Raw genomic sequence first — 72089 nt, forward strand, 5'->3', positions numbered from 1 at the left:
CATAGCCTTCTGGTAATCACATTCGAGTCACCAACTCATTTCTCGAAATGAGGGTAAGAATTTATGGTTGTTTACCGTAAAAATGGTAATAACAATTAAATTTGATTATGGGACTCTAAAAATACGTGATCTATTTTTATGCTAGTTGTAAAGCAGTTGATGTTATGTGTGTGAGGCTTAGAAACAAAATGAGAGTTATAGATAAGGTGATAACCAAACCGATAGGTTAATTATCGGGACCTCGAGCTTGTCAATTCGGGGTGCCTCGAGGTCGATTCCGGAGCTCAGTTGAGAGCTATCGAAGTTGATCGAAGTATAACTAACAGTTACAATAAAATCAATGAATGTTCTTGTTTATTTGGTATGGAGCAATCAATCTTTACAATGTTGTAAGGACCCCATTTATATAGAAAATTAGGGATCCTCGCATAGTACAAATGCATTTATAACAAAGATATAGAGATAGGACAGCTAGTCGATGTCATGATGCGGGCTCAAACTAGCCTGACAGACTTTGTCGGCTCTAGCTGCACCCTTTGTGGACTCCCCTCTTTTCGAATATACCCGTTGGTCTGCATTTCCCCGAGGTCGAGCGTCGATGAACCTCGAGAGGGGAAACTCGACTGTAGCCTCGTAGCCTCGAGCCTTCGATACGATCATCTGAGGTACCTCGATGACGAGGAATTAGACCCTCCGATTTCACCGTATATAGATAGTCTCCGTGTTTCTTAGAGTGAAAGTGACAAGAAACAACCTTGAACCTTTTCCCTCTCTGATACTCTTGTAACTACGATAGTCATAAGGTGCCAAAAGACGATGCACACACAGCGCTTGAAGGCCTCCACATTGATTATGGCAGTTAACTACCCCTTGGTCTCCTTCAACGCGCACGCGAGACTTCTATAAATACTACCCTTCTCGTTCTTTCCAACTCACCACATTTCCAAACACCAAAAAAGGTTCCTTCTGCCTTTACTTTTGTTCTTTCCTAGGAATGTGACTTCCCTTTTTCTTCTGGAATTTTCTAGTTATGGAGAAATCTTCCGCCTTTGTTTCTCAAAAGAATGTGGCCTCATCTTCTTCTATTTTATCTCAAGGTGAAGCAGCAATGCCTCCTCGTGATGAGGAATGCGTTCTAGGATTTTTTGCGGTGGCTTCTAATTTCAAGGTCGAGAAGCCTTCTTCGAAGTTGGGGCACTGTGAACTGTGACTTAGTATATTAGCTCGATAATAGACGTCGGAAGAGTGAGAGCTGATTGTCGCTGGGGGATGCGGTCCTTGTGGAGATCCCTTCTTAGGAGGAGGATATTATGACATACAAAGCCCATTTTCTCAGTGTGTATATTTACCCATTTACCGTAGGGTCGGTGTGGCCATCTTCGCCCTCGATGGACCCTGTGATTCTCAACTTCTGCCAATGGTATCAAGTGACCCTTGGCCAAATTCATACTTCATTCTGGCGTGTTGTTTACATGATCAGGTACTATATGAACATGATCAAGGAGATGCCCTTCACCCTCGATCATCTGAACAGGATGTATAGCCCCCATCACTTCCATGAGGGTCTAATCAAACTCCACTGTTGAGCCTCGAGGGCCCTCTTCGCCTGTACCGAGGAGCTCGGGACTGAGGGATGGATAAGCCGCTTTGTCTGAGCAAGGAATTCTGACCTAATCCCGGTGGAAAGGATGCCATTTCCCGAGAGGTGGAATATGGAACGTAAGTAGACACGTTATCTAGCATTCCCTTGCTTCTCCTTGACTACGTTCTTCTAGGCATTTAATTTTACTTGCTAATGCAGCTATGGCAAGATATCCTTGTGCGGTTCTGAATCTCTCGAATTGGTTCAGCTCTCTAGACTCGATTTGCCCGTATGCTGAGCGAGTGTGGCATGATTTATCCCAACCCCAGTGAGAATCTAAGGATCATGGTGAGCCTCTACCCCTGCTGTAATCATTCTTTTCGACCTAAATCGCTACTGGCAGGGCTCTCGTTACCTGTGCTTACTTGTTGTATCTATGTAGGTTTGGGGGAAGTCCCCTTGATGAAGGGAACATTAACTAGTGGGGAGGGTGATTTGTTACCCGACGGAGGGAAGAAGAGGCAAATGGATCAGTCGGACGGGCCTTCAAAATCCAAGAAGATTAAAGCGAAAGAAACGAAGGTCGACCTGGAAGCCCTAACATCAGAAACAACAGGAAACCCTCGAGTTGAAGGTGAGGGGGAAAATAGGTTGTCGACAGCACCAGAGGAAGGGATAAACCTGGCCGATCCTTGGGCCGTAGAGATACTGGCTTCCGAGATGGAGTACGATGTCGTTGCAGTCCAACTTCGTAGCGAAGAGATAACTGAGGGAGTATCGGGTTCTACCCCCGAGCTGTCCAATAGCTAGAATTCTCCTCACGCTGGGGTGCCTTTGGTGGGTGGTTCAGATGGGCCTAGTTCTTGGGCCCTGAATGGACAAGGGATGGTCCTGATTGACCCTCCTAGTGTCGTGGCCGTGATTAATTCCCTTTAGGGACTGATCCTACCTCCTAAGGGAGTACGAGTGCCCCACTTGAAGAATATTTTGATGCGAGGATGCCATCAAAGGCAGAGATGTGTTCTAAAGGCTTCCAACCGTTCCCGAGGGAATCCCTGAGATCGATTCTTCACTCGCCTTTGGTAAGATGATCAGGCTTTGCAAGCAAGTAATTTTTGCGAATCCTGTATGTTGCTCAGGCCTCGGTTGCTTTGACCTTTGTTTTTCTACCTTGTCTGTTTTGTGGCTTCAGGACAAGGTGCTTTACTGTCAGACTTTCACCCGGTATTAGGCTGAGGTGACCCGTCATGAGCGCGAGAAGGCTCACCTTACTAAACAGGTTACCTAGCCCCCGTTTGCCATTATCTGAATGTTCTGCCAGGTTCCATTGTTTTAACATCCTGGATCTGATTCATTAATTTTGAGAAGGAATGTGCCATACTGAGGGAGGAGCTCCAGGCTAGAGACTCCAAAGTCTCCGAACTCAAACGGCATGTGAGAGAGATAACTTCCGAGAGGGATGCCCTCTAGGAGAAGACGACCTTAGTTGGGCGTCAGCATAGTTATGCGAGGAAGGATAGTGACAAGTACAGAGGTCTCCATTTTGAGTTGGTAGCTGCATTATCCGCGATCAAAATTGAAATCGAGGCGCTTATATCTTTGCATGGAGAGGATGCCATTGCGACAAGCGCTCAAGATGGGAGGGTGCCTAAGGAGGCCAAACCGAAATTGTCTCAAGGTGTGGAGCGTGCTCAATTGGGATCTCGGAGGCATACTTTTTGGGGCATACATGCAGGAGATATCATTTTGCCTGCCAAGCTCGAGAGTGTGAAGACCTTAGAGAAGAGAGATGCTGCCTTGCTTGGTTTCGGAGGTGCACCGGTGTCACGACCAAAACTGGAGGGCCATGACTAGCACCCGACCATACTTGCCGAGCACCAACGTACATTTTATCTAACCTTGTTTATTATCTTTTACGGGTGACGAGATCAATATAAATGGTAGACATGGATCATGGACAACCAATAACAAAAACTGATGGCATGAACATATATAATATGGGATGACCAGACAATCAAGAAACTATATATAAGGTATGAGCTACCACGCTACCATGAAAGACTATACAACAAAAACTAGCCAACAAGGCATACCAAACTATACATGAGTCGACACCTATCTATGAGCCTCTAAAGGAACATAAGTGCTGCAATATAGCCAGAACAGGGCCCCGACATACCCATAATGTCTATAACAAAAATGCATACCAAGACCAAGGCAAGTCCAGAGAAGGGATCTCGCCAATCACCGCTGAACTGGACAGCCTACTGTGGTGGGGGAGCTACACCTGCCTATCTATCAGGACCTGCAGCACGACATGCAGCGTCCACAAATAAAAGGACATCAGTACAAATAAAGTACTGAGTATGTAAGGCAGGGAACCATAAATACGATCAGTAATGTAAGCAAGGATAGAGAATATACAACCTGTAACATCTTTAAAACATTCGCCTATGTGGGCATCATCATCATCATATCGTACCCGGCCATAATAGGCTCGGTAAAAAAACGTACCCAGCCATCATAAGGCTCGGTAGAATCGTACCCGGCCACGTGGAGCTCGGTAAAACCCAAGTGATCAATGGTTGCACAATAGGTGTCGTACCCGGCCAACTATAGCATGGCTCGGTAGAGTAAAATAGATACATATATATATAATGCATGCTCGACTCATGGAATCACATTCTAAACCTTTCGGAGTGATGTAAGGTCGGTATCCTTTGTACACGTTATTAGGACTAACTCTTCACTATGAACCTTATAAGAATTAGGAAGTACCAACAACATTGATAACATAAGAATAAGAGAAGCAACGTTAACATTAATCGTTCCATAAGAGGGAAAACAGTGTAAGTACTGCTAGCTTCTAAGAGTAGAGTATCTTGGAAGCTCGTTCATTACATTATGTACAATCGGAGTCGTGAAAAAGAAGGAAAGGGATAGCCTCACATACCTTGTATATACTGCCCCAATCTCAAGCTATGCAATTGTCAAAACTCCTTAGTCTACAATAAGAGAAACGATACTATCGTTATCATTTAACCGTCATTACTATTATGTATCGACCACAACCTATTTTACGATGAAATGGACAGAACCTCCCCTATATATATGACTTCACACCATTCAAAACAATCACCAAACAGCCCAAACAACATCAATAATAAATATATTGAGCCTCCCAAAATAGTCCACGCACAGCCTAATCACTCCATACATACGACGACCACCGTAGTCGTGTCAAACGACCCAGAAATGTTACGAATAACTATCAGCCCATAACCCTACATATATATGGTGTTTATCCACACCCTTCCTCCTCCAAAACTCCACAAGATAGTAGTAAAATACGCAGCCCAACAACAACGCAAAACAGTCCACAAAACAATAACATTACTACCAAGCCTTTCGATATATATCTCACAAGTTCTAGCTTCAATGGCTTAGCCGCAACTTGGATAATCTTAAATACATATAGAGTAAGAGGTTCCTTACCTTTATACAGAAATAACAACTCCAATTTGACCTTAAATTTCCATGAAATATCCCTCCAATGCTGCCACAACAACAAAAAAGCGAAACTAGCGATCAATTAGTGTTTTTCGGCACTAGAATCACTTTAGAAGGCTTGAAATCACCTAGGATTGATATTAATAATATGAGGGAGTATTTACAGAACATAAACCCTTTAAAACAACCTCCCACACGAGCTGTAACGACACAAAAATGAGCAACAATATGAAGAACAAGAGACTTACTAGCGCCACGGAATTCCCGACACTTGATTTGTGTTGTTTGCCCTTTTTGGGTCTTGAATCTTGAGAGAACCTTGAGAGGATGTTCCTAGGGTTCTAAGGTCTTAAAATAGTGAGAAGAAATGACATAAAACGGGTTTGAGGCATCCTATATAGGTCCAAATATCTTAAACCACCTTAGTGGGCCCCATAGAGAGGTGTTTGGCGCGGTCTCGCAAAAATGCAAATATCTCTCTACTCCGAGATCGTATCAATGAACAGTTTAATGTGTTGGAAACTATACTCATAGATCTTTAATTTGGTTGGTAGATCACCCTGTAATTACTTGTAAATTAGGAGAAAAGATTAGAAATATTTGACCTAATGTTTAAGTAAAATTATGAACCTAAGTTGCGACAACTTTTGTCGACTTTTGTTTCATAACTCGTTTGACTTAAAGACTTATGATACGGATATTATATGATTAAAATAACCTTAATACATGACCTCTTGAGTGTATTAAGCACCGCTAGATTTACCTGAAAATATGAGTTACAACATCCTTGATTCATTTAACTTCTAATACTTGTTAATCACCCTTATACACTCTTGTATCACTTAAGACCAATAGGATTGACTTCTTATCATCTCAAAGATAATTCCTTCTTGGATTTATGTTAACTAATATATGGCATGAACTAACACATGTGGATATGGGTTGTAACAGCCGGGCAGTGACTCAGGAGGTGATAAAGATGAAGGCGGAGCCCTCGGAGGGGAAGAAATTGTCAAAAAGGGGTCACTGAAGGACCCATAGCTTTAGGGAACGACCTTTGGTGGAGACATCGAAGATGTAGGCTCAATGATAGATTAGGATTCTATTCGATTCTCTCTTTGTAAGGGTATTTTCAAGACTTGTAAACACCCCCCTGGGGGCCATAAGAAGGCTTTTTGTTTCCTATCCCTTATTTCTCTTTTGTTTTTCGGAAATACTATGCAATGTATTTTAACTTTTGACCCAAGGTCCCAGACCTCGGGTTAGACCCCCGGGCTTTGCTATTGTCGGGCGACCTGGCTTTTACGTATCCGGCCGGCACGACCTTTGATATTAGCGCTGGTGATAGTGACTTGTACGTATTAGGTCGGCACGCCCTTTTAGTATAAGCTGTCATTTGAGCCTTTATGCTTTTGCTCTTAGCATTTTTATTAGTTTAGGCTCAGTCTCTGAGTTAGATTTTGACTCGAGTTCATTTGAACCTCATGTTTTAAAATTTCATGTTGGCCCTTAGGCTCTTACGTGTCGGGTCGAAGCGACCTTTTATGTGGGCTAGCGACAATGGCTCTTACGCCTTGGGTTGAAGCAACCTTTTATGCGGGCTGGCGACGATGGTTCTTACGCCTTGCCCTTAAGCATATATAGTTAACTATTTTGGGTTCAGTCTCTGAGTCGGATTTCGACTCGAGCTCATTCGACCCTCAAGTTTTGTATTCGTGCGGGCTGGCGACAATGGCTCTTACGCCTTGGGTCGATGCGGCCTTTTAGTGTGTGTTGGTGACAATGGCTCTTACGCCTTGGGTCGAAGCGACCTTTTATATGGGTTGGCGACAATGGATCTTATTCTTTGCCCTTAGGCATATTTGGTTAACTATTTTTTCTTCAATCTTCGAGTCGGGTTTCGACTCGAGCTTATTCGACCCTCAAGTTTTGTATTCGTGTGGGCTAGTGACTATGGCTCTTACGCCTTGGGCCGATGGTGCCTTTTAGTGTGGGTTGGTGACAATAGCTCTTATGCCTTGGGTCGAAGCGACCTTTTATGTATGCTTTATTTTTCCCTCGATAAGGATTTTTTGAAATAGTGTTTTCCTAAATCTTCGACGGCTTAAGAAAAAGCCTTGATTGTTAATCGTTATATGGCGATGATCGAGCACCTCGGGATGTTTGGCTCGGAGGCTGAGTATCTCGAAGCCGGTGTTTTTAGGAGCTGACATGGTCGAAGCTCGTTTGTATGTATCGAGGGTAGCCTTTTTAACCGGTTCTTTTTGAAGTATATTCGAAGTAATTGAAGGCTTGTGATTTTGTAGCGACGGTCGGGCGTCCCCGAGTATTGTTAGTTTAGCAGGTAAACCCTTGTGACCAGAGTCATTTGTGTTCGGCCGGAGCCTTTAAGTCCCGAGTGAAGTAGTTTAGGCATCTATATTGAGGGTATGACTTTTTATGTATCTTACAAGTTCGATATATAGCCGAAACTTTGAGATCGAGTTTATGCCTTTAGTGAGGTCTTACAAGTTTTACATTCCTTTGAGGTCTTACAGTTTTAGATACCTTGTACAAGTATTGTTCATTCCTTGCTTGAGGTCTTAGAGATATTGTTGTTGCCTTATGTAGGACTTACGAGATCGAGGATGCCTGCATGTGGTCGTACGAACTCGAGTTTTGATAATTCGATGGGGGTGGCATTTGAAGGCAATCCCCGAGTCGTCGAGGGTTTGTTGACTCGGGAGCCATTACTTGTAAACTTGGTATTGCCTCATTGAGGAATTACGATTTTGGCGATTTCGACCCTGAGGTCATGCGATCTTTTAGATTTTGGCATCAGTCTCCGAGTGTTCGGGACACCATTGGTTTTGGAGATATTTTATGATCTTGATGTTGCCTCGTTGAGGGCTTATGAGTTTGGAGTTTCGACCCGGGGGTCGTTCAGGTGTCAAATTGTTGATGCCAGTCTCAGAGTGTTCGGGACATTTTTGACAGAGGAATCCTTTTCGCTAAAACGTTGGGTTTCTTTTGAAGCGTGAAATGCTTTGATGAAAAGTGTTCTTCGATTACTTGGTACAAGTATGCACGTTTTTTCTGTTAAAAGCTTGGTTGCTCTATATGTGCACGTTTCATTTGGCCGTTTGGCACGGTACATTACTTTTCCTATCGAGGTCCTATTTGGGGTATCTTGGCTTTCCCAAGTAGGTGACCTTCCCGGGGAATGCCCCTAGTGTTCGATGTGGATTGCAAAATAAATCTTGAATACTTGTTGAGTCTCCTTAGGTGTTGTATGGCTATTGCCTCGTTAAAAGCCTTGCCAGTAAAACCCTTATTGGGACAAAATCTGGTAGAAGGAAAAGAGTGCAATGCATGCTCGAGGGTGTTCTCGGAATTTTCAATCGGATGCCCAACCAATAATATCGTTTTAGCATTGATATGTTCCAGTTGATTGGAAGTTGTTCACCCTCCATGGTATCGAACGCGTAAGACCCTTTGCCGATTACTTTGAGGATGCGGTACAGGTGCTTCCCAAATTTGGCCTAGCTTTCCTTCATTAGGGTTTCAGGTGTTAAGGGTGACTTTCTTTAGAACCAAGCCCCCAATTCCGAAATGTCGTAGTTATGTTCTCCTGTTATAATATCTTTCGATCCTTTGCTTTTGGGAGACCATCCAGACCAGCATGGCTTCTCGTTTTTCATCTAGTAGTTCGAGGACAATTGTCATGGCTCATTGTCCGAGCTCTAAGTGGTGTGTTGGAATCTGGCGCTCGGCTCCCCGATCTCTACTGGTACCAAAGCGTTGGCGTCGTACACTAGAGAGAAAGGTGTTTCCCCTGTGCTTGATTTTGAAGTTGTTTGGTATGCCCATAGCACATCGGGTAACATTTCTCTCCACTTTCCCTTGGCGCTTTCCAGCTTCTTTTATAAGTTTTGGATGATGGTTTTATTTGTGGACTTAGCCTGGCTATTTGCACATGGGTGGTAAGGCGTCGACAGGATTCTCTTGATTTTGTTATCCTCGAGGAAATGTGTTACCTTGCTCCCGATGAACTGCCTCTCGTTATCGCATGTTATCTCGGAAGGAATCCCGAATTAGCACATAGTATGGTCCCATATTAAGTTAATGACTTCTTTTTCTCTTACCTTCTCGAAGGCTTGTGCTTCCACCCATTTGAGAAATAGTCAGTCATAAATAAAATTAATTTAGCTTTACCTCGTGCCGTCGGTAGGGGCCCAACGATGTCCATCCCCCATTTCATGAATGGCCATGGCGATAAGACCAAATGTAGTTGTTCGCTGGGTTGATGAATCATAGGGGCAAATCTCTGGCATTTATCGCATTTTCGGGTGAATTCCTTAGTATTGTTTTCCATGTTATCCTAGTAGTAGCCTACCCTGTTTATCTTTCGGACCAAGAAATCGGCGCCTGAGTGATTTCCCCAAGTACCCTCGTGAATTTCTTGGAGTACATAATCTGTATCCCCTAGACCCTAATAGTATGTTAGGGGCCATCAAAAGTTCTTCTGTATAGAGTCTTGTTTTTATCGAGCGAGAACCGGGTTGCATTGGTTCGCAGGGCCATCGATTCCTTTGGATCCACAGGTAATTTTCTGTCTTTTAGATAATCAATATATTTATTTCTCTAGTCCTATGTTAGGCTGGTGGAATTAATCTCCGCATGGCCTTCTTCGATCACTGATTTAGATAGCTGAATAACAGCCCCAAGGAGCAGGTCGTCTTCTTCAACAAAGGATCCCAAGTTTGCGAGGGCATCGACTTTGCTATTCTACTCTCGAGGTACATGGACTAAAGTCCATTATTTAAAGTGACGTAATGCAACTTGGATTTTGTCCAAATACCTCTGCATCTTATCTTATCGTACCTCGTAGCTCCCATTCACCTAGTTCACTACCACGAGTGAATCACATTTTACTTCGATGGTCTCGGCTCCCAGACTTTTGGCAAGTTCTAAACCTGCAATTATAGCCTCGTACTTGGCTTCATTGTTAGTCAATTTTGTAGTTTTTATAGATCGTCTGATCACGCCACCCGTAGGTGGCTTTAGGACTATACCGAGTCCGAAACCTCTCATATTAGTGGTGCCGTTAGTGAACAATGTCCATACCCCGAAAGACGTGCCTGATTTCAGTAAAAGTTCCTTTTCTACCGCGGGCACGAGGGAGGGCGAGAAATTGGCCATGAAGTCCACCAGAATCTGGGACTTAATGGCTGTTCGAGGTTGATACTCGATATAATACCCCTCGAGTTCGATGGCCCATTTGGACAACCGACTCAATAGTTTGGGTTTGTGCAATATGCTCCGGAGGGGGTATGTTGTTAGAATGCAAGAGCTAATTGTTCAAGGTGTGGGTACCTAGTTTTGGCATCCTGTAGGGTCCGGCTTACATAATAAACAGGGAATTATGTACCTTGCTCTTCTCTAACTAGCACGCTGCTTACCGATATCTCGGATAAGACCAAGTATAGATATATTGTTTCATCCTCCTTTGGCATGTTGGCGTTCTGGAGTCCATCCGAAGTTGTTTTTCCTTTTGAGTAAAGAGAAGAAATGATGGCTCATGTCGGATGACCTTGATATGAATTTGCCCAGAGCCGTTATTTGCCTTGTTAGCCGTTGCACGGCCTTTATATTGTTTACCACTGTGATTTCATCGATTGCCTTGATTTTATCGGAGTTAATCTCAATCCCCCTATTTGATACCATGAAGCCTAAGAATTTTCCTGAACCCACTCTAAAGGTAGATTTCTCAGGGTTGAGCTTCATGTTGTAACTTCTGAGGATGTCGAATGTTTCTTGCAAACGAGTTAAATAGTCCTTTACACAGGGACTTAACTAGCATATCGTAAATATAAGCTTCCATAATTTACCTACATGATTCTCAAACATTTTATTAACTAGACGCTGGTAGCTAGCCCTTGGGTTTTTCAGTCCGAAGGGCATTACATTGTAACAGTAGGTACCATACTTTGTGAGGAACAAAGTCTTCTCCCTATCTTCGGGGTTCATCTGATTTTGATTGTACCCCGATTAGGCATCGATAAAGGTGAGGGTCACGTGGCTGGCCGTAGCATCGATCAGACGATCGATGTTAGGCAATGGGAATGAATCCTTGGGATACACCTTATTTATGTCTTTATAATTTACGCACACTCTTAGCTTATTTCCCTTTTTGGGTACCACTACTACATTGGCTAGCCATTAGGTGTACTTTACCTCTCTAATGGAACCTATTTTACGGAGTTTTGTTATCTTATCCTTGATGAATGCGTGTTTTATCTCGGACTGGGGTCTTCTTTTTTGCTTCACCATTTTAAACCTAAGGTTGACACTCAGTCAGTGGGAGGTTATTTTCGGCGGGATACCTGTCATCTCTAAGTGGGACCAAGCAAAACAGTCAATATTATCAATAAGAAATTGAATGAATTTTTTTCTCAGTTCGGGGCTTAATCCAGTTCGATTTCGATGAACACCAGGGAGGTGTTCGATCAAAACAACTTGCTCTAGATCTTCAATTGTCGATTTTGTTGCATCCGACTCTTCGGGGGAAACGAAAGTTTGAGGAGTGAGGAAATCTTCTTCGTCGTCCTCGGGGGTCTGTATGCTCCTAGACACATCCGAGGTCGGGAGTACGAGGGTCGACTTCTCCTGGTAAACCGAAAACATTTCTTTTGTTGCATGCTATTCTCCATATATGGTTGTTATGCCATCCTTTGCCGGAAATTTAATCATCTGGTCCAGAGTTGACGATACTGCCCTCATGCAGTGTATCCACGGCCTGCCAAGCAATGCATTATACCTTATGTCGCCATTGATGACTTGAAACTTGGTGTTCTGAACCGTACCGGATGCATCGACTGGAAGGATGATTTCTCCTTTTGTTACTTCGCCGGACATGTTGAAGCTGTTGAAGACCCGGGAGGTAGGTATGGTCTGATCGAGCACCCCAAGTTGTTCTACTACCCTTGACCTGATTACGTTGGCTGAGTTTCCTAGATCTACGAGCACATATTAAACCTAAATGTTTTTTTCAAGAAATGAGATTACCAGCGTATCGTTCTATGGTTCTGGCAAGGTCTCGAGATCATCTTCGCTGAATGTGAGGGTGTATTTGGCCATGCGGTCTCAGATCGGCCAAACCTCAGCACATCGTTCATATGATCACTAGGGGTACTGACGTTCCTCGAGGACCCGTGATCAAGTGCACAAAAGTTTCCGCTACAACAGAAGGGCAAATTCGGGGCCGCATGCCCGAGGATATACTAGCATTCAAGTAAAAGGACTTCGAGACCTTGTCTCATTGACATCGATGTGTTGGTAATCTCATTTCTATTGAATAACATTCAAATTATGCGTGTATTCGTGGATCCAGGTAGCTCGGCCAACGTAATCAGGATGAAGGTGGTAGAACAGCTCGGACTACTCAATCAAATCATACCTACCTCCCAAGTCCTTAACGGCTTCAACATGGCCGGCGAAGCAATAAAGGGGAAGATCACCCTCTCGGTCACTATGTCTGATATAGTTCGAAATACCAACTTTCACATCATCGAAGGTGACACGAGGTACAATGCGTTTCTTGGATGGCCATGGATACACAATATGAGGCCAGTACCGTCAACTCTTCATAAGATGATGGAGTTTCCAGAAAAAGACGGTATAAAAATGGTATATGGAGAGCATCATGCGGTAAAGGAGATGTTCGCGGTTCACAGGGAGGCACCAACTTCTATACCCTCCACCTCAGAGGAGCCGGAGGGCAAATAGACCCTCGAGGACGATGAAGAAGACTTCCTCTCTCCTCGACGTTTTGTTGACCCCGAAGACTCGGATGCAACAAAATCAACAATCGAAGAACTGGAAAAAGTTTTTTTGATCGAGCATCTCCCAGATCGGAAGGTATACCTAGAAACAGGATTACCCCCCGAACTCAGGAGAAAACTCATTCAATTTCTTATTAATAACATCAATTGCTTTGCTTGGTCACATCTATATATGAAAGGGATCCCGCCGAAAATAACCACCCATCAACTAAGTGTCGACCCCCGGCTCAAATCGATGAAGCAAAAAAGGAGACCTCAGTCTAAGGTAAAACATGCGTTCATCAAGGACGAGGTAGCAAAACTCCTCAAAATAGGGTCTATCATGGAGGTAAAATATCTCGAATGGTTGGACAATGTGGTGGTAGTTCCCAAAAAGGGGAATAGGTTAAGGATATGCGTAGACTATAAAGACTTAAATAGAGCGTGCCTCAAAGAATCATTCATGTTTCCCAACATCGACTGCTTGATTGATGCCACGGCCGGCCACGAGATCCTCACCTTTCTCGACGCCTACTCAGGGTATAATAAAATTCAAATGAACTCCGATGATAGGGAAAATACTTTGTTCATCACGAAGTAAGGTACGTACTGCTACAATGTGATGCCCTTCGGGCTAAAAACATACGGAAGCCACGTACCAACGCCTAGTTAATAATATGTTCAAACATCAAATAGGCAAATCCATGGATGTTTACATTGGTGATATGATAGTTAAGTCCCTACGCGTAGAGGACCATCTGACCCAGTTGCAGGAGACATTTGACATCCTCAGAAACTACAACATGAATCTCAATCCCGAGAAATGTGCCTTCGGAGTGGGTTCGGGCAAGTTCTTAGGCTTCATGATGTAAAATTGGGGAATTGAGATCAACCCCGACAAAATCAAAGCCATCGAAGAAATCACGGTGGCAAACAATATGAAGGTCGTACAATGGCGAACCGTGCAGATAGCAGCCCTGGGCCAATTCATATCGAGGTTATCAGACATGAGTCATCATTTCTTATCCTTACTCAAAAATAAAAACAACTTTTAATGGACTTCGGAATGCCAACGTGCCTTAGAGGAGTTGAAGCGATATCTGACAAGCCCACCTTTACTCCACACCCCAAAGGAGGATGAAACAGTGTATTTGTACCTGGCCGTATCTGAGGTAGCGGTAAGTGGTGTGCTGGTTCGAGAAGAACAAGGTACGCAATTCCCTGTTTATTATATAAGTCGGACCCTAGGAGATGCCGAAACCAGGTATCTGCACCTAGAAAAATTAGCTCTTGCATTGATAAGCGCATCTTAAAAATTAAAGCCTTATTTTCAATGCCATCGTATTTGTGTTTTAACGACATATCCTCTTCAAAGCATATTTCATAAGCCCGAGTTATAAGGCCGACTGGCCAATAGGGCCATCAAACTTGGGGGGTACGATATCGAGTATCAACCTCGAACGGCTATCAAGTAACAAATTCTAGCAGATTTTGTGGCCAACTTCACGCCCGCCATCGTGCCCGAGGTAGAGAAAGACCTTCTACTAAAAACGAACATATCTTTGGGGGTATAGACCTTGTTCATCGAGGGTGCCTCGAATGTGAAAGTGTCCAGACTCGGCATAGTTCTAAAGGTACCTATGGGCAGCACGATTAGGCAATCTATAAAAACTGCAAGGTTGACTAACAATGAAGCCGAGTATGAGGCTATGATTGCAGGTCTAGAATTGGACAAATGCCTAGGAGAAGAGGTCATCGAAGCAAAATGTGATTCCCTTCTGGTGGTAAATCAGGTAAATAAGAACTTCGAGGTTCGAGAAGACAAGGTGCAAAGATACCTAGGCAAAATTCAAGTCACATTGCACCGCTTCAAAGAATGGACTCTGGTGCATATACCTCGAGAGCAGAATAGGGAGGACGATTCCCTCGCAAATCTGGGATCATCTGTCAAGGAAGATGACATACTCCCCGGGGCTATTGTTCAGCTACCTAAATCGGTGATCGAAGAAGGCCATACAAGATGAACTCCCCTAGCCAGACATGGGACTGGAGAAATAAATCTATCGATTATTTGGATAGTGGGAACTACCCGCAGACCCAAAAGAATTGAGGGACCTGGAAACCAATGTAGCCCGATTCTTACTCAACGAAAACGAAACTCTATACAGAATAACCTTTGATGAGCCCTAGCAGTATGCTTGGGACCGAGAGACACAGATTCCGTGATCCAAAAAATCCACGAGGGCACCTGCGAAAATTACTCTGGTGTTGATTCCTTAGTCCGAAAGTTGATCATAGCAGGCTACTATTAGGATAGCATGGAGAAGAACACCAAAGAATTCGTCCGAAAATGCTACAAATGCCAGAGATTTTCCCTAATGATTCACCAACCCGCCGAACAACTACATTCAGTCTTATTGCTATGGTCGTTCATGAAGTGGGGGATGGACATCGTCGGACCCCTACCAACGACACCAGGTAAAGTTAGATTTATTTTATTTATGACTGAATACTTCTCAAAATGGGTGGAAGCGCAGGACTTTGAGAAGATAATAGAAAAAGAAGTCATTAACTTCATTTGGGACTCAAAATGTGTTGATTTGGAATTCCCTCCGAGATAACATGTGATAATGGGAAGCAGTTCAGCGGAAGCAAAGTCACAATGTTCCTCGAGGACCATAAAATCAAAAGGATCCTGTCAACACCCTACCAACCATGTGCAAATGGTCACGCTGAGTCCACAAAAAAGATTGTTATTCAAAATTTGAAAAAGAAGTTTGAAAATGCAAAAGGAAGGTGGAGAGAAATGTTGCCCGAGGTGTTATGGGCATATCAAACAACTCCAAAATCAAGCACGGGAGAAAAGCCTTACTCTCTAGTGTATGGCTCCGAGGCTTTGATACTGGTCGAGGTTGGACAACCAAGCGCCAGATTTCGACATGCCACCGAGAGCTCAAACAACGAGGCCATGACTAGAGCCCTCAAACTAATATATGAATAGCGAGAAGCTTCACTGGTCCGAATGGCCGCCCAAAAACAAAGAATCGAAAGGTACTATAACAGTTGAAACCCTAATGAAGGGAACCTAGGCCCAAGCTGGGAAGGATAGTATCACATCCTCAGATGATTGGCAAAGGGTCCTACAAGCTCGGTACCATGGAAGGCGAGCAACTTCCAAGCAATTGGAACATATCAATGCTCAAACGCTTTTACTGCTAGGGTGTCTGATGGAAGACACCGAAACATCCTCTAACTCAATGACTATGGAATTAAAAGTATGCATTGCACTCTTTTCCTTCGATCGGATTTTATCCCAAAAAGAATTTTACCGGCAAAGTTTTTAATGAGGCTACATCTATATGCTACCTAAGGAGGACTCAACAAGTATTTGAGGCTTCTCTCTAAACACCCTTGAATACTGGGGGCATCCCCCCAAGAGATCGCCTTGTCGGAGAGATCAAACTAATCCAAAGAGGGTCTCGATAGGAAGATGATGTAATAGGTCAAACGGTCGAATGAACCGTGTGCGCATAGAATACTCAAACTCTCAACGATGAAAACTATGTATACTTATGCCAAGTAATCAAGGAATATTTTTCGGGCCATGTAATCAAGAAGTTTGCTGTTTTCACAAAAAAATGGCCCCAGGGCCAGAAATTTAATGAACACTCTATCACATCCCCTTTTTCTACCCGGAAGCGCATAGGGGAGTTTTTCTAATTAAAGTGATAATAATCGAAATGAGATTATTTATATTTATGTTCAGAGTCACCACTTGAGATAATTTATAGTGTCCCAAGTCACCGATTTAGAATCCCGAATCGAGCAATTTTGACTCTATTTTACAGTCCACAAAAATCAGAAATCCGGGTAAGGAATTCTATTAACCGGGGAGAAGGTGTTAGGCATTCTCGGCTTCCGTGGTTTTAGCATGATCGCTCAACTATTATTATTGGCCTAATTATCTTTAATAATATATTCTTACCTATTGTGCATTTTTAACCTTTAACCTCATTTAATTATTTATGAAATTCTTCCGGAACAAGTTACAATTGTTGTACAATTGTTTATTTTGTACACATCGTGAATCATGTCACGGGAACCGTACCCACGATCTACAACATGTTTAATTTATTAACATTATTAAAAGTTATGGCCGGGTCACATAAATGTACCCTCGAATTTGGAAATTATGTATCACAACTACGTCACGGGAACCGTACCCCTAGCTATGATAATTTTTAGTATAGAGAGCCTAAAGCAAACTACAAAGGTTCATGATAAAAATCATAATCATATCACGCGAATATGTACATAACCACGATAATTTAATTAGAGCGCGCTTAAAAGAATTCTATTGTATTCACAATCATTTTTCTAAGTTTCATGCCTAGTGAGAGAATCGTGAATTCATGGAAATCGTTGGACCTATTTTAAATAATGCTCTATTTTGTAAAAATAGGCCAACTCAGTGACTTTCAACCAAAACTAATAACACCCAAAATATTGAAATACCAAAATACTAAGGCCCAATTATTTAACAAAAGATGATCTAATCAGTTATAACAATCCAATTCCTCTTATAGAAAAATCAACTGAATGGCCCAAAGCCCTCTTACTTCTTATTAGCTAAAGCCAAAATCTTTTTATACTACGAAAATTTCCACAATCCAAACATCCATATTTGATTACCCAACATTGGTTAAGCTAAGTAATTAAAGAATTTAGACAACATTCTAAAATTGATGCTCACAATTAATCTCTTATATACACATATTTAGACATAGATTTAGGCATAAACAATAGAGAGGAAATATTCTTGATAAACAGTGATTGACAACCGCATGAATAGATTAATAAGACATTTACCCAAATAGTTTTAGAATTTTTTTTAGAGCACTAACACTATTTTTACTAGATTAGTATGCCTATAAATAGGCAAAGGACGAGACAAGGAACTGCTGAAAGTTTGTGCCTAGAATTAAAACTCATACATGATTAAATACAATAGGAAGCGGAACATCACTTTTAGATACAAATGGACTTATGTATAGATAGCTCAAGTTTCATTAATCCTGACAGAATACCAAACAAAAAGAGCCAAAAGAAGTTTGAAAGGACATATGAATGAACAATTGCACATGACTGCTTTCTTTAGCTCCATAATGCACATATCTTTTCCGTACAAGCATATTACGTATCCAAATGTAATCCACAGATTCAAGAGAGGTACCTGGATACAACAAGTAACAGAAAAAGAAAATAGAGCTCTAAAATCAGCAAGTGACAGCAGAAAACAATAGAAGCAACATTAAGAAGATAGCAGGAAACCAACAATACTATAACCTTCAACTCAAATCAGTAAAGCCAGCAATATGGAAATAAACCATTAGACCATGTGAAGGAAAATCAGCTTGAACATCTCTTTTTATTTTTTTTCTATTTCCCTAGCTTTGATCTTAAGGAGAGGAATATCAGAAAATTGCACTGGAGAGAATTAGCCTAGGTATTTTATTGAAGATTTCCTCTGTAAAAAAAACCCTCTTTGTTCTGTGAGCTAAGAGTGCTTTTATTAGGGAAATAAAATTCAATCCCTTTCCCATATGCCCTCCCTAAATTTTAGAAAAAAGAATCTTTTCTTAACCAACTCTACAGTCGTCCCTCTCTTATCCAAATTTTAGCATTTTTTATGACTAGAAATGGACAGCTGGAGCTTTTCTACGATCTTCGTAAACAAACACTCAAAATCCCTATTTTTACTTTCCAAACAACCCCCTTCAAGCTCTGTTTATTACAAATAACCACCCCCAATTTGACCTAATTTCTAATCTTCAAATACCCTGAATTTCCATATTCCCTTATCCCTCTTCAAGTTCAGGGAACATGCGAATATAAGCAACATGAGCCAAATACACTATTTAACAAATAATTAATAACTTATGTATTTAAACTAATTAGACACAAATGAACTAACTAATTAGGCACTTTAATTAGAGTAGAATACCGTATTAAGATTTTACTCCGGCCAAAACAAAAAATAAGCCAAAACCATAATGTTAACCTAAACCACACAATTAACTACTAACTAACCATGATAAAATCCTAATATTCCATAGATTATGGCTAGCTAAATTTCTTCATTTTTTTCAGTCAAAAGAAAAGGAAAACAGAAAAAAACAGAGTAGAGAAGGAGAGAAGAAAAGAAAGGAAAGGAAGAAAAAAAGGAAAGTGAAAGAGGAAAAGATAAGCAGAAATACCTAGACTAGGCGAACGGACGGTTGACTCAGACAAAACTCCGGCTTTCTCCGATTTAAGCCAAAATTAGTGTTAATCGAATGTTCTTGTTGAGAACAAATGATTAACACAAGTTCCGAGCCAAATCGCTCTTGGAAACATTGAAGGCATGGCACTTAGGTTTTTTACTGTTACTAGATCTAAAATTGGTCGGATTTAGCCGAGCTTTTGGGGAAATTGATATAGAATCGAGGCTTAGGAGTGTGGGGGGAATGTAGGACGTGAATTTAAGGTTGTTTAGAGTTCTGGTGAGAGATGGGGGAAATAGGGGGGGTATCTCCGACACTTATAAGGAGAGGGGTGTTGTTTTGTTGTCAACCGTTAGATCAATGGATGATCAACGAATGGGCTTGATCGTCACTGAAACGATGCCGTTTTGGTGCCCGAAAATTAGACCAGTTGGGGTGGGCTTGGACCTGGGGAGGATCAGGGTGTTGGTCTCAGAAATGGTTTGTCCCAATTCCGGGTCCAAACCAAATTTCTTTCTTTCTCCTTTTTTGAATTGAATTGATTTAATTTCTTTTAATACAAATTTAAATACTGCTAAACTTAATTAAATCTAAATTAAGTCCTAAACAAAACCTAGCAATTGTAAAATTGACTTATTTATCTATTTCTAAAACTAAAATAATTAATTGATCTAAACCTAATAAAAACAAAAGGTACTAATTTATAAGACTATAGCTAAGATGTGGAATAATCTATATTGTTTGATTTTTATCTATTAATGCAATTAATTAATAACTTAAACCTAAAATGCAAATATCAACCTAAAATTCAATGCATGAAAATTTAAGTATTTTTCGGATATTTTCTATGCTTTTAAATATAAGAAATGCAACTAAAAATGCAGACAATTAAGCAGATATTCCCAAAAGTTATATAAAAATTTAAAATAAACTAAAAAAATCTATTTTATGATTTTGTAGGAGTATTTTTGTCGGCAAAAATCACGTGCTCACAGCTGCCCCTCTTTGCTCGGAAACACGAAGAGGTTTTGGGCAAAGATAAGGTGAGCGAATACGAGCAATTTTTGCCCGCTTAGATACTCCATGAGAAGCATTTTTGAAAAGTCTGACCGAACCTTGCTTCCAAGGTTTCCTACATATCATTGGTTGTAAAGGAATCAGGTCAGTATAGTTCTGGAAGTTTTTATAGCTGGGACTACCGGGAAGCTGTGATTTCTTTGCTGCTTCTGCTGCTACTGCTTGCTGAACTCCTTATTACACCGAAACCAAAATGAAAAGAAGCTAGTCAAATTTATGATCTAAGAGTTACAAGATTCCCGTCTATATGTCTTCAAGCTTGATCTTGAAAATTCTATAGTTCCGCCGCGCATCTTGAACTATTGACTCGCACTCTCGAGGCGAGCTTTTGTTATTTCTAACTTTAACTAACCCCATTCTTCAGGCGGGTTCCTGCTGTTGTCTTGGGCTTTACTCTTAAATGTATTCCCTCGTTCTCCAGGTGGGGCGCCTGCTACTTGACTTGATACTTGGACTAATTCGGAAACGAATTTCCTCGTTCTCCAGGTGGGTGTCTGCTACTGACTTAAAACTCGAATGAATTCCCTTGTTCTCCAGGTAGGTGCCTATAACTTAAACTTTGAAATGACTTCCCTCATTCTCCAGCTGGGCGCCTGTAACTGATGCTGACTTAAAATTTGAGATGAATTCCCTTGTTCTCTAGGTGGGCGCCTGTAACTTAAAATCGAATGAATTCCCTTGTTGTCCAGGTGGGAGCCTGATGCTGACTTAAAATTTGAAATAAATTCTCTTGTTCTCCAGGTGGGCGCCTGCAATTGACTTTAAACTCGAATGAATTCCCTTGTTCTCCAGATGGGCGCCTGATGCTCCCGTAAAATTTAAAATAAATTCCCTTGTTTTCCAGGTGAGCGCCTGCAACATTAAATTTGAAAATAATTCCTTTGTTCTCCAGGTGGGTGCCTGCAACTGACTTAAAACTCGAATGAATATCCTTGTTCTCCAGGTGGGCGCCTGATGCTGACTTAAAATTTGAAATAAATTCCCTTCTTCTCCAAGTGGGTGCCTGCAACTTAAACTCGAAATGAATTCCCTTATTCTCCAGGTAGGCACCTGATGCTGAATTAAAATTTGAAATAAATTCCCTTGTTCTCCAGGTGGGAGCTTGCAACTTAACCTTGAAATAAATTCCCTTGTTCTCCAGGTGGGCGCCTGATACTGACTTAAAATTTGAAATAAATTCCCTTGTTCTTTAGGTGGGCGCATGCAACTTAAAATCGAAATGAATTCACTTGTTCTCCAGGTGGGCGCCTAATGTTGACTTAAAATTTTAAAAAAATTCCCTTGTTCTCCAGGTGGGCGCCTACAACTTAAACTTGAAATGAATTTCCATGTTTTCCAGGTGGGCACCTGCAACTTAAACTTGAAAGGAATTTCTTTGTTCTCCAGGTGGGCACCAGATGCTAAAACTTGAAATGGATTCCCTTGTTCTCAAGGTGGGCACCTAATATTGTGACAAAACAAACAATACAAAAGAAACTTTTCTGACCCAGTTTGGTACCGGAAATATCTATGAGTGTTAGTCAAATCCTTTTATCTGAAAGAGATATAAAAATTTAAAGGCTAAATCCCATTATCCAGGAGCGCCCTGAAAATTTAAATTTAAATCTCATCTTAAGAGTGAAAACTTTAAATCTAAATCCTACTTCCTAAAGGTAAAACTTACGCTAAATATCATTATCTATGAAGGTCTTAAAAACTAAAAACTAAATCTTATCATCCAGGAGGGTCCTGAGAACTTGAAGTTAAATCTCATTATCCAGGAGGGTCTTGAGAATTTTAAATTAAATCCCATTATCCAGGAGGGTCTTGAGAACTTATGGTTGAACTTATCTGGCGCACGCTTTCATCACGGAGGGTTCCTCTAGAACACGAAATTTCAGGCCCCTGTTTCAATCAAAGAAAATCTTTTCAGTTTGAAAATATGGTGGTTAGTTTGCGTCATTCTTGTTGAAAGTGGCCTTTCCAGTACCATGCTTTGTTCCGATTGGCTGCCTTGGGCTAGCAAGGAATTTTTTGACTTTCTGATCGAACCTCAACCACAAAACCCTGAATGACCCGAGTTCCTCACACCCATCCTGCTGTTTTACATTTTTGTCCTTCAAATTTGAATATCTATATTTCCTCAAAGTTCATGAAACTACTTGACCACTTGAACTCCCACTAACACCTTATTTCTCATTTTGAATCATACTATTTCTAGTATGCTTTGGCCGCACTTTTCTTTGTGCTATTGAAAGTTGGTAATAAGCTTTGAGATCCTTTATTGCTTGCTTAACAAGGCTAACATTGAAAAAGACTTAGAGAAGTAGACCCAAAAGAAAAATAAGTAAAGTGACTTCGAGAAACAAAGACAAATAGGAAATTTTACACAGAGATGACTATTTGAGGAAGAGTGGAAAGAGACTTATCGGAGTGAAGCAGCTGGCTCCAATGATCATGACATGCATTTCGGATTAATCAGTCAGACCGTTCACCTAATCATATTTCATTTTGTGCCCCGTCTTCATACTTCAAAATCGGGATTTTTCATAATCCAAACTCTCAACAAATTCACGAGCTTCATTCGGCTTGTAGTGCCCAGACGGGTTTTCACCAACAAACCTATCTCATTTGTTCATAACTTGACTCACTCTCACCTTACGCTGCCCGCAAGGGTTTTCACCAATAAGACTCTATCATTTTAGTTTTCTCTCAACTTTCCATCGCCTTATGGTGCCCGTGAAGGTTTTCACCAATAAGACTCTCTCATTTATTCATTTTTTTGTGAACAAAAGTGTTACCCATGATGTGAATCAAACCTCTAGCTTGCTTGACTTATCATATTTCAAAAATTGATCGGAAGGTCTTTCTTTGGACTGGGGTGTGGGCCTTTGGACGGGGTTAGAAAGAAATGGCGGCATGCCGGCTTCAAAATATTTTAAAATAACAAGGTTCAAAATTACAACTTTTGAAATCAAATCTTTTTGCAAAACCACAACTTCTGCCCCAGTTTCTTCAAGTCTGGCAAATTTTGGATTTTTGTTTTGGTGGAACCGAACCATGAGACTGCCTACATATCCTTAAAAGGAATTAGGTCGAACATAGTTCAAGACATATGTGTTGCTTTGTTTTTGTTACTTCTCTTTTTCCTTTGTTTCTTTTGCTTTACTTTTTTAATTTTTTCATTTTCTCTTTTCCTTTCTCTTCTCTTTTTTTTATATTTCTAAACTCTAACTTTCGACTCCAAAAGAGGGGTATGAAAGAAAATGAATAAGGTTGAAAAGGGGTAACAAAGGATAAAAGTGTTTAGATAGCTGAATAAAATACCTTCGTCATTTCAATCTTCGAAACATGCCAAATACAAACAACACAATTTGAAGGCAAACCAAAGAAATCATACATAATATCTCTTGATTGCATCAGAATTGATAGCCATATCTACACATTTGCCTTCTATATCTGTTAAATACAAAGTACTATTGGGCAACACTCTCGTTACGATGGACAACCCCTGCTAGCTTGAGGCAAACTTGCCTTTAGCTTCAGCCTGATATGGAATGATGTGTTTTAGTACTTGCTGACCCACTTCAAATTTCTGGGGACGTACCTTCTTGTTGTATGCTCTTGCCATTCTTTTTTGATACAATTGACCATGACATACTGCCGCCAGTCTTTTCTCGTCGATCAGACTTATCTTTTCCAAACGGGTTTTGACCCACTCATCATCATCAATTTCAGCTTCATCAACAATCCAAAAGGATGAAATTTCGACTTCCACGTGTATAACTGCTTCATTACCATTTACCAACAAATAAGGAGTTGCACCTACTAAAGTGCGAACAGTAGTGCGGTAACCCAACAAATCAAAGGGAAACTTTTCATGCCATTGCCTAGAACCTTGCACCATCTTTCAAATATCTACTTTAAGTTCTAGTTATCCGCCTCAACAACTCCATTTTCCTTGGGGCAATACGGTGTGGAATTTTGATGCATAATCTTGAACTGTTGGCATACATCTTTCAACAGATGGCTATTGAGATTAGTAGCATTATCTATGATAATTACCTTGGGGATTCCGAACTTGCAAATGAGATTTGAATGGACAAAATCTACCGATGCCTTCTTGGTCAAAGATTTGAAGGTTACCACTTTGACCCACTTGGTGAAATAATCTATGGCTACTAGAAAAAATCTATGCATATTTGATGTTGCTGGTTCAATTGGTCTAATGACATCCATGCGCCAAGCAACAAAGGGCTAAGGTGTGGACATTGTATGCAACTCAGGTGGCGGAAAAATGAATCAGATCAACGTGTACATGGCATTGATGACATTTCATACAAAGCCGATGCAATCTTGTTCCATAGTGAGCCAATAATAACCTGCTCGAAGAATTATCTTTTACAAAACATATCCACTCATATGAGTCCCACAAACTCCAAAATGAACTTCATCCATGATGGTCGAAGCTTGTTTATCATCTATGCATCTCAACAATCCAAGATCTGGAGTTCTCTTGTACAAAACCCCCCCACTCAAGAAACATCCACTAGCCAAATGTTGAATCGTTCTCTTTTGATCACCCATAGTTTGTACCGGATACACCCCCATCTTGATTATTCCCGGATATCATGGTACCAAGGTTAACCATCAAGTTCCTCCTCAACCACATTACAATAGGCATGCTGATCACGAACTTGAATATGCAGAGGGTCAACATAAGCCTTATCCGGATGGTGTAACATTGACGCTAGGGTAGCCAAGGCATCGGTAACCTCATTGTGGATCCTAGGAATTTGCCTAAACTCTACTGATCTGAATCGTTGACATAGATCATGCAAACATTGTCGATAGGGTATAAGCTTTAAATCTCGAGTATCCCATTCTCCCTGAATCTGGTGCACCAACAAATCCGAATCTCCTAAAACCAAGACTCCCTGGACTCCCATATCTATAGCTAACCTCAAACCTAGAATGCAAGCCTCGTACTCAGCCATGTTATTGGTACAATAGAAATGAAGTTGGGCTGCAACAGGGTAGTGGTGCCCTGTTTCAAAAATGAGCACAACCCCTATTCCAACACCTTTTATGTTAGCAGCTCCATCAAAGAAAAGTTTCCAACCTAGCTTTTCATCTTGCTCCACCTTGTCAATATGCATCACCTCTTCATTAGGAAAATAAGTCCTCAATGGCTCATACTCTTTATCCACCGGGTTCTCAGCCAAATGATTGGCCAATGCTTGGGCTCTCATCGCGGTCCGAGTCACATAAATGATGTCAAACTTTGTGAGCAAAATCTGCCACTTTGCAAGTCTTCCTATTGGCATAGGCTTCTGAAAGATATACTTTAGAGGATCCACGCGAGAAATGAGGTAAGTAGTGTAGGACGACAGATAATGCTTCAACTTTTTTTCCATTCAAGTCAGGGCGCAACATGTCCTTTCAAGGGGAGTATACTTAATCTCATAGGATGTGAACTTCTTGCTGAGATAATAGATGGCTTGCTCCTTCTTGCTAGTGATATCGTGTTGACCCAACACACAACCAAATGAATTATCCAAGATGGTCAAGTAGAGAATTAAAGGTCTTCCAGGCTCCGGCGCGACCAACACAGGTGGGTTGGACAAGTACCCCTTGATCTTATCAAATGCCTCCTGGCACTTATCAGCCCATTTGACCATGATATCTTTCTTTAGAAACTTAAAGATAGGCTCACAGGTTGTCGTGAGCTGAGCAATAAACCTGCTGATGTAGTTTAATCGCCCGAGCAAACTCATCACCTCAGTCTTATTCCTTGGCGGTGGCAATTCTTGGATAACTTTGATCTTTGACGGATCTAACTCTATGACTCGCCGACTGACTATGAACCCCAGCAGTTTCCCAAACGGAATACCAAATGCATATTTCGCTAGGTTGAGCTTAAGATTGTACCTGCGAAGACTTTGGAAAAACGTTTTCAAGTCTCCGACATGGTCGGACTGCTTTCTTGACTTGATGATCACATCATCCACATAGACCTCAATTTCCTTGTGTATCAGGTCATGAAATACGGTAGTCATTGCCCTCATGTAGGTTGCCCCAGCATTATTCAAACCAAATGGCATTACCCGGTAGCAATACGTTCCCTATGGTCTGATGACCGTTGTCTTTTCTTTATTTTCCTCATCCATCACGATATGGTGATATCCCGCATAGCAATCCACAAATGACCCGATCTCATGCTTGGCATAGTTATCAATCAAAATGTGGATATTTGGAAATGGGAAGTTATCCTTTGGACTTGCTTTTCTGAGATTATGGTAATCAACGCACACTCTGGTCTTACCATCCTTCTTTGGTACTAGCACAACATTAGCTAACCAAGTGGGGTATCGTGTGACTCGAATGACCTTTGCATCTATCTGTTTTGTGATTTCTTCCTTGATCTTCATAGTTATATCAGTCTTGAACTTTCTTAACTTCTGCTTGAAGGGAGGGAATGCTGGATTAGTTGGCAATTTGTGAACTACCAAGTCAGTACTCAAACTTGGCATGTCGTCATATGAACATGCAAAAATGTCTTTATATTCAAATAGTGCTTTGATTATTTCTTCCTTGATTTGTGTTTCCAAGTATACACTTATCTTGGTTTTTCTGATATTATCTGGATTTCCTAAATTGGTTGCTTTAGTTTCATTCTAATTAGGCTTGGGTTTCTCTTCAAAATGATTTAGTTCTTTACTAATTTCCTCAAATGCCACTTCTTCATCATATTATGTTTCATCAACACACACTATTTCTTGGATTATTATTTTAGAGTTAGATTGGCTTTTAAGACATGGCCGAAGATTTCTCATACATGTCATGTCATTGAAACCAGCATAAAAAGAATTGTAAAAAGAAAGACAAAAATGACACTATTAGGAGGAATGGAAAAAGGGAAATTGTATTTCATTGAAAATAAATGATAGAAGAGTTTGTACATCAAAACAAGCAAAAAATAAAAATCTGGATTACAACCCTGGAAAAATCCAGATAACAGAACGGAAAACAAAGCAAACTACAAAAACTCCTTCACAGTAGGGAGAGGAGTAGCCTTCCAATTGTTAAGCTTCACTTTTGGCCCAATAAACTACACATCTGCTTTGCTGGAACCTTCCCCAACTTCTACCATGTTCACTTCATCAAATAGACTATGAACCTTTCAATCAACTCTTCATCAAAGTCAACCACGGACTTTGGGATTGCTGACACTAGGCGTTTCACGACCCATGGCTTGACGAAGGACCTGGAGAGGCGTAGGATAGGCTTAGGGAGCAACCATGCTTTCTTTTTCAACTTTTTAGCCTTCTTCACATCATCTCTTGTGGGCTTGAACCCTAGACCAAACATACCCAGATTTTCAAGTAAAGACACTAATTGCACGATACCTGCCAAAGATGCACCCAGACCCCTGCCCGACAGAAATAGTATTTTAGTTGCTACCATGACGGATGCGGAGGCTAACTTTGGACCTGGAATACACTCCCTCTCCGAAATCTTCTCAATTGACACCATTTCGGAAACCTGGTAGACCCAAGGCCCCTTATCGTCTTCGGCCTCAACAAACAGGATGGATGTATCATTGTAAGCACATAAGTTCTCGTCACCATGCACCACGATTTCTTGTCTATCCCAATCGAACTTTACCATTTGGTGCAAAGAAGACGGGACTTCTTTGGCAACATGTATCCAATGCCTGCCCAATAGCAAATTGTAAGAGACGGCCACTTCTAGTACCTGGAACTCCATGGTAAATTCAATTGGTCATGTTGTTAGTTCGATCACGATATCGCCAACAGAATCTTTTCCCCATCCGACAAAACCTCGGACACATGTACTATTCTTGTGGATCCTTTCAGTATAAAGTTTCAACTTGTGTAGAGGGAGAGAGGGAAAAGGTTTGCACTGGAACTATTGTCAACTAGCACCCTCGTGACCACAGAATATTCGCATTTCACTATGAGATAGAGAGACCGATTGTGTTCCGTACCCTCCAAAGGCAACTCATCATCTGAGAAGGTGATCTTGTTTGCCTCGAATATCTTGTTGGAAATCTTCTCCAATTGGTTCACTGTGATCTTTTCAGCGACATGAGCTTCATTCACAATCTTCATGAGGGCCCGGTGGTGCTCGTCTGAATGTATCAGCAATGATAGAAGAGAAATCTAAGTGGGGGTCTTCCTTAAGTCTTCCACTATTGAGTAATCCTGCACCTTCATTTTTCTAAAACATTCTTTCTCCTCCCTCTTCGGTGATTGGTTTCTTCACTAGAATTGGACTATCTTTGAGTGGCTTAGCTTTACTTAATTCCTCTAGGGCAAAGCATCTCCTCGAACGAGTCAACCCCCAGGTTTCATTAACTTCCTCTTCCAGTTCTTTCCCTTTATAAGTTACTATCAGTCGCTTGTAATTCCATGGAATAGCTTTGGTGTCATCTATCAGCAGCTGGGTCATAGGTTTAATAATAACAAGGGCAATGCGAGCCTCGTTCCACGATTATAACATTCTTACTTGCTACCCCCGGCACAACCACTTTTGGATTTCCTTTTTTTGATTCAACATCATCTGGGAACCCCTTCACGACTACCACAGACGGCTTATCGTTTAGCTTGTTTGTTAGCTCTTCAGCTATCGAGGATGTTGCTTTTGTAACAACTGGCATTTTTACTAGTTTACTTTCACTGGCATGGATCATCCTAACAGACTTTGAAGGCTTCTTAGGCTCTCCTTTTTTGTGCACTATCTCAATCATGTGTGTTTCGGCATAGGCTGGCAACGGATTTTTATTTATTTTGGGTACTTTCGGGTTTTAGACCTCAATCTGGTTTGTATCGATAAGCTCTTGGATGGCGCTCATCAAATGCCAACACTTTTCTATGTCATGCCCCGAAGTATCACAACAATATGCACATCTAAGGGAATAATCCAGGTTTTTCGGAGAAGGATTTGGGAATTTTGACTCAATCGGCCTTAGAATGCCCAACTACTTTAACCTCTAAAGTAGACTGGCGTAAGACTCTCCAAGCAGGGTGAAAGTTTGCTTACCTTCCTAAATATTTCCTCTTGCTCCATGTTTTTGGGTGGCTTCTCAGTTTTGATAGAAAGTTCGAAGTGGGGAGTTTAGGAGTAGTGTTTTGGGACTTGGAAGGTGGGCTCTAGGGCATGAAATGTCGGCTCACTAGAAGATCGATGAAGTGTAGCTGGTAGAGGTGCTACGAAGACAGGGTTAGCCGACGGAGTAGGGTATGTGGTTGCTTTGGCTGATGGAGCTTGGATGGTTTGGGAAGAGGTGCCAGAATAGTGGTGGTAAGGGGTGAAGTTTGGTGCATTTTTTAGGGATAAATCAACAAATAAGGGCTCTTGAGATTGAGCTAGTCGTGGGATGAAAGCAGGGTTGGCGGGGTATGACGGTGGAGGATTCACTTTCATCCATGCATGGTACATTTCGGCCATTTGGTGCTTCATCTTATGTACCTCTTCTTTCAAATCAGATTGAGATTCCTCCACCTCTTTCGGCGGGTCGATAACACTTGCATCCAATTCTTCGCCATCCATGATCACCTTGTGTTTAGACCTGGTGTTGTATGGGTGACTTGCTAGAATGCCAAACAAACTAACCACCTTCCTGTACTCAATGACAACAACAAACTTGTTAATGTTTAAGGGTTTAACAGATAGACAACCGCACGTTTGGGATGCAATGCACCTGAACAATTAAAATTTTCTACTATGTATTTGAACGGTTGCATGTTTTATCTCGGCCTTAACTAACTCTTTTCAATTTGCACTTTCTCTTCTCTATTTTTCTTTTCTTTTTCACTCCTGCCTTTTTTAGTCAGTATCGATTTTCCCACTTGTTTCTTATCGCTCCCCTTTTATTTTTGCACTCATTTTTGTTCTCTCGTTTTGCCATTCTTTCTTTCAACTCAGTTTGTTTTTTTTTTCTTTTTATTTTATGGTTATGATCGAATCCTATAGGGATTTCCTATGTATCATGGTGTCGCATGAATTTGATCATTACGTAGTTCAGGAGATAAATGCAAAATAAAAGAAAGAAACATTTTTCGGTTTTAAAATTTTCATTAAATAAAAATATTCTGATTTACTCCATTACAACGACTCCGTCATACATGCTTAAGCACTGAAAAACCATAACAAGACTCAAATTGGATTAACAGGCTCCAAAAGAAACTGAAATACATACTCGAAAATAAAATCAGGAATACAGAAGTGACTCCAATACTGCTCCAGGGGCCCTCGGGACGTCAATCGATCTCGCCGCGGGCCTAAGTGCCATATCTTCTTGGAGGCAATATAGGTCGTCCATTATCCGACTGACAAAGTTCATCACTGCAACGAAGAACATGACTTGGTCATATCCTCGTATTCATTACACTTCATCACAATATAATCAACAATTCTTCTAATCCTCTCCCTGATGACGCCCTTCTCTTGGAGCAGACGTCTAATTTGTTGAGATTTGGCCTCCAAAACTTGTGTGGCCATATGATTTTGCTCTTGTAATTGTTGCATGTCCTCTTCTAGTTGTGACAACAATGCATAACAGTGCTCTCTTTCTGCTTTGAAGTTCTTTGCTTGCTTGGTTATTTCACTCTCAAGGGTATTGATCTTTTTCTTCAAACCCATGATTCATTTGTTGTACTTTTCCTTCAACTGTTGAACGAAACATGCCCATTCTTCCGTATTCCTTGCCAACTTTGCTCGGGCCTTTGCTAGTTCACCCTTAGTCTTTTCCAAATCAACCCCATAGTTACATACTTTCTGCCTAAGACTGTTTATAAGTTTTTCATCTGTTTCGCTCCTGACCGGGTTCTCAGCTGCTATTTTCATCTTCTGGATTTGGGCTCGGAGAGCTTCATTTTCTTGGCCAACCTTTCTTTTCACCCTCATCCGTGGCGTCTTGTAAACTATTATCAAATTTAAGATCTCTGATTTGCCCTTCCAACTTGCTTATGGTGGCCCTGTATTCATTTTCTTTGGTCAGCCAATCCCATTGTTCTTGTGATGCTTCAACAAATTCTTGGAGGTGGGATCTTTTAGCTGGTCTTCCAAACTCAACACTCTTTTTATACCAAGCAAGGTAACCATACGAGACTTCACCCTTGGATAAATCACGTACTCGGGTGTTCACCGTCAAATATTGGCACTCACTCCATCTGGCGAACCACTACTTCATGAAATTGGTCATCAGAGCGGATTTCGACTGCATGAATGCTAAGTTATTCATCCTTGGGGATTATTTGGCATCTTCCTAGCTATCTTAAAACCCGGTATAGGGCGTAGGGTAGGATACTTCTGAGACCCATTAGGAGGAAGTGAGGACCAGTGGCAGACATGTATACAATCTCATTAACAGGAAGCCAACCCAACGTCCATTCTATCTGATCTACAGTTATGGAACGAAGGCGGGATATCCAATACACGACCCCTTCTACCATCTCGAACCCATTGACCTTTGTACCAAACTCCTCTATGTAGCTTTTCCCTGTAGATCCGTAGTTTATGTACCAAAGACGATGACACAAATGATCAATCATCCACATATGTAGTAACAAATTGCCCCCTTCGAAAAAATCTACTCCGGCTTTTCAAGCTGTGATAGCTTGGAATATTTAAGATACTATCATAGGTGCGAGGGTGGTTTTGGTATTGGTAATCAAAATATTGACGACTCTGTCCTTCTTGGGAAACATTCCCGTCCTATATCAATATTCCCGTCCTTCTTGGGAAACACTAGAAGACCTAAGAATGTCACCATAAAAGCGAAGCATCTATGCTCTTCCCACTTTGGTTGGTTCCCTTTACTACAGATTCCGCATTCCGGGTTTTCAACTCCCACTATATGTCCATAACGCTGGTATATGAAGTGTAGAGTGGAAAACCCACCCGCCAAATCTGAATACTGGACCCGCCTGCTTATTTTGTGTAAGTCCAGAAACTTGTGAGGAGTGACGACCCTTGGAGCCACCAGGTATTTATGTCTTAGACCCTCTGTACTCCCAGCATAACCCGCTATCTCCTCCAAAGTAGGTGTAAGTTCGAAGTCTGAGAAATGCAGAACGTTGTGAGCTGGGTCCCAAAATTTCACCAGTGCTTTTATTTTATCACCCCTAGGCTTAATCTTTAATAGTCCTATGAGTGCCCCCAGGTAATGGTTGACTGTGTCTCGACCTTGTTCACCCAAATTTCCCCACCACAAGTGAAGTGTCAACGGAATCTTAGTCATGACCTTCATCGGTAAATTTTGGCTCGTGCTCATTCTACACATTTAGATTAGGGTGATTGCGTTTTTTAAAAACAAAGTGAATCTTATTTAAAATTAATAAACATGGCTTATTTTGCAAAATTTAAATAAATCATTGCTATTTTTGCAAATACATCCCTTCAGCACTTCAAGAGGGAAGATTTTAGGGTTGTGTTTGATAAGTGGCCAAAACTGACAAAGAAATCATCGGTGGCTATTTTTGCAAAAATAGCCTCCCGGCGTCCCATAAGGACATTCAGCTATTTAGACAAAAATGGCATCACCGATTTTATTTATGACAAAATGAAGACATTTCATGTTTTTGGTTATTTTTGCAAAGACGAGGCTGGACCCGACGAAGGTTGCCTACGTATCCCATATCCGGTGAGAACCAAACCCGCGTAGTTCGGCCAGTTTTGACATGACGTGATAAATATAACAATTTTGGACTAACCCCCTTTTTTTCTTTTTCAAAAATCTGTTGTTTTTTTTTTTTTTTTAATTTCGGTAGAGTTTTGGGATATTTTGAAAACCATTTTTGGGAAACGGATGAAATTCTATCTCATACCTTGAACTTGGTTTCTTTGATTTTTCATCCTTAATCTATAAGCCGGTCAACATGCAAGCCGAAATAAATAAATGCACAGGTAGCACGTAAAAAATGCATCAGGTTGTTCTTTTTATTTTCAGGTACACCTGTCCTAGACGGACTCAACCCCTATGTTGAGTTCCCAAAGTCAAATGCACGTGATGCAAACAAGCGTTCCTACTAGGGATCCGGCATGAGAATGTGTTATTCTAGGTTTAAAACCTAGGTGTATTGTTCTAGGTCTGGCTTACCAGAGCAGACAACTCGAGCCGGAGGGGGGGGGGGCTATGTACCGGGAAAGAAAAGGTAAAAAGCATGAGGATGTGTTACCAGCATGCACTTCCCAGAAGATTATAAGAGAAGGGTTTCACAGCAGTTTATATACAGTTCAAATAATAACAAAGTGGTAAAAAACGGTAAAAAGCAGCATTTAGCACACTTGGCCCAAGCATGTAATAAAAATTAGATAATAAATAAAATCCAAGTATAACATTTATTCTAAGCTCGAATACAAGAACCTTGAACAAGAGATTTTGGGTTCGGGTCCCCAGCAGAGTCGCCAGAGCTGTCACACCTCCTTTTTCTATCCGGAAAGGCATAGGGGAGTTTTTCCAATTAAAGTGACAATAATCGAAATAGAATTATTTATATTTATGTTCAGAGTCGCCACTTGGGATAATTTATGGTGTCCCAAGTCACTGGTTTAAAATTCCAAATCGAGAAAGTTTGACTCTGTTTTACAGTCTGCGAAACACAGAAATTCGGGCAAAGAATTCTGTTAAACCCGGGAGAAGGTGTTAGGCATTTTCGAGTTCCGTGGTTTAGCACGGTCGCTCAACTATTATTATTGGCCTAATTATCTCATTAATAACATATTCTTACCTGTTGTGCATTTTTAACATTTAACCGCTTTTAATTATTTATGGAATTATTTTGGAATAAGTTACGATTGTCGTACACTTATATGTTTTGTACACATCGCGAATCGTGTCACGGGAACCGTACCCACGATTTACAACATGTTTAATTTATTAACATTATTAGAAGTTGTGGCGGGTCACATAAACATACCCCCGCATTTGGAAATTATGCATCACAACTACGTCACGGGAACCGTACCCGTAGCTATGATAATTTTTATTATAGCGCGCCTAAAGAAAACGACGAAGGTTCATGATGAAAATCGTAATTATGTAATGTGAACTTGTACATAACCACGATAATTTAATTAGAGAGCGCTTAAAGAATTCTAACGTATTCACAATCATTTTTCTAAGTTTCATGCCTACTGAGAGGATCGTGAATTCATGGAAATCATTGGAACTATTTTAAACAATCATCTATTTTGTAAAAATAGGCCAACTCAGTGACTTTCAACCAAAACTAATAACCCCCAAAATATTGAAAGACCAAAACACTAAGGCCCAAATTATTTAACAAACGATGATCTCATTAGTTATAACAATCCAATTCCTCTTATAGAAAAATCAACCGAATGGCCCAACGCCCTCTTACTTCTTATTAGCTAAAGCCAAAATCCTTTTATACTAAGAAAATCTCCACAATACAAATATCCATATCTGATGACTGAACATTGGTTAAGCTAAGTAATTAAAGAATTTAAACAATTCTAAAATCGATGCTCAAAATTAATCTTTTATATAGACATATTTATACACAGATTTAGGCATAAACAATATAGGGGGAAAATTCTGGATAAAGAATGATTGAGAAACGCATGAATAGGTTAAATGGACATTTACCCAAATAGTTTTAGAATTCTTTTTAGAGTACTAATACTGTTTTACCGGATTAGTATGCCTATAAATAAGCAAAGGATGAGACAAGGAACTGCTGAACATTTGTGCCTAGAATTAAAACCCGTACAGGATAAAATAAAATAGCAAGAGGAACATCACTTATAAATACAAATGAACTTATGTATAGATAGCTCAAGTTTAATTAATCCTAATAGAATACCAAACAAAAAGAAACGATTTCAAATTGAAAGGACATATGAATGAACAATTGCACATGACTGCTTTCTCTAGCTCTATAATGCACATATCGTTTTCATACAATTATATTTCATATCGAAATGTAATCCAGATATTCAAGAGAGGTACCTGGATACAACAAGTGAACAGAAAAAGAAAACAGAGCTCTGAAATCAGCAAGTGACAGTAGAAAATAACAAAAGCAATGGCAAGAAGATAGCAGGAAACCAACAATACTACAACTTTCAACTCAAATCGGCAAACCCAACAATATGGAAATAAGCTATTAGACCATGTGAAGGAAAATCAGCTTGAACATCTCTTTTTTTTTTTTTTTTATTTCCCTAGCTTTGATCTTAAGGAGAGGATAATTAGAAAATTGCACTCAAGAGAATTAGCCTAGGTATTTTGTTGAAGATTTCCTCTGTAAAAAAAACCTTCCTTGTTTTGTGAGCTAAGAGTGCTTTTATAAGGGATATAAAATTCAGTCCCTTTCTAATGTGCACTCCCTTAATTTTAGGAAAAAGAATCTTTAATAACCAACTCTATAGTTGTCCCTCTCTTATCCAAATTTCAGCATTTTTTTTAAGACTAGAAATGGACAGCTGATGCTTTTCTAGAATCTTCCTAAACAAGCACCCAAAAATCCCTATTTTTACTTTCCAAACAACCCCTTCAACCTCTGTTTATTACAAATAACCACTCCTAATTTGACCAAATTTTAAATCTTCAAATGCCCTGTATTTCCATATTCCCTTATCCCCCTTCAAGTTCAGGGAACATGCAGATGCAAGCAACATTAGCCAAACACACTATTTAACAAATAATTATTAACTTATGAGATTAAACTAATTAGACACAAATGAACTAACTGATTAAGCACTTTAATTGAAGCAGAATACATGACTGGATTCAGATATCACTCCGGCCAAAATAGAAAATCAAGCCAAAACCATAATATTAACCTAAACCACGCAATTAACTATTGACTAAGCATGAGAAATTCTAACAATCCATATATTATAGTTACCAAAATTTCTTCATTTTTTCGATCAAAAGAAAAGGAAAACAGATAAAAACATATTAAAGAAGGAGAGAAGAAAATAAAGGAAAAGAAGAAGAAAAAAACAAGGAAAGAGAAGGAGGAAAAGAGAAGCAAAAATACCTAGACTAGGCAGATGAACGGTTGGCTCAGACAAAACTCCGGCCTTCTCCGATTTAAGCCGAAATTAGTGTTAATCGAATGTTCTTGTTGAGAACAAACGATTAACACAAGTTTCAGGCCAAATCGCTCTTGGAAACTTTGAAGGCATGGCACTTAGGTTTTTTGCTGTTACTAGATCTAAAATTGGCCGAATTTAGCTGAGCTTTTGGGGAAATTGATATGGAATCTAGGCTTAGGAGTGTGAGGGGAGTTTAGAACATGAATTTAGAGTTGTTTGTACATGGTTGAGTGTTGGCCGCCGGCTAATGGATTGAGAGAGTTCTGGGGCAACTAGGTTAGAGTTGTAGTGAGAGATGGGGGAAATGGGGGGAGGGGGGGTCTGAAAGGTTTGGGCGGGTATCTCCGACACTTATAAGGAGGGGGGTATGGTTTTTCTCTCAACCGTTAGATCAATGGATGATCAACGACTGGGCTTGATCGTCACTAAAACGACGGTGTTTTGACACCTGAAAACTAGACCAGTTGGGATGGGCTTGGACCTATGGCGGATCAGTGTTGGGCTCAGAGATGGTTTGGCCCAATTCCGGGTCCAAACCAAATTTCTTTCTTCTTCTCTTTTTTGAATTGAATTGATTTAATTTCTTTTAACACCAATTTAAATACTACTAAACTTAATTAAATCTAAATTAAGTCCTAAACGAAACCTAACAATTGTAAAATTGACTTAATTATCTATTTCTAAAACTAAAAGAATTAATTGATGTAAAACTAATAAAAACAAAAGGTACTGATTTATAAGACTAAAACTAAGATGTGGAATAATCTATATTATTTAATTTTTATCTATTAATGCAATTAATTAATAACTTAAACCTAAAATGTATATATCAACCTAAAATGCAATGCATGAAATTTGAAATATTTTTCGGGTATTTTCTATTCTTTTAAATATAAGAAATGCAACTAAAAATGCAAACAATTAAGCAGATATTTTCAAAAGTTCTATAAAAATAAAAAATAAACTACAAAAATCTATTTTGTGATTTTGTAGGAGTATTTTGGTCGGGCAAAAATTACGTGGTCACAGTTGCCCCTCTTTTCTCGGAAATACGGAGAGTTTTTGGACAAAGATAAAGTGAGCGAATACGAGCGATTTTTGCCCGTTTAGATACTCCATGAAAAGAATTTTTGAAAAGTCTAACCAAACCTTGCTTCCGAGGTTGTTTACATATCCTTGGCGGTAAAGGAATCAGGGCAGTATAGTTGTAGAAGTTTTTGGTAGCTGGGGCTACCGGAAAGTTGTGATTTCACTGTTGCTGTTGCTGCTACTGCTTGTTGAACTCCTTATTACACCAACACCAAAATGAAAAGAAGCTAGGCAAATATATGATCTATGAGTTACAAGATTCCTATTTATATGTCTTCAAGCTTGATCTTAAAACTTATGTAGTTCCGCTTCTTATCTTGAACTGTTGACTCACACTCTCGAGGCGAGATTTTGTTATTTCTAACTTGAACCCATTCTTCAGGCGGGTTCCAGCTGTTATTTTGGGCTTAAATCTGGAATGTATTTCCTCGTTCTCCAAGTGGGGTGTCTGCTACTTGATTTGATACTTGAAGTGAATTCCCTTGTTCTCCAGGTGGGTGCCTACTACTTGACCTAATACTTGGATTAATTCCGAAACGAACTTCCTTGTTCTTCAGGTGGGTGCCTGCAGCCGACTTAAAACTCGACTGAATTCCCTTGTTCTCCAAGTGGGCGCCTACAACTTAAACTTTGAAATGACTTTCCTCGTTCTCCAGGTGGGCGCCTGCAACTGATGCTAACTTAAAATTTGAGATGAATTCCCTTGTTCTCCAGGTGGGCGCCTGCAACTTAAACTCGAATGAATTCACCTGTTTTCCAGGTGGGCGCCTTAAGCTGACTTAACATTTAAAATAATTTACCTTGTTCTCCAGATGGGCACTGATACTAACTTAAAATTTGAGATAAATTCCCTTATTCTCCAGGTGGGCGCCTGCAACTTAAACTCGAATGAATTCCCTTGTTCTCTAGATGGGCGCCTGATGCTGACTTAAACTTTTAAATAAATTCCCTTACTCAACAGGTGGGCGTCTGCAACATAAACTCGAATGAATTCCCTTGTTCTCCAGGTGGACGCTTGATTCTGACTTAAAATTTGAAATAAATTTCCTTGTTCTCCAGGTGGGCACCTGCAACTGGCTTAAAATTCGAATGAATTCCCTTGTTCTCTAGGTGGACGCCTGATGCTGACTTAAAATTTGAAATAAATTACCTTATTCTCCAGGTGGGCGCCTGATGCTGACTTAAAATATGAAATAAATTTCCTTGTTCTCCAGGTGAGCGCCTGCAACTGACTTAAAACTCGAATGAATTCCCTTGTTCTCTAGGTGGGTGCCTGATGCTGACTTAAAATTTGAAATAAATTTCCTTGTTCTCCAGGTGGGTGCCTGCAACTGACTTAAAACTCGAAATGAATTCCCTTGTTCTCCAGTTGGGCGCCTAATGCTAACTTAAAGTTTGAAATAAATTCTGTTGTTCTCCAGTTGGGCACCTGACGCTGACTTAATATTTTAAATAAATTCACTTGTTCTTCAGGTGGGCGCCTACAACTTAAACTCGAAAGGAATTCCCTTGTTCTCCGGGTTGGCGCCTGATGCTGACTTAAAATTTGAAATAAATTCCATTGTTATCCAGGTGGGCGCCTGCAACTTAAACTTGAAATGAATTCTCTTGTTTTCCAGGTGGGCGCTTGCAACTTAAACTTTAAATGAATTCCCTTGTTCTTGAGGTGGGCGCCTGCAACTTAAACTTGAAATGAATTCGCTTGTTCTCCAGATGGGCACCTGCAACTGATGTTGACTTAAATTTTGAAATCAATTCTCTTGTTCTCCAGGTGGGGGCCTGATGCTAAAACATGAAATAGATTCCGTTGTTCTCCAGGTGGGCGCCTGATATTGTGACAAAACAAACAAAACAAAAGAAACTTTTCTGCCCCATTTTGGTACCTCGAACATCTGTTAGTGTTAATCGAATCCTGTTATCCAAAAGAGCTATAAAAATTTAAAAGCTAAATCCCATTATCCATGAGGGCCCTGAAAATTTAAAATTAAATCTCATCTTAAGAGTGAAAACTACAAAGCTAAATTCTACTTCCTTAAGGTAAAACTTACGCTAAATCTCATTATCTATGAAGGTCTTAAAAACATAAAACTAAATCCCATTTTTCAGGTGGGTCCTAACGGACTTGAAACTAAATCCCATTATCCAGGAGGGTCTTGAGAACTTGAAATTAAATTCCATTATCCAGGAAGGTCCTGAAAATTTTAAATTAAATACCATTATCCAGGAGGGTCCTCAGAACTTACGGTTGAACCTATCTGGCGCACGCTTTCCTTACGGAGGGTTCCTCCATAACACCAAATTTCCTGCCCCTGTTTCAATCAAAGAAAATCTTATCAGTTTTAAAATGTGGTGGTTAGTTTGCGGCATTTTTTATGAAAGTGGCCTTTCCACTGCCATGCTTTGTTCCAATTAGCTACCTTGGGCTAGCAAAGAATTATTTGACCTTCTGATCGAACCTCAACAACAAGACCCTGAATGACCCGAGTGCCTTACACCCATCTTGTTGTTTTACATTTCAATTTGAACCTCTATATTTCCTCAAGGTTCACTAAACCATTTGACCATTTGAACTCCCATTAACACCTTATTTCTCATTTTCAATCATGTTATTTCTAGTATACTTTGGCCGCACTTTGCTTTGTGCAATTGAAAGTTGGTAATAAGTTTTGAGATCCTTTCTTGCTTGCTTAACAAGGCTAACATTGAAAAAGACTTAGAGAAGTAGGACCAAAAGAAAACGAAACAAAGTGACTTCGAGAAACAAAGACAAAGATGACTTTTTGAGAAAGAGTGGAAAAGATACTTATTTGAGTGAAGAAGCTGGCTCCAATGATCATGACATGCATTTTGGATTAATCAGCCGAGACCGTTCACCCAATCATATTTCATTTTGTGCCCCGTCTTCATACTTCGAAACCGAGATTTTCCATAATCCAATCTCTTTGCAAAGTTGTGAACCTCATTCGGCTTGTAGTGCCCTGACGGGTTTTCACCAACAAACCTCTCTCAGTTATTAATCTCTCCACTCACTGTCACCTTACGATACTCAAGAGGGTTTTCACCAATAAGACTCTCTCATTTTAGTTTTCTCCCAGCTTTCCATCGCCTTACGGTGCCCGTAAAGGATTTCACCAATAAGACTCTCTCAATTATTCATTTTTCCTTATGCTCCTGAATAAAAGTGTACACGGTGAATCTGGGGGCCTGATTTCCCCGTCATAGAACCATCTCGGGGTCATGCCCCTCGAAGCTCGAAGCCAAGGTCGAGACTCATCCTCGAGGTTCGACATATATCGGTCCGAAGGATATCGCATTCTGCAAAATACGGTGAGCTACAGCAGGTGAGAGGGGAGTTCCCAAGGTACTCTGCTTAACCTGACATGGTTGGTCTATCTAGGGCCTATTTTCAAGATGACAAGTCTAGCCATCCTATCTTTATACCTTTACGGTTAACACATTTTGTATTATATGGATTCCCCTCTTATATAAAGGGGATCCCTATTAATTTGTAGTCTCAGCTGATATTGCTCCATTTTCTCCATAATTTCAATAATATTTGTTTCTCTCTCTCTCTCTTCTATTTAAACTCACATGTTCTCACTAGTCCGAGGCCACTTTAATATTTATCGCTTTCCTACTTGTTCTCCATATTATCGCTTGGTATCGGCCACAAAGAGCTTTATTTTATCATATCTTAACCGTTATCCCATTCCCAGTTGCCCCCGGTAGCTCGAGCTCGAGCTAGGCATCGACCCCGAGGTCCTCCATCAACCAGTCCTGCATTCAGGCAACAGGCCCCTGGGTTTGACTACCACCTCATTTTATCTTGCATTTCATCGTTAAATATCGCATTCTTAGCATCGATTGCTCTAAACAACTAGCTCGAGAATAGATCACGTATTTTTAGAATCCCATTTAGAAATTTAATTGTTGTTACCATTTTCACAGCAAACAGTTTGGCGCCCACCGTGGGGCTAAAAATAATAGTGATTATTTTCTTGCTGGTTTCGTTGAAAAAATGCAAGTTATCTTTCACACTTTTTCTTGCCCAAAATGGGAAGCCGGAACCTAAAAGGCAACAGAGAAAAGGGCACGACTGACCTAGAGACCGGTGTCCACATGATTATTGGGGGAACCAACGTTCCCCGAGGACCTATGTCCAAACGAATGAGAACGTGTGCTACAAAAGAGGGACTGACCCGAAAACGCTTACCCTAAAAAACCAATGTATTCAGTGAAGAGGATCTCGAGGCTATGATGGAACTGCACAACAATGCGCTAGTAATCTAGGTTCTCTCAGACAACACCAGGATAAAGCGCGTGCTCGTGGATCAAGGCAGCTCGGTTAACATAATCAGGTCAGAAGTAGTAGAACAGATGGGGTTGCTCAATCAAGTTGTTCCCAAGTTAAACATGATTATAAATAAACTTACCTGGTTTTGTAACTCGTTTGAATGCTCCATAGCTGTTTTAGATACTTGTAAATAACTCAGATATTTCTTACAAGAGAGAAGATAAGAGAGAATATTAGAGAGAGAAGGTAAGGGTGAGGATGTCTGAGGATGTCCTCCTTCCTCAGATTTACATTCTATATAAAGAAAATTAAAACGACTCTTACTGTTTACAAATGACTCCTACTATTCATGAACGACCTTTACTGTTCATGATTATGACATATACTATTTACTTTATGACTCTTACTATTCATGAACGACCTTTACTGTTCATGAATGCGACTAGTACTATTTACTTTACATTATATGTTTCCAGTAGTTGTCTTCTTCTTTTGTCTTCTTTGTTGATACCTTCATTCTAGTTGGACTTCTGGTACATAGTTATCATCTCCGTTGCACTTTGAACATATGTGGTCTGGATATTTGTGTCCTACTAGTTTGCAGTATCTTGTTAATAACTCGTTTGAAATAAATTCTTTTTTCAATGCTCTGGTAGTTGGTTGCATTTCTGGCTTTAATAATGATAAAATCCATTTCTGGACTTCATCCATATCTCCTTGGCGTAGTTCCTTTGAATTGGCATATATCATCAACTGGTCTCTGGAATAGTAGCTCCAGATAGCATTTCCTTGTAGATAATTGTTAGCTAGTTCTTGAATAATAGTTGCTATACCAATTATTCTTTTATTAGCATAGAAACTTGGTATCTCCATTTTCTGTATCTCGGGTTGTTTCTCTATCTCTTCTGGTATTATCATATCTCGTGTTAGTCCTATCTTTATCACCTGTATTATGGGTTTTATTTCATCATATAGTATTTCCGCTGGTGCTGTGTAGAATTTGATGAAGAATAGGTTGCCTTTTGTAATTCTCTTGAAGGTGACAAATGCTTTGTATAGCTCTGGTATTCCAATTATTTCTTCTCCGTCATGGGTATATACTGTGCTAAGTAGTCCGTAGTTGTAACATGTTTTTACTAGGTTTGCTTTTGTTTTTGGCTGGGCTATAAGCCTATTATATCCCTGTAGTTTTTGGGTTACATAATCTTGTGTTGGATCTGTAGTAGTTGTTGATCTAGGGTTTAGGTTCAGAAATGTCTGGATTTTATATATATTCTCAATATATGTTTGAGTAATATGGTTATATACCTTTTTGTTGTGGTGTAGGCTATTAGCATAGGTTGAAGTTTGTGGGGCTATAACTATTGCTTCTCTTGGCTTTTTTGATGTAAATGGCTTATCAAATACGGTATTTAGGTTTACATTGATATGTGGCTTTTTGCTAACTTGTTTGCTTGTACCTGCAGCTGTATATAAAGCAACTGTGTTATGGGTTTTTTGGAGTTTCCCAACGTCTCCTTCTACCTCTGGAAGTTTAGAGTCTTCCGATTGACTTAGCTCCGCATTTTTATAGTCATGCTGCTGACTTTCTAGCTGTTGTAATCTTTTTCCCATACTCTCCATCTGTAAGGATAGAGTAGTAAGGATTGTAAATATGTCTTTTGATTCTTGGCTTTCATCTGTTTGGGTACCTTTGTCTTGATAGGTAGTCTGCAATAACATTCTTGTCAGTCCGTATTACTTCAATTGTAAATGTAAAATTTTGTATATTTAATACAAGTCTCCTTATTTCCTTTGTAGTTACTGAATCCTGTACTTTCCGAGTTATCCACCATTTTACTTGTGTATTATCTGTTCTTACTATAAATTTGTTATAAACAATATATGGCTCAAATGCTAACAAACATTTATATAATCCAAATAGTTCTTTCCTATTTATTTCCCATTTTAATTGTGGTTCCGTGTATGATCCGGAATAATATCTACAATGGTGTTCAATTTTTTCATTATCATATTTATATTTTAGAACTCCTCCGTAGCTGTGATCACTAGAATCAGTTTCTACAATATATGTAAATTGTTTCTTTTCATCTGGAAAATATAGTTTTGGTAATTTTTTACACATATTTTTTATCTTCTGTATATGTATTTTATCTTTTTCGTCAAAATGATATTCTATGTCCTTTTTTAATTTTTTCTGTAATGGTTTTAAGTTTTCTGCTAATTTAGGAATATATTCTCTTACTTGGTTAACCAATCCTAAAAATGATTGTAACTTCTTTTTTGTATCAAGTGTTTCATTCAAGTTAATTATTTTTTGTACTACATGGGTTTGCATTTTTATTCCGTTTTTATCTATTTGTATACCTAAAAATTCTATTTGATTTTTCATTACTTCTGCTTTCTTTTTACTTAAACTTATTCCTGATATTTCTACAATGTGTATGAATTTTTCTAGTAGTTTTATATGTTCGTTCTCTGTTCTAGAATATAGCAATATATCATCTATATATATTATACAATTTTCTAATTGGTTGAAGTAATTATCCATAAAATGTTGATACCTACCTGGTGCATTTTTATATCCAAAAGGTAATACGTTCCATTCGTAAAATCCTTGTGGTACTGTGAATGCTGTTAACTTTTTAGATTCATCTTCTAGTTTTAAATGGTAAAATCCTGATTTACAGTCAAATTTACTAAAATAGTTATATCCTTGTATTTGTCTAATTTTTAGTATTTTATTTGGTATCGGATAATTATATGTTTTTGTTTTTGCATTTAAGTTTCTATAATCTATAACCATACGGCTTTTTCCTCTTTTTTGTTCACTATGCTTATTTACTATAAATGCTGGGCTAGTATGTTTACTATTACTTTCTTGTATGTAGTTATTATCTAATAATTCTTTTATATGCATTTTAAATTCTGTTAAATCATTAAAATTGTATTTTAAAGGTTTTTGTGTTATTATGCTATTTTCATCTATTAGTTCAATCTTTATTTTTGTTTGATGTTTTTCCCATCCTTGGAGTGGATTATCATTATATAGTAATTCTAGTTTATCTTGTAGTGGTTTTATCTTATTTATGGAGAAAATGATTATCTCTATATTATGGTTACTTTGTATTACATTTTCTAATTTTTGGGTAATCTTTTCACTTCCTTTAATCCAGGGTGTTGTTTTTCTTACTTTATTATTTACTCTTTTTGCTCCTAATTTTTGTTTACACGGGGTAGTAAACCACCAATGTGTTTTTGTTATAATATGTGGGTATAATTTATCTAAAAATGGCATTCCTAATAATATATCTTTATTTGTGAATTCGTAACTATATATTTCTTCTATGGTTAATATTTTATCCCATATTTGTATTTTTATATTTCTTGCTTTATATGTTATCATACTTCCTTCATTATTAAATCCTGTTACTACTATGGGGGTTTTTAGCTTTTCCCATTTACTTTCTGGTAAACAATTATGTCTACACATATTAGCTTCTGCTCCTGTATCCACCATAGGTGTATAATATCTATTATAATATCCTTCTACTATTATTTTGGAAAGTATGTATATCTTTGGCATTATATCAAAGTTCTTTTTATTATTATTTTCTTATTTTCATAACTTATTGTTAATTGCCTATCTTCTAATTTATATGGTTTGACTTTTTCTAACCATTTTATCCCTAGTGTAATATTTTTATCTCCTTGATATATTTTAAAATTTATTAATATTGGTATTCCTCCAATAATTAATTCCTTTTCAGTTGTTTCTTCGTTTTTTCTTAACGCTTTTGGTAGTTCTGAATTTTGTTGTTCTATTGTTACTATCTCTTGTTCTGGTATTAGTTCTCTTATAACATAATTCTCTTCCTGCCCTGTATTTATTAGTATTAAATATTTTCTTTGGTCCATTATTCCTGTTATATAATAATGATGTGGGTTTATTTCTTCTATTTTTTGTTCTATTAATTTTTGTGGAGTGGTATAATTTATTCTTTTTGATGTACTTCTTGATGATGTTTCTGGCATTTCATTATTTATTCGTTTTGATGTGCTTAATCTTTCTTTTACTATTTCTAAATCTTCATCCATGTCTATTTCTGTATAACTGTAATCATTGTTGTCTATAACTGATACTATTCTTTCGAATGGATTTTCTATTTTTATTTTATTTATTTTATTTTTAGCTGTTATCTTATGTTTTGTTGTTAAGACATATAGATTTTTACATCTTGCTGTGAATATTTTACTTCCTGGTGCTAATTCTATTCCAGACATTTTCCAGTATAATACTAATGATTTATCTATATTTTTATCATCTACTGCTACTGAATAGTTAGCACTTACTATAAATTTAAATTTTTGGTATATTAAGTTACCTCTTACAGCACTTATTATACTCTTTTCTATAGGTTGTACAATCCTATCATCTGCCAAGTATATTTCTATAGGGGTATCTATTCCTTCCCTAAAACATGCTTTTATTAGGATCTCCGTTCCTCCTAAGTGTACATATTTTATTGGATTTTTTGCTTTTATATCTTGTATTTCTTTATTTAGTAGTCTTTTATTTAAAATTGGTATTTGTGCTTTACCTTTGATGTATTTACAATCTATTATATGTTCTCTTTGGCTTACTACATAGTATTCTTCTTTTTGTCTTTTAAACCAATTCTTTATTGTTGGTACTTCTAATATTTTGTCTATACTTAGATCCAATTCTTTTCCTTTTATTTGTTCAAATATATTAGCGTCAAATATTATTTTTTGTTCTGAAGATTGTTCATCTTGGTGTTCTTCTTGTTGTATAATTTGTATATCTTTTTCAGTCATAATTTTCTTCATCTGACTCTTCTATGTCCTTGTTTATTTCATTTTCAGAGAACTCGTTTTCTGATATCTCATATATGCTGTCTTCACTGCTTAATTCATAATCTACATATTCTACTTGTGTATATTTATCATTATCTATCAATATTTCGGTAATTTGTTTCTTCTTTGGGTTTTTTGGTAATTTACAATCTTTGGCTAAGTGTCCTAGCTTTCCACAATTATAGCAAGTACATTCTGTTAGTTTTTTCTTTTTCCTATATGGTTTTTTATGTTTATAATTTTTTACATAATATCTTCTTCTTGGTTTCCTATATTTATACTTTGAATATTTTGATTTAAATTTCTTTTTCTTTCCTTCTTTTTTGTAATATTTATCTGTGCAGCCAAATTGGGGTGCTATTCTACTTTTGCAACATGCCAAATTTTTTACTAATATTTTTTCCATTTTCATGTTTTCTTTATATTTTTCACATAATTCTATAAACCAGTTTTGTAGAAATTTTATCCTTACTCCTAATGTATCTGCTAGTCCTGCTTCGTTCCAACTTTTTATTATTTTTGAGCTAAAGGGTTCTGGTAATTTTGTAAAATATAATTTTCTTATCTCTTTACTTTCATCTGGACTATATGTTCCTTTATAATAATAGTCTCTAAATGCACAAGTATATTCATCTATATAACACATATTACATATTGCTAATTTTGTCATTAAATTTCTATTTGTAATTTTTTCTTTATTTTGTTCTTCTACTTCTGTTGTCATACTACTAAATTCATTTCTTATTGCTATTTCATATTTATTTAATATATCTGTAACTGTTGTTGTAGTTGTACCGTCAAGTTTTTTATTACTCCTTAATGTGTCTAAGCTTTCACTTGATAAATTTTGTAACCATAATTTTACAGTTCCTATTAATGTTCTTTCTATATATCCTGGTGTTTCCGTTATTGTTATTTTATTATCTATTAGTTGTTTTGAGATATATCCCATCCATAATTGTATTGTTTTATTTATATCTGCTACACAATCTAGATCTAAAAAATTATATTGTTCAGTTATCTGTCTTGGTGCCCATTTCTTATTTAACCTTTTATCCCATAATGTTTTGTTTCTGTCATATGCATCATAACTTACTCTGTAATAGGTTGGGTTTAATTGTTTTGGATTTTTTATTCCTGATATGCTTGGTTTATCTTCGTTCATATCTCCTGTATTTATTTCTGGGTTTATTTTTATCTTTTCTGTTTTTTCTATAAGTTCTGTGTATGTTTCACTTGTTTCTGAATAGTTTTCTCCTAGTTCTGTGTCTTTATCACTTTGGTCATTTATTTCGTTTATACTTATTTTTGATGGACTCTCATGTACTTCTTCTAACTGTAATTTGAATCTTTCTATCTCATTTGTTAGTTTTAGTTCTTCTTCTTCTTCTTTACGTTTTTCCTTTTCTTTTAGTTTATTTGCATACATCTGTTTTAGCATCTCTAATTCTTTTTCTAATTCTGTTATTTTAGTGTTTTTTACTTCCTCTATCTGTTGTATTTTTTCTTTAGCTTGCTGTTGTATTTCTTTAATCTCTCGTTTTCTATCTATTTCTTCGTTTTCTTTTGTTATTCTAACCATGGCGGTTAAACTATCCTCTAGTTTTACAGTTTCTTTTTCTAACATTAAGTTTAGGTTATTTCCTATTTTTTTATATCTTCTTCCTAAGTTAGAAAATATTATTGTTATTTTTAATCCTTCTGGATTCTCATATGTTTTCTCTTCTAATGCGAATTCTTCTTTATTCATCTTTTATCCTTTAGATAACAAATATATTTATATTCTGTTTTAGATATTATATCGATTAATTTGGACAGCCTGGCTTTGTTTATTTTTGTGATACTTAAGTATTCATATTCTATATATAGTTTCTTTAGTTTCTTCCTAATTTTCTGCGATTTCTTAGTTATTTTGATTGTTTCACTGTTTTGCGGGTTTGTACTATTAATGTCAGTGTTATTTTTCATGATTTGCTTCTTAATATAAATGTTTATTTTTCATAGCTCTGATACCAATTTGGGGGTGGTTGTTTGAGTTCATCTTATTTTTCATAGGATCTTTTTTATGTAGTTGTGGAATTAAATGCTTTTTCATGATTATCTGTAGCTAGCGAAATTAACCTTGAAATTTCTTTTATATTTTCAAGTGTGTATTCTAAGTATTTAATATCTTTAGTTTTTTGATATTCTTCTATATTTTTTTCTAATATTATTTTTGACATATTTATATGTTTTAGAATTTCTAACCAGTACTTAAAATATTTGTAACTATCAATTTTTGATTTGTTCATATTAATACTGAGATGTATACCTGTTGATACATATATCCATGGTTTCTATATTTCTCAGTGTTATTTCTTTTCTGTGTTGATAACTTTCAAGTTTATCTTCATAAAATTCAATTTCATTTTCTATAGTTAATAAAGCTTTATTACGTAATTTATTATATCTAATAATATCTTTGCAGGTTTTAATATTGTATTTAACACAATCTATTTTTCTATTTATGTTACTGAGGTTTTTAAGAAGTTTCCATTTCTGGGTATTATAGAATCTTATATAATGAAAAGTGTTATGTTTCATTTATAAAAAGATTTTATTAACTTGATATGTGATCATTAGTCTGAATATAAATCTAGTTCATATAGATCTAATATATCTATTTCATGTGATACAATTAGTTCTGTAAATGCTTGTTCCATTACATATATTATTTCAAAAGTAACTAAAATATCGTAAATTTTTCTTTTAACATCGTTATTAAGTCTCTTAAAGATATATAACATAAGTATTTTGTAGTCAATATTTTCTTCTAATAAATACGTGTGGTTGTTCATTTAGATTTATTATTTATCCTTATCATGTGTTTACTAAACATATTCCCTCTAACCTCTTTGTTTATCATAGAGTTTATCATATTTTAATAAGTTATACTGAACAATCTTTTCTGGTCACTACCATGTTTTTCATGCTTCAATCATTTACCCTAACAGCGCCTCAACTCTGTGTACTCCCCTAAACGGCTTCCTTGCCTACTGGTTTCCACTTTAGGATGGCATAGTCTGGGCTTAACTACTCTCAGCATTATTAGACAGGCAAACTTTCTCAAGATGTTCTTTATAACAGTACTATAACATGATAAACAATTATGATATTTAAGAGATTATAAGGAATATAAGAGTTTAGTTAAACATGATTATAAATAAACTTACCTGGTTTTGTAACTCGTTTGAATGCTCCATAGCTGTTTTAGATACTTGTAAATAACTCAGATATTTCTTACAAGAGAGAAGATAAGAGAGAATATTAGAGAGAGAAGGTAAGGGTGAGGATGTCTGTGATGAATCGGATGCGACCAAGTCAACAGTCGAAGAGCTGGAGCAGACCGTTTTGATCAAACACCTCCCGGATTGCAAGGTATACCTGGGAACGGGGCTGACCATCAAACTCAGGACAAGTTTTATTCAATTCCTTAGTAACAATATCAACTATTTTGCCTGGTCCCACTTAGATATGACAGTTATCCCGCCGGAAATAACATCCCACAAACTAAGCATTGACCCAAAATTCAAACTCGTAAAGCAAAACAGAAGGCCACAGTCCGAGGTAAAATATGCCTTCATCAAAGAGGAAGTGGCGAAACACCTTAAAATCGGATCCATTGGGGAGGTAAAGTATTACGAATGGCTACCTAACGTAGTGATAGTGCCAAAAAGGGGGAATAAGATAAGGATGTGCATAGACTATAAAGATTTGAACAAAGCGTGCCCGAAAGATTCCTTCCTGTTGCCGAACTTCGATTGCCTGATCGATGCTACGGCCAACCATGAGACCCTCACTTTCCTCGATGCCTACTCGGGGTACAATGAACTCCAGATGAACCCCGAGGATAGGGAAAAGACCGCATTCATCACAAAATATGAGACATATTGCTATAACATAATGCCCTTTGGGCTAAAAAATGCGGGAGCAACATACCAACGCCTAGTTAATAAAATGTTCGAGCACCAGGTAGGAAAATAAATGGAAGTATATATTGATGATATGCTAGTCAAATCCCTGTGTGCAGAGGACCATTTGATTGCAGGAAACTTTCGACATCCTTAGAAGCTACAACATGAAGCTCAATCCTAAGAAGTGCGCCTTTGGTGTAGGCTCGGGCAAATTCCTAGGCTTCATGGTCTCAAACAAGGTGACCGAAATCAATCCCGGTAAGATAAAAGCCATCAAAGAGATCATGGTGGTGAACAACGTAAAGGCCGTTCAATGGCTGACTGGGAGGATCGCGGCCCTGGGCAGATTCATATCGATATCGTCAGACAAAAGCCACCATTTCTTTGCCCTACTCAAAAGAAAGGATAACTTCGAATGGACTCCAGAATGCCAGCCCGCCCTGGAAGAACTAAAACGATACCTGTGTATGACGCGTTTGTTGCACACACCCAAGGAGGATGAAACTCTATACCTATACCTGGCCATGGCCGAAATAGCGGTAAGAGGTGTACTGGTCCGAGAAGAGCAAGGTACACAATTTCCTGTTTATTATGTGAGCCGAACCTTAGGGGATGCCAAAACCCGATAACCCCATCTGGAAAAATTGGCTCTTGCACTAATAAGCACCTCACGCAAGCTCAAGCCTTACTTTTTGTGCCACCGTATCTGCGTCCTGTCAACTTATCCACTCTGGAGTGTACTGCATAAACCAGAGTTATAGGGTCGATTGGCTAAGTGGGCCATTTAACTCGGAGGGTATGACATTGAATATCAACCTCGGACGGCTATCAAGTCCCAAACTCTGGCAGATTTTGTGGCCAATTTCTCGCAAACCCTCGTGCTCAAGGTAGAGAAGGAGCTTTTATTAAAATTAGGCATATCCTATGGGGTATGGACCATGTTCGCAAATGGTGCCACAAACGCAAGAGGGTCCGGACTCGGTATACTCCTAAAGCTGCCCATCGGCGGCAAAATTAGGCAATCCATAAAAACCACATATCTAACTAACAATGAAGCCGAGTATGAGACTATGATTGCAAGTTTAGAGTTGGCCAAAAGTTTAGGGGTCGAGACTGTCGAGGAAAAATGCGACTAGCTCCTCGTGTTAAGCCAAGTGAACGGGAGCTATGAAGCCCGAAAAGATAGGATGCAAAGGTATTTGGACAAAATCCAAATCACATTACGTCGCTTCAAAGAATGGACCTTAGTCCATATACCTCGAGAGCAAAACTACGAGGCCGATGCGCTTGCGAACTTGGGATCTTCCGCTGAACAAGAAGACCTGCTCCCCGGAACCGTCGTACAATTATTCAAATATGTGATCGAGGAAGGTCACGCGGAAATTAACTCCATCAGCCTGACATGAGATTGGAGAAACAAATACATTGTTTATCTTAAGGACGAGAAGCTACCCACGGATCCCAAAGAATCGAGGGCCCTGCAAACCAAAGCAGCCCGGTTCTCACTCGACGAAAACGGGGCTCTCTACAGGAGAAATTTTGATGGTCCCCTGACGATATGCTTGGGACCAGGCAACATGGATTATGCGCTCTAGGAGATCATGAGGGCACCTGCGGAAATCACTCCGGGGCCGATTCCTTAGTCCGAAAGGTGATCAAACCGGGCTACTATAGGGACAACATGGAAAAAGACGCCAGGGAATTCATCTGAAAATGTGACAAGTGTCAGAGGTTTGCTTCTATGATCCACCAGCCCGAGGAACAACTACATTCTGTTTTATCACCATGGCCATTCATGAAGTGTGAGATGGACATCGTCGGCCATTTGTCGACGGTGCCAGGTAAGGCCAGGTTCATTTTATTTATGACTGACTATTTCTCAAAATGGGTGGAAGCGCAGGCCTTCGAGAAAATAATAGAGAAGGAAGTCATCAATTTTATATGGGAACACATCATATGCCGATTTGGGATCCCGTCCAAAATAACTTGCGACAACGGGAGGCAATTCATCAGGAGCAAGGTAACATAGTTCCTTGAAGACAACAAAATCAAGAGAATCATGTCGACGCCGTACCACCTGTGTGCAAACAGCCAAGCCGAATCTACAAATAAAACCATCATTCAAAACTTGAAAAAGAAGTTGGAGAGAACCAAGGGAAAATGGAGAGAAACGCTGCCCGAGGTGCTGTGGGCATATCGGACAACTCCAAAATCGAGCACCGAGAAGACACTCTACTCTCTAGTGTATGGCGCCGAAGCACTGATACTATTGGAGGTCGGGGAACCAAGCGCCAGATTCTGGCACACTAGAGAGGGATCAAACAACGAAGCCATGACAATGGCCCTCGAGCTGCTTGACGAAAGTCGGGAAGCCTCGCTGGTTCGGATGGCTACCCAAAATCATAAAATCGAAAGATACTATAACAGAAGAATGAATCTCCCATACTTCGAAATCGGGGACTTGGTGCTAAGGAAGGTTACTCTCAACACCAGAAACCCTAATAAAGGGAAACTGGCCAAAATTGGGAAGGACCGTACCGTGTCCTTGGGATAGTTGGCAAAGGATCCTATAAGCTTGATCCTATAAGCCTTTAGGCCGCACACTAAAAGGTTTCCACGACCAAAGAGCGTAAGAGCCATTGTCATCGGCTTGAAAATTGACAACTTGAGGATTAAAATGAGCTCGAATCGTAACTCGATTCGGAGACCGAATCCAAAATAGTTAACTATGCAAGCCTCCGGGCCACACATTAAAAGGTCTCAATGACCAAAACAACGTAAGAGGCACTACCGCCAGTCTGAAAATCGAAAGTACTTAATGGTAAATTAAAGCTCGAGTCTCAACGCGACTCTGAGACTGGACCCAAAATAGTTAAACTGCAATATGCCTAAGGGAACAACATAAATGCCACTGTAGACAGCCGAGTGAGCCTCCAGTCCACGCGCCTATAAAGTCACCTTGACCCGGAGCACGAGAAACCATCATCGTCCGCCCATGTAGGCACGAAAGAACTTGAGGGTTGATTAAAGCTCGAGTCACAACGCGACTCGGAGACTTAACCCAAAACAAGCCAAATACAAATTCCCAAGGGCAAAGGATAAGAACCGTCATCACCCAACCGCTCAGGCACGGGAGAGCGGAAATCAACAAGGCTTGGGACAAACCCGGCCCAGAAACCCAACACAAGAAGGCTGGGCAAAAGCGCAAGCTCCCTCACGGAGGTTCACGTTGGAGGCCACATCAACCAGCCGTACAACAATTCCCGAGCCAGCCTAAAAGAGCCACGGGGCTATATTACAGATCTAAGGTTTTTTCGCCAATCATCGCTGAATTCAAAACAGAAAGGGAATAAGGGAAGTAGAGCCATGGAATTCTCTTCATACTTATGCCAAAATGAAAAATCCTGTATACAAACAGGGAAATCAACAGGAAAAACAACAGATCCTAATCTATTACTGAACCGTCGGCCTCAAAGGTTGCATCTAGGAAATTTTGAATCCCCCCTCTCTAGGGATCCACCCCCATTTTTAACCCTGCTCGAGCTGCCTTCCAATACACCCTCGACGGTTAGGGATTGCTGACACTAGGCATTTCATGACCCCTGGTTTGACGAAGGACCTGCAGAGGCGTGGTATAGGCTTAATGAGCGACCATGCCTTCTTTTTCAAACTTTTAGCCTTCTTCACGTCATCCCATTTGGACTTGAATCCCAGAACAAACGTACCCAGATTTTGACGTAAAGACACTCGTTGCACGATACCTTGCAAAGATGCGCCCATATCCCTACCCGGCACAAAACCATTCTTCAGCATTTCAAATGCTACCATGATGGATGCAGAGGCTAAATTTGGACCTGGGGTATACTCCCCCTCCGTAATCTTCTGAACTGACACCGTTTCGGAAACCTGGTAGACCCAAGGCCCCTTATCATCTTCTGGCTCAATAAATGGGTGATACGATCAAATTACACTTTAATTAAATAGTGTAAGGCGGTCGGTGTCACATATAATAACCCAACAAGGTTGGGGTCGAATCCCACAGGGAATAGGCGTGAAAAGGTTACTCGAGTAGTGTGTTACTTGACTTAAGTCATAATTCTATTCGATTAATTGTAACATGCGGTCCACATTCCTGACATGGCTATTGCCTCTTCAAACCCTAGTTTCCAGGCCTTCATCGCATTCACGTTTTGCGGTCCGCATTGCAGATATGCAATCGCATTTCGCATCGCATTTTCCACCTTCATCAACTTTCATAACAAGTTTGTTGTCCATAATACGGCCCGCAAACTTGTTATGCGATTGCAGACTGGACTGCATTTCTTGCACTGGACTTTGGCCAATAAACTGTTGCGGTTTGCGATCCCTTTGAGCATATGCGGCCCGCATTTCTATATTTGCGATGTATTTTGCTCTTTTCTTGTCTTTTTGTGACTTTTTGATTTTATTTTCATGCTCTTAAGTAGTTAAACCTCATTCACTGCAAAAACACTAAAATTACATAAGTATACATGATAATTGCATTTAAAACAAGCTAAAATCTAAGCAATTTGTATTAAATGTGCCAAAATTCTTGGGAACATCAATACCCCCAACTTAAACTCTTGCTTTTTCTCAAGCAACTTAAACGACACTATCCTATTCTAGACTCCATCTAAAAGATATGAAATAGTAGTGACCGTGGACAGTGTTAATTGTTAGTACTACAAGCATGCATTTTCGATTGTTTTACCCTTCCTGAACCATCGATATTTACAGAGAAACTAATCAACTTGTGAAACTTTGAGCCTCGACCAATTTGACAAAATGTTGCCCTTAGCTGAGTGCACTTGCATTTGACCTAAAAACTCAACTTCTGTCCAACCTCACAATTCATGTGCCCTCACTAGAAGAAAGTTCCAATCTCACAATATTCACAATGACAACAAAAAGGGGACGAATTCACAAATACACTCACTCTCAAAAAGAGTTTCAAGTATTACAACATACCATACCATAGGCTTGCCTTTATATTAATTCATCGCTTTATTCTAAGAACGCTTGGCTGGAGATCCCATATGGACTTTTTAAAGTTGTAATGTAGGTTTAGGGAAGGGTCGGATAGCATTTGGGTACAAGTGACTACACCCTCCTTGAACACTACTCACATTTTTCTTTCTTGTTGCTCTTTGCTTCTTTTCAAACCACATAACCCTTATTAGATTCTACTTATCCAACATTTGAGCCACCTTGACTACTTCTTTGATTCTCTTCAAGACTCCATATGCATATATACTTACAATTCTCTTTTTTTTTCTTTTCTCTTGCAAAATTTGCCTTTGGAGCTTGAGTAGTTTCACACCTTGAGGTACACTTTCCTACACTCATTGCACAACCTTGCCAATTTCCGGCTTGACACCACACCCCCAACTTACGCTTTTAGCCTCATTCTCAATGTTCACGGAGGGACGGGTTCAAAAGAGGGAATTATTTTACTAAAAGGGAAAGGTTTGTAATGACGTAGCCAAAAAAGGTTAAAGGCTCAAGTGGGGTGACTAGTGATACTATCTGTACAATATGTGACTTGAAAGGCTAACTGGTTTTCCAAAAATCACAAAGACGGTCTAAGGTCATTTCTCCAACCAAATGTAATTATTATAAGCATCGAAAAACCAAATGGGCAAGTTCTAGATGGCAGAAGTAAATACAAGAATTATTTACACAAAGAATCACACACATGGCACACGAACTGTTTGGCTCAATATAGTTTTTAGCCCTCGAATCAACACTTGGCAACTCAAAGCTTTCATCATATATACAAGTACAACTCTAGGTAGACATAGAGTCAAAGAGCGAGCCTTATGTTTATACAGTTGATATCATTTTTGTTTTTTTTATATATTAATGGAAGGGTATAGGCTATATACAGACACACATGCTTGACACTAGACAACTATACCAAATTGGTCAAAATGTTTCATTCTACTGCCCTGGTTCTACTATTACACCCTTGGAAAAGATCCCGACGAAGAAAAAAAGGGGAATTCATTGCTAATTACTAAAGATGGACATGCAATTATCTACTTGTTTTTGTTTTTTTTATATACAAAGATAACTTATGTACTAAAACCACAAAACACCAATATATACAGAATCACAAAACACAAATAAATACAGAAGTTTGCTTATATAGCATGAAAACATAAACATGTACAATAGTTTCCAATTTCACAAAAATATATACAAGGTTCTACCACCCCCAACTAAAAAGCGTGCATTGTCCCCAATGCATAAGAATGTAAAATAGAGTTTAGGGGCTCCTTGAGGCGCACTAACTACTATGGGAGTCGAAAGTCGGCTGAGTGATGGTGGGGTCACCCTCTGATGCTGAAGTTGGGACCGATGAGATATTGGCCTGAGGAGTGACCTTCACTAATGGAGGAGGGATCTCTAGCTGACCCAATAGTGGAGCTAGGGCCTGTGAGCTGCTAGCCTCGCCCGCTGATGACTGAGTGGTTGATGGATCTGCTGGGGCAACCATGTCTGCTAGAGAATGTGCTCTTGCCACTTGAATTGCTACTTGTTCTTCATCCTCAATTGTAAAGGCAGCAATCTGCTTGCCCTTCTCCTGAGGGCCATCATCCTCCTCATCTTTTCCCTCATCTGCCTCCTCACCCTCAGACTCTGTAGAGTGCCCGAAATCCTTCTCAGAAGGAATATCAATACCTTCAGGTGAGCTGAAGGCTGGGAAGCCCCGACAGTCGGAGGTGCAATATCCGTCATTAGTGTGGAGAAGTCGAGATCCAGGCCTTGTACTGTTGTATCTTCTTCCTGCTCACCTTCCTTGGGCAGCAAAGATGATAGATCGAACTCCAAAGACTGCATCTTGTGGAGTTCAGTCTTCATAGTAGAAACTTCCTCTCGCAGCTTTGGCAAGTCACTAAACTCATCCCGCTCTATCTTCTTAACCCGCACCTCAAGCTGTGTCAAGCTATCCCCATAAGATGTCTGCTGCTGCTGGAGAGTCGTCACTGAGGACTGGATAGGAGTTAGGGCTTGCTTGATGAGGGTAGGGAGATTCTTCAGAAGCTGGTCTACCTTAGCATTGACATGTTTTGCTAAGAGACCTAGCCTCAAGACAACTGGCAGTGCAGTAGAAGGCTGAGCAATGGTGACTGAGAAGTGGGCTGTGAAGTGGAAGCGGATGCAATTGTAGCCTGAGGAGACGTAGGAGTCTGGGAATCTGAAGGCTCTACATCAGCTGGAACCTGAGTATGAACCTCTGGGGAGCAACAACATCACTAATGCATGTGATATCAATATCCTTCAACGCCTTCCCTGTCTTGTCAGTATGTAGCATGGTGAGGACTTTCACAGCCTTACAGAGGGCTGTGATCAAGCAGGGGAATGGAAGTGACGTGGCTGTCTGTTTTGCCCGGATCACTATCTCTCGGAAGATAAAATCACCCAAATCAATCTTGATTCCTGCCATAATGCATGTAATGATAAGAGCTTTCTCAATGCTTATTTCAGTCCCGTTTCTGGACGGTATCAATAGAGTAGTGACAAAACTAAGCCAAAATCTGCCCCTTGTGTGAGATCCTTCTTGAATATTTTATGCAACGGGTTGATACAAGTGGGGGTCCCCTTGGCTATTACAGAAGCTATCCAGCTATGCTCATTATCCTGGTTTTCCCATTTGGCGACATACTCAGCTGCAGCCGGGCTCCAATCAGGGAAGTAAACCTCATTGATGGTAACAATAATGCAGAACACGCTCTTCCCCTAAACTAATATAGTGTCACAAAAACCCTGTTGCGCTTGTGGCGAGCAGTCCTGGAAGCTCCATATGAGGTATAAAACTCACGGACAAGGGTTTCATTATAGTCATTAGGCAGCTCAGTGAAACACTCCCATTTTCTTGCTTTGATGTTCTCCCAACTGTGGGGGTACTGCTCTTGTAGCCCATTCAGACTTAATTACTTTTTAGCCAGGATTTTGCGCTTTGTCAACCCTTCTCGATATTGATCCATGGACCCTTCGACCCAAAAACCTGAGTTGGAAGTCATCTCCTCTTTTCCTTCTTGCCTCATATTGTAGGTCAACTGAGGGCAAGGTCTCCTCATCATACTGGGAGTCAAGTGTAATAGTAGGGTCTGGTCGTGAACGTTTTGCTTGTAGAGTTTGACGAATGGTGAAGGACCTTTTATGGGCAAAAACTATATGTTTCCTAGGACCCATATCCACACAGAAATGAAATGTGGGCAACATGGTAGGCAATAATGAAAATAAACCGAAAAACTAAAGAAATATTTAAGTATGCGACAGGTTATGTGATCGCATAACCACTATGCGGACCGCAGACTTGTCGCAAACTCTCAAACTATTCAAATGATCTAAGTATGCGATGGGTTATGCAATTGCATAACCATTATGCGGTTCGCATAACCATCGGATACTTGTTTGCTCAGAAAACAGAAACACAAAATGCGATCGCAAAATCCACCGCAAAATTAGATATACGCTCGGAAATTGGCCGCAAACAACATCTTATAAAACTGGGTCAACTGTCTCGGTATGCGGTGACTTTGCGGTCCGCATATCAATTATGCGATCGCAAATTTGCCACATTTTGTCATCTTCTTCAGCCAACGAGGGTTTGCTTTTGCGGCATAAATACGGACCGCAATTGATTATGCGATCCGCAAAACTCATTACTCCCAACTTTTGAACTTAACCCTCAACAATGGAGGACCTAATTTTTTTACTACCCAGCACCACAAACATACTACCTAACTAAAATCACAAAGGAATATGAACAGAGACCCAACTATACAGAGGAATAATGAACAAACTAAAGGAAACACAAAATAGAAAAAACACAATACCATTTTAAACTAACAATTTGCATGGAACAAAGCGGGAAAGAAAGTACATAACATTGATAGATGAACGAGCACACTTAGGAGATGAATTCTCAGGTGGGTTCTTACTTGCTTAGATTCAACTAGCCGTTTTTTTTTCTTCTTTTTTGTTTTTCTTCTGTTTCATTTTTTTCTTCTGATAAAAAAATGATTTCTTTTGTTTTGTTTTGGGTGTGTTTGAAATGCGGAAGAGGGGCGAGGAACTTACCTGGGTGATTTGCGATGGTTAAGTCACCACATAACACTATGTGACTGCATAAGTGTTATGCAGTGGGTTCAATTTTGAATTGCTTAAGGGCCGAAATACGGTCCACTATGCGATCACATAACTGAAATGTGGTCTGCAAAGTGCACCTCTTCGCAGCATTCTTACCACCAAATTTGCCAAACACATTATCTGGGTTTGCGACCACAATGCGGTATGCATAGCTAAAATGCGACCGCATATGTGTAGCAGACTTCACATGGCAATTTTTCTTCCCTTTCACACGCAATTTTACCCTGTGTTATGATCTTTTGAATCCGCTGCACATTAACACACACTTTAAACTGCTCAATTAAATCTATATAACAAAAATTAAAATTTAAAGAATAAAAAGGGTGTTACCACACAAGGGTTGTCTCCCATGAAGTGCTTGATTTAATGTCGCGGCACGACGAAGTTGGCGTTTCTTTGGATTCACTCATTGGTCGGACATGGACCATCTTTGAGAGCCAACTGCTCCACTAAGTATTTTTCTCCATCTGTGCCCAAGTAGTGCTTGACTCGCTGACCGTTCACTTTGAAGGTCTGGAGCCCATCTTCCGATTCTAGTTCCATAGCTCCAAAAGGAGAGATATTGACCACCTTGAACGGATCGGACCATTTCGATTTGAGCTTGCCTGGAAACAATTTGAGCCTTGAGTTAAACAGCAAAACCAAGTCACCCAACTTGAACTCCTTTTTCAATATCTTTTTATCGTGGACGAACTTCATCCTTTCTTTATACACAACTGCACTTTCATATGCATGGAAACAGAATTCCTCCATTTTATTGAGTTGTGTTAACCTCAAATTTGTAGCTTCAGCCCGGTCCAAGTTCAACCTCTTTAGAGCCCACATGGATTTGTGTTCTAGTTCTACGGGTAGATGACAAGTTTTGCCGAAGACTAACAAATAAGGAGAAGTGCCAATAGGAGTTTTGTATGCCGTGCGGTATGCCCACAATGCATCATCTAGCTTCTTTGACCAATCGGTCCTGTTTGCATTGACGGCCTTTGCTAAAATGCTCTTTATCTCACGGTTGAAAACTTCAACTTGGCCACTTGATTGGGGATGATAAGGTGTGTCCACCTTGTTCTTGACGCCATATTTCTCTAGTAGCCCCGTGAAAGCCTTGTTATAGAAATGAGACCCACCGTCACTAAGAATGGCTCTAGGAGTGCCAAACCAAGTGAATATGTTTTTCTTTAAGAATGCGGTCACACTTCTTGCCTCGTTGTTTGGTAAGGCAATTTCTTCAACCCATTTGGATACATGGTCCACAACCACCAAGATATATTTCATCCCATAAGAGCGTACAAAGAGGCCCATAAAATTAATCCCCCACACGTCGAAGATTTCTATCTCCATCACAAAGTGCATTGGCATTTCATGCCTCTTGGAGATTGATCCTTGCCTTTGGCATTGGTCACAAGCCTTGACCATTTGATTGGCATCATGATAGATCGATGGACAATAATATCCACATTCAAGCACCTTAGCCACCATTCGATTTCCCTCATAGTGACCCCCAACCGGTGAGTCATTGCATGCCTTTAGAATTGGCATAATCGCTTCTTCTAGAACACACCTTTTAATAATGTTGTCAGCACAAACCGGAACAAGAATGGTGGTTCCCAATAGTATTGCCGACAATCTCTCAACAACTTCTTCTTTTTATAGGATTCCAATCCATCCGAAATAAGGTCACTAACCAAGTAGTTAGCAATATCGGCATACCAAGGAGCAAAAGTGCTAGATAGTGCCAATATGTGCTCATACGGGAATGCATCGTTGATTTCAAGATCTCCCTTTAGTCTCCCTGACTCTTCAAGCCTTGATAAACGGTCCGCTACTTGATTTTGTGTTCCCTTGCGATCCTTGACCTCGAAGTCAAATTCTTGCAACAACAAGACCCACCGAATTAACCTAGGCTTTGCATCCTTCTTTGCCATGAGGTAGCAAAGAGCAGCATGATATGTGTACACTATCACCTTGGATCCCAACAAATAAGCCCAAAATTTTTCAAAGGCATAGACAATGGCAAAAAGTTCTTGCTCAGTCAACGTGTAATTCATTTGCGCTCCATTGAGTGTCTTTCTTGCATAATAGACTGGGTGGAGAGCCTTGTTGTGACGTTGACCAAGCATTGCTCTAATAGCTATACCACTGGCATCACACATGAGCTCGAAAGGAAGAGACCAATCAGGCGTGACAATAATAGGTGTCGTGGTGAGATTTTGTTTCAATTCCTCAAAGGATTTGAGGCATTTCTCATCAAACACAAATTTTGCATCTTTCTCAAGGATTTTGCACATAGGATTTGCAATCTTGGAAAAATCCTTGATGAAATGCCTATAGAACCCTGCATGCCCTAAGAAACTTCGGACACCTTTAACGGAAGTAGGTGGAGGAAGCATGGAAATGATTTCAATCTTTTCCTGATCAACCTCTATGCCATGTTTTGAAATTTTATGCCCCAATACAATCCATTCATCCACCATGAAGTGGCATTTCTCTCAGTTGAGCACAAGGTTGGTCTCCTCACATCTCTTAAGCACTTGTCTAAGATTGTTGAGACAATGCGCAAAAGAGTCACCTACAACCAAAAAGTCGTCCATGAAAACCTCAAGAAAATCCTCCACCATGTCGGAGAAAATGGACATCATGCATCTTTGAAAAGTAGACGGAGCATTGCACAAACCAAATGGCATCCGGCTAAAAGCAAAAGTTCCATAAGGGCAAGTGAATGTTGTCTTCTCTTGATCCTCCAATGCTATGTTGATTTGGTTGTAGACGGAATATCCATCAAGAAAGCAATAGAATGACCTTCCCGCTAGCCGATAAAGCATTTGATCAATAAAAGGCAAAAGGAAATTGTCTTTGCATGTGGCACTGCTGAGCTTCCGATAATCCATACACACCCTCCATCCGGTCACCTTTCTTGTTGGGATGAGCTCATTTTTAATATTTTTGATCATGCTCATGCCTCCCTTTTTCGGCACACATTGCACCGGGCTCACCCAACAACTATCGGTAATGGGGTAGACTACCCTGGCATCCAACCACTTGATGATTTCTTTCTTTACTACCTCTTTCATGGACGGGTTCAACCGTTGGATCTTGTGTTCGCAAATTCCGGCGGGAATCACTGGGATGTCCATAATTGTCCATCTAATAGCTTGCCTATGCTCCTTCAATAATTCTAATAATTGTTATACCTACACATCATTCAACAAAGAGAAATGATTACCGGTAAAGTATCATTTGAGCAAAGAAATTTATACCTCAAGTGTGGTGGAAGTGGTTTGAGCTTTGGTTGTGGTGGCTCAATAATAAAAGGTTTTGAGAGAGGAGTGGATCTATTCTCCAAGTCAAGAGAGAGCTTTGCCGGAGCATAAGTGTAGGACCCAAGCCCCTCCAATGCATTTACCGATTCCATATATCCTGGAAGGAATGGAGGAGAAGGTCTAGGAATAGGTGGTAGAGTTTTTGGTGTCTCTTTTACCTTTTCCTTTACCTCTTCCCGGTTATCTTCTTGAACTTTCAATTCTTCCAGAACTTTTTCAACTTCAACAACACTTGGATCTTCAACCTCAACCTCTTGTTCAGACTCTTCAACTTCAACCCCTTGTTCACTCCCTCCTTGTGGTACCTTCCCACTCCTAATAGTAATTTCCATGACATGAGAAGTTGGGCCACCCCCACTACCCTTTGGGTTCGCAATTGTGTCACTTGTAAGTGTCCATTTTTGCTTCGGATTTTGTTCCCTAAAGAGGTCTCCCATTTGCATCTCCAATTTTTGAATGGATGTGGTATGAGAGCCAACAAGCTTGGTCATGTTCCTCATAGAAGTGTCGGACTTCTCTTGATTTTGCGATACCCGTTCAAGCATTCCTTCCAACTTAGACTCACTTGAGGATCCTTGATCTGAATATTGACCCTTTGGAGGAACATAAGGGTTTGAACTCCGATTTGACAAGTTGTTGTTGTTGTGGTTCCAATTACCTTGATTTGAGCCGCCTTAGTCATTTCGCCACAATTAGTTGCCTTGCATTTGCGAGTGAGGCCTCCATTTATTTTGTTGTCTTTCACCCTGGTATAGTTGCCTTTGATAACCTCCTTGAGAGTTTTTGACATAGTTTGCCTCCTCAAAGTCTTCATTTGATATAGGTTGTACATCGTCCACCACATTTACTTTCTTCGTTTGGCTTTCTGTAAACATCTTTATCAACATATTGACAAATATGGCAAGCCCTGCAATCACTTGATCTCTCTCTTGGTTTTCCTTGATCATGGTGGTCATGGAAGGAGATCCATATGCAATTCCACATGTTGTGTCCTCTGAGTGCCATGCTTGATTATGCTTTGCCATTTTGTCAAGTATTTGTGTGACCCTTGCGAATGATTTGTCCATGAAAGATCCATCAGCTGCATTCTTGACTATAGATTGGTTCATAGGATCCAAACCCGTGTAAAATTTTTCCAACAAGATAGAATCCGGAGAACCGTGGTTGGGAGACCTCACCAAATATAACTTGAATCGATCCCACACCTCATGTAGATGCTCTCCCGGCACTTGCTTGAAAAAGAAGATTTTATCTCGGAGCTCATACTTCTTACTTTGCGGAAACCATTTAGCTAAGACCGCTCAGACAACTTCGGGCCAATAATGAATGGAGTTTGGTGGCATATATTGAAGCCACTTCCTTGCGTCCCCAGCTAGTGAGTACTTGAACACCCTCAACCTTAGGGCATTATCAGAGACATTGTTCTGCTTGTGCATTGCGCACACACCCAAAAAGTTTCTAATATGTTATGTCGTATCATCATTAGTGGAATTACTGAAAAATTCCTCCGCTTTAAGCATAAGGATTAAACCATGTTCTACCTTAAAAGTTGCCGCACAAACAACCGGACGGAAAATAGCATTTGTATCCTCGATGTACTCATCTATGTCCGCAAAAGGATATTCTTCCATTTCTGCCTCCATTTCTTCTTCATATTCGGCCATGTTTTTCTATCAATACCAAGCACAACAAGCAAAGTGTGATGGAATAGAATAAGACGTAAATTATAGCACACGCTAATTAGTAATTTCAAAACCATATTCCCCGGCGACGGCGCCAAAATTTGATACGCTCAAATTACACTTTCATTAAATAGTGTAAGGTGGTTGGTGTCAAATATAATAACCCAACAAGGTTAGGGTCGAATCCCATAGGGAATAGGCGTGAAAAGGTTACTCGAGTAGTGTGTTACTTGACTTAAGTCGTAATTCTATTCGATTAATTGTGACAAGAGTATGATATGGTTTTGGTTTGGAGAGATAACTAATTGCAATGTTGATAATGTAAATAATTTGATTAAGGAAACCAAGGTTGTGTCCCCTTTAATGAAGTGAAATGCTATCGGTGTTAATATGATATATTTCTAATGGAAAGTTCTTTAGATATGCAAATGATTTCTAAATGACTACCCAATATTTTTCAATAGTTAGGTAGTATTTCCTCTTTATGATTTTTCCAAATAAAAAAGAGTTGCAATTAAGAAAAATCAATGTATGCCAAATAGAACCCACTTATTCCTAAGAGATTCTATTAAACAAAGTTTAAAGCCTTGGATCTTTGATATTTACTTCTACCAAATCCTAGCTCACTTTTCCAAGTAAAGAAAGAATTTAATGGCACTTGTTAATGTTTGCAACCACCAAAAATAAATGAAGAGCGAGAAATAAATATATATCAACCAACCATTATACATATATTCAATGTTAAACACTCATTAACATAACACCCATTTAGGGTCCACAACCTTAGAATTTAAAGTTAGCTACACATACTAAAATACAAAATGATGAGAATATTTAATGTCATAAAGCTTACAAAGTGCAAGATTCTTCCTTCAAAAACTTCCAACAGAGAGGAGTAATAAAGCCTTGGAATGTAGCTCTAAAATCGGACAAGATACCCCACAAAACCCCAATAAATCTATTTATAGTGGGTAAACATTCGGGACAAAAATCGGACAAAAATACCCTTTCCGGTTAAATATGCGACCACATATCTGTCGCATAACAGACATACACTCCGCATTTTTGACATGACCATCGCATCGTCAAACTCTAGTTTCAAGGCCTTCATCGCATTTATGTTTTGTGGTCCGCATTGTAGATATACGGTTGCATTTTCCACCTTCATCAACTTTCATAACAAGTTTGCGGTCCATTATGAGGCCTGCAAACCTGTTATGCGGTCGCAGACTGTACCGCGTTTCTTGCACTGGACTTTGGCCAATAAACTGTTGCAGTTTGCAATCCCTTTGAGCATTATGTGGTCCGCATGTTGGATTTGCGGTCCTCATTTCCATATTTATGATGAATTTTTCTCTTTTCTTGTCGTTTTGTGGCTTTTTGATTTCATTTCCATAATCTTAAGTCCTTATACCTCATACACTGCAAAAACACTAAAATTACATAAGTATAAAAGATAATTGCATTTAAAACAAGCTAAATTCTAAGCAATTTGTATTAAATGTGCCAAAATTCTCGGGCACATCAACATGGCGTATGTATCATTGTAAGCACATAAGTTCTCATCACCATGCACCATGATTTCCTGTCTATCCCACTAGAATATCACCATCTGGTGCAAAGAAGATGGGACTGCTTTGGCAACATGTATCTAGGGCCTACCCAATAGCAAATTGTAAGAGACGGTCATATCCAGTACCTTGAACTCCAAGGTAAATTAAACTAGTCTTTTTGTTAGTTCGAGCATGATATCACCAACAGAATCTTTTTCCCCTCCGTAAAAACCTTGGATACATATACTGTTCTTGTAGATCCTTTCAGTATCAATTTTCAACTTGTGCAGAGTGGAGAGAGGGCAAATGTTTGCACTGGAACCATTGTCAACTAGCACCCTCGTGACCACAGAATATTTGCATTTCACTGTGAGATAGAGATCCCGATTGTGTTCCGTACACTCCAAAGGCAACTCATCATCCGAGAAGGTGATCCTGTTCGCCTCGAATATCATGTTGGAAATCTTCTCCAAATGGTTTACTGTGAACTTATCAGGGACATGAGCTTTCAGAATCTTCATTAGGACTCGGCGGTGCTCGTCTGTATGTATCAGCAATGATAGAAGAGAAATCTAAGCGGGCATCTTCCTAAATTGTTCCACTATGGAGTAATCCTACACCTTTATTTTTCTCAAAAATTCTTCTGCCTCCTCTTCGGTGACTGATTTCTTCACTAGAATCGGACTATCTTTGAGTGGCTTAGCTTTCCTTAATTCCTCTAGGGAAAAGCATCTCCCCGTACGAGTCAACCCCCGGGTTTCATTAACTTCCTCTTCCACCTCTTTCCCTTTATAAGTTACAATCACTCGCTTGTAATTCCATGGAACAGTATTGGTGTCATCTATTGGCAACTGGGTCACAATTTTAATAATAACAGGGGCAACGCAAGCCCCTTCCATGATTATAACAGGGTTACTAGCTACCCCAACACGACCACTTTTGGCTTTCCTTGTATTGCTTCAACATCATATGGGAACCTCTTCACGACTACCACAGACGGCATATCATTTAGCTTATCTATCAGCTCTTCAGCTATCGAGGATGTTGCTTTTGTAACAATTGGCGTTTTGACTAGTTTACTTTCACTGGCACGGATCATCATGATAGACTTTGAAGGCTTCTTGGGGTCTCCATATTTGTGCACTATCTCAATCATGTGCGGGTTTTGGCATTGGCTGCCAATGGATTTTGATTGATGTTGGGCGCTTCCGGGCCTTGGACCTCAATTTGGTTTGTATAAATAATCTCTTGGATGGCGCTCTTCAAATGCCAACACTTTTCTGTGTCATGCCCTGGAGCATCAGATCAATATTCACATCTAAGGGAATAAGCTAGGTTCTTCAAAAAGGGTTTTGTAATTTTGACTCAATCTGCCTTAGAACGCCCAGCTGCCTTAACCTCTGAAAAAGACTAGCGTAAGACTCTCCAAGTGGGGTGAAAGTCTTTTTTTGTTGCTACCTTTCCTTTCTATACTCCTAAGCAATTCTATTAAACAAAGTTTAAAGCCTTGAGTCCGTAATATTTACTTCTACCAAATCGTAGCTCACTTTTTCAAGTAAAGAATGAATTTAATGGCACTTGTTAATGTTTGCAACCACCAACAATAAATTAAGAATGAGAAATAAATATATATCAACCAACCATTATAAATATATTCAAAGTTATACACCCATTAACATAACACCCATTTAGGGTCCACAACCTTAGAATTTAAAGTTAGCTACACATACTAAAATACAAAAGGATGAGAATATTTAATGCCATAAAGCTTACAAAGTGCAAGATTCTTCCTTCAAAAGCTTCCAAACGAGATGAGTAGTAAAGCCTTGGAATGTAGCTCCAAAATCAGACAAGATGCCCCACAAAACACCAATAAAACTATTTAAAGTGTGTCAAAACTCGGGACAAAAATGGACAAAAATACCCTTTCCGGTAAAATATGCGACTGCATATCTGTCGCATAACAGACATGCAGTCTGCATTCTTGACATGGCCATCGCATCTTCAAACCCTAGTTTCCAGGCCTTCATCGCATTCATGTTTTGAGGTCCGCATTGCAGATATGCGATTGCATTTTCCACCTTCATCAACTTTCATAACACGTTTGCGGTCCATTATGCGGCCCGCAAACCTGTTATGCAATCGCAGACTAGACCGCATTTCTTACACTTCACTTTGGCCAACAAACTGTAGCGGTTTGCGATCCCTTTGAGCATTATGTGGCCTGCATGTTGGATTTGCGGTTCGCATTCCCATATTTGCGATGCATTTTGCTCTTTTATTCTCTTTTTGTGGCTTTTTGATTTCATTTCCATGCTCTTAAGTCCTTAAACCTCATGCACTGCAAAAACACTAAAATTACATAAGTATAAAAGTTAATTGCATTTTAAAACAAGCTAAAATCTAAGCAATTTCTATTAAATGTGTAGAAATTCTCCGGCACATCAACGGGACAGATGTATCATTATAAGCACATAAATTCTCGTCACCATGCACCATGATTTCCTGTCTATCCCACTAGAACATCAATATCTGGTGCAAAGAAGACTGGACTGCTTTGGCAACATGTATCCAGGGCCTACCCAATAGCAAATTGTAAGAGACAACCACATCTAGTACCTGGAACTCTATGGTAAATTCAACTAGTCCTTTTGTTAGTTCGAGCATGATATCGCCAACAGAATCTTTTTCCCATCCGTCAAAACCTCAAACACATATACTATTCTTGTGGATCCTTTCAGTATCAATTTTCAACTTGTGCAGAGTAGAGAGGGCAAATGTTTGCACTAAAACCATTGTCAACTAGCACCCTCGTGACCATAGAATCTGTGCATTTAACTACGAGATAGAGAGCCCGATTGTGTTCCGTGCCCTCCAAAGGCAACTCATCATCCGAGAAGGTGATCCTGTTCACCTCGAATATCTTGTTGGAAATCTTCTCCAAATTGTTTACTGTGATCTTATCAGGGACATGAGCTTCATTCAGAATTTTCATGAGGGCTCGGCGGTGCTCATCTGTATGTATCAGCGACGATAAAAGAGAAATCTGAGCGGGGGCCTTCCTCAATTGTTCCACTATGGAGTAATACTGCACCTTTATTTTTCTCAAAAATTCTTCCGCCTCCTCTTTGGTGACTGGTTTCTTCACTAGAATCGAACTATATTTGAGTGGCTTAGCTTTCCTTAATTCCTCTAGGGCGAAGCATCTCCCCGAACGAGTCAACCCTCGGGTTTCATTAACTTCCTCTTCCACTTCTTTCCCTTTATAAGTTACTATCACTCGCTTGTAATTACATGGAATAACCTTGGTGTCATCTATCGGCAGCTGGGTCACAGGTTTATTAATAACAGGGGCAATGCGAGCCCCTTCCATGATTATAACAGGCTTACTTGCTACCCCCGGCACGATCACGTTTGGCTTTCCTTGTTTTGCTTCAACATTATCTGGGAACCTCTTCACGACTACCACAAACGGCTTATCATTTAGTTTGTCTGTCAGCTCTTTAGCTATCGATGATGTTGCTTTTGTAACAATTGGCATTTTGATTGGTTTACTTTCACTGGCACGGATCGTCATGACATACTTTGAAGTCTTCTTGGGCTCTCCATCTTTGTGCACTATCTCAATAATGTGTGTTTCGGCATTGGCTGGCAATGGATTTTGATTGATGTTGGGCGCTTCCGGCCTTTGGACCTCAATCTGGTTTGTATAAATAAGCTCTTAGATGGCGCTCTTCAAATGCCAACACTTTTTTGTGTCATGCCCTGAAGCATCAGAACAATATGCACATCTGAGGGAATAATCCAGGTTCTTCAGAGGGGGTAATTTTGACTCAATTGGTCTTAGAATGCCCAGCTGCCTTAACCTCTGAAAACGACTACCATCAGACTCTCAAAGCGGGGTGAAAGTTTTCTTTCACTGCTGGCTTTCCTTTCTTTTCTCCTAAGCGATTCTATTAAAAAAGGTTTAAAGCCTTGAGTCTTTGATATTTACTTCTACAAAATCCTAGCTCACTTTTCCAAGTAAAGAAAGAATTTAATGGCAATTGTTAATGTTTGCAACCACCAACAATAAATGAAGAATGAGAAATAAATATATATCAACCAACCATTATACATATATTAAATGTTAAACACCCATTAACATAACACACATTTAGTGTCCATAACCTTAGTATTTAAAGTTAGCTACACATATTAAAAAACAAAAGGATGATAGTATTCAATGCCATAAAGCTTACAAAGTGCAAGATTCTTCCTTCAAAAGCTTCCAAAAGAGAGGAGTAATAAATCCTTGGAATGTAGCTCCAAAATCATACAAGATGCCCTACAAAACCCCAATAAATCTATTTATAGTGGGTCAAAACTCGGGACAAAAATCGGACAAAAAATACCCTTTCCGGTTGAATATGTCACTACATATTTGTCGCATAACAGACATGCGGTCCGCATTCTTGACATGGACATCGCATCTTCAAACCCTAGTTTCCAGGCCTACATCGCATTCATGTTTTGCGGTCCGCATTGCAGATATGCGATCGCATTTTCCACCTTCATCAAGATGTGCGTTTCGGCATAGGCTGGCAATGGATTTTGATTGATGTTGGGCGCTTCCGAGCTTTGGACCTCAATCTGGTTTGTATCAATAAGCTCTTGGATGGCGCTCTTCAAATTCCAACACTTTTGTGTGTCATGCCCCGGAGCATCAGAACAATATGAACATCTGAGGGAATAATCTAGGTTCTTCGGAGGGGGTTTGGTAATTTTGACTCAATCGGCCTTAAAATGCCCAGCTGCCTTAACCTCTGAAATAGACTAGCGTAAGACTCTCTAAGCGGGGTGAAAGTTTTCTTTCGCTGCTGCCTTTCCTTCTATTCCCTGGCCTAGGAGAAAGATTGGACCAGTAGGGTTTCAGTATGTTTATGGAGGTGGATAAGGATTTTATGGAGCTAGTGCACTCCATTACGGGTAAGGAGGGGTTTGAGCATATTACTGTGCGTGGTGGACATGGTATTGGGGTGCCTTGTCTGAAATACTGGGGGTCTGGTTGTGGGAAGTAGTGTTGGGGTGTATTATATGGAGTTTGGGTGTAGGTTTGAGGCTGGGGTCGAGGCTGGGTGTAATGGTGAGGTGGACCCCTTGGTCCATGCCACGATCTTGAGATGACCATAGCAACATCTTTTTTCTTCTTTTTCCCTAACACGCCCCCGGTGCAATTCTGGATTGCTTGTGTAGTTGCTTTGATGGCAGAGTAACTCATGATCTTGCTCAATTTGATTCCATCCTCTACCATTCCTCCCATCTTCACCACTTCATTGAAAGACTTACCTATGGCCGAGATCAAATGACCAAAGTAAGTAGGCTCTAAGGCCTGAAGAAAGTACTCTACCATTTCATCTTCCTCCATTAGAGGGTTGACTCGTGCAGCCTGTTCTCTCCATCGGAAACTATACTCCCTGAAACTCTCACTGCGCTTTTTCTCTATCTTATTCAAAGATAGGCGATCTGGGACAATCTCTATGTTGTAATGGAAATGCCGAGCAAAAGCCTGGGCCAGATCATCCCATGTGTACCACCTGTTGTTTTCTTAGCGGGTGTACCACTCCAATGCTGCACCACTCAGACTTTGGCTAAAATATGAGATCAACAATTCATCTTTCCCACCAGCTCCCCTCATTTTACTGCAAAACCCTCTCAAGTGGGCCATAGGATCTACATGCCCGTCATTCAAGTCAAACTTAGGCATTTTGAATCCGACAAGTAGCTATACATCAGGAAACAAGCACAGATCCTTATAAGCCACAATCACTTGGCCCCCTAACCCTTGCATATTTCTCA

At 39.5% G+C, this 72089-nt stretch overlaps 4 protein-coding genes across 4 annotated transcripts in view; 1 reads left to right on the forward strand and 3 right to left on the reverse strand.

The window, feature by feature from the left end:
- Positions 1–14534: 14534 nt before the first annotated feature.
- Positions 14535–14918, forward strand: LOC138878319 (uncharacterized). Its single transcript, XM_070157986.1, has one exon. The coding sequence runs from the start codon at positions 14535–14537 to the stop codon at positions 14916–14918; it is 384 nt and encodes a 127-aa protein (XP_070014087.1).
- An 8809-nt stretch (positions 14919–23727) lies between these two features.
- Positions 23728–24120, reverse strand: LOC138878320 (uncharacterized). Its single transcript, XM_070157987.1, has one exon. It carries the CDS (start codon positions 24118–24120, stop codon positions 23728–23730), a length of 393 nt encoding a protein of 130 aa, XP_070014088.1.
- A 736-nt stretch (positions 24121–24856) lies between these two features.
- Positions 24857–25465, reverse strand: LOC138878321 (uncharacterized). The gene has a single exon (XM_070157988.1). The coding sequence runs from the start codon at positions 25463–25465 to the stop codon at positions 24857–24859; it is 609 nt and encodes a 202-aa protein (XP_070014089.1).
- Positions 25466–68994: 43529 nt separating this feature from the next.
- The window catches only part of LOC138878323 (uncharacterized), a 3648-nt gene continuing 553 nt past the window's right edge, over positions 68995–72089 (reverse strand). The window contains exons 2-4 of the mRNA XM_070157989.1: positions 72022–72089; positions 71419–71799; positions 68995–69951 (exon numbers count right to left, since the gene is read on the reverse strand). The exon at positions 72022–72089 is cut by the window's right edge and continues 169 nt beyond it. Coding sequence (XP_070014090.1) covers positions 68995–69951; positions 71419–71799; positions 72022–72089 — 1406 coding nt within the window. The remainder of the gene's footprint in view (positions 69952–71418; positions 71800–72021) is intronic.

This window comes from Nicotiana sylvestris, chromosome 9, assembly GCF_000393655.2.
Source record: "Nicotiana sylvestris chromosome 9, ASM39365v2, whole genome shotgun sequence".
Classification (NCBI taxonomy): domain Eukaryota; kingdom Viridiplantae; phylum Streptophyta; class Magnoliopsida; order Solanales; family Solanaceae; genus Nicotiana; species Nicotiana sylvestris.

What these genes read in the sequence shown, in the direction of transcription:
- LOC138878321 (XM_070157988.1), bottom strand. Translation starts at nt 25,465, where the DNA reads ATGAGAGCCCAAGCATTGGCCAATCATTTGGCTGAGAACCCGGTGGAT.
- LOC138878320 (XM_070157987.1), bottom strand. Translation starts at nt 24,120, where the DNA reads ATGGTGCAAGGTTCTAGGCAATGGCATGAAAAGTTTCCCTTTGATTTG.
- LOC138878319 (XM_070157986.1), top strand. Translation starts at nt 14,535, where the DNA reads ATGGGCAGCACGATTAGGCAATCTATAAAAACTGCAAGGTTGACTAAC.